The 72,089-nt window shown below is 34.4% G+C and overlaps 1 protein-coding gene and 3 long non-coding RNA genes across 4 annotated transcripts; 3 read left to right on the top strand and 1 right to left on the bottom strand.

The window, feature by feature from the left end:
* The first annotated feature begins 13,952 nt into the window (after window positions 1–13,952).
* Window positions 13,953–15,059, top strand: LOC127842206 (uncharacterized). The gene is made up of 2 exons (XM_052371559.1): window positions 13,953–14,102; window positions 14,806–15,059. The coding sequence occupies exons 1-2, from the start codon at window positions 14,048–14,050 to the stop codon at window positions 15,057–15,059; spliced, it is 309 nt and encodes a 102-aa protein (XP_052227519.1). The 5' UTR covers window positions 13,953–14,047.
* A 9,638-nt stretch (window positions 15,060–24,697) lies between these two features.
* On the bottom strand, window positions 24,698–30,921 carry LOC127842724 (uncharacterized). The gene is made up of 2 exons (XR_008031851.1): window positions 30,772–30,921; window positions 24,698–25,339 (listed from the first exon to the last, which is right to left on the bottom strand). It is a non-coding gene; the product is annotated as an uncharacterized LOC127842724 (long non-coding RNA).
* A 303-nt stretch (window positions 30,922–31,224) lies between these two features.
* Window positions 31,225–34,545, top strand: LOC127842509 (uncharacterized). The gene is made up of 4 exons (XR_008031674.1): window positions 31,225–31,371; window positions 33,362–33,610; window positions 33,734–33,955; window positions 34,293–34,545. It is a non-coding gene; the product is annotated as an uncharacterized LOC127842509 (long non-coding RNA).
* A 7,098-nt stretch (window positions 34,546–41,643) lies between these two features.
* On the top strand, window positions 41,644–52,653 carry LOC127842511 (uncharacterized). Its single transcript, XR_008031675.1, has 2 exons — window positions 41,644–42,631; window positions 52,373–52,653. It is a non-coding gene; the product is annotated as an uncharacterized LOC127842511 (long non-coding RNA).
* Window positions 52,654–72,089: the final 19,436 nt, after the last annotated feature.

Genomic DNA, 72,089 nt, shown 5'->3' with positions numbered 1-72,089 from the left:
AATTCTTAACTATATTTCACCGTTCGTGTGATCGTTATAAAGGTTAAAAAAATAATACAGAGCATGCTAACTAACATATATAAATATGTGTGTTTAATTTATATATTACATTTTTTTCACACAATATTATTGATTATCTATCTGAACGTACGGGTCCATAAGTACGATTAAAGGTATTGATTGAAATAAAAGATAGAATGTCCGTATTATTTTGGAGCAAAATATTAAATAAATCATCATTTCGGAACAAATGTAAGGCGAATTTATTTTAAGTAATATAAGTACTTATGACTATACGTATAAAACAATTCTACCATAGTCGCACACACATTCTCATTAGAATGAGAAGGGAGCTCACCGTGGGTTATTATCCCGATACACCAACGGTCATTTCCCTCGCACAGCGAGTGAATACATTCTTCCGAATAAACTTACAAAATCTTGTTTCTTTTTTTAAAGTACTTATAACCGAACTAACGCACTGGAAGCAAAGTTAATTCAATGTTTTCATTATATAAAATAAGTTTTAACAAGAAAAAAAGGCACATTTAAGCTGTGTTAAGTCGTGAGAAAAAATTGTCGATGGCTGTTACATTTTAACCCCGACCGAGTTTTATGAATGAGAATTGTATACAATCAATATCACGTGACATAAATATCGTAGTACACATGAATTGCAAATCGTCTGCTGCAGTACTATCCATCTTGAAAGTGGAAAATCCATTGTTAATTCAAATTGGTTCAATCTGTGAGTTTAGGGGCAGCAAGGAAAGTTGGAGAGTGGTGAAAAGTATGTACTAAGGTCCATGCACAAAAGTGCATTTGTACATGAAGTGTTTGAAAAAAGCACATCCACCTACAAAAAAGTGAATGATATTTTTTTATGAAGTTAGTGGTTTATCAGCTACAAATGACATAAGCTTTCTAGATGAATAATTTGACATTGAAGGCGAAACATTACCAGAACCAGCACCAGTAAACAGATTCAAAACTGCAAATTATGTCACCCTGTCTTTACTAAAGTAAGGTAATTTAAAATTGGTAATTTACACAAATACCGTGTTCCCATGCTCTGTTGTCCTGCTGTTGTTTTCATCCACAAAATAAGTCGACTGAAAACTGTTGGTTATTACTGCAATAACTAACACTTTTCTGTTAATTCTTTCGATTCAAACACAATTTTTCACTGTTGCTTAATTCGAATATAACCAACGGTTAAAATTTTCGATTTGCAAGAAAAAAATTATGATGTTGAATTCTTAAAATAAAATTTATTATAAAATTGCATTCTGTGGAAGAATACAAAGATATCTGTTAACAAATCCATATATATATATATATATATATATTTAACATTAAGCAATCATATTTGTTGTACATTGGATGCTTGAAGAAGGCTTTTCTAGTACAGATTTGGAAAAAAATGGAAGTGAAAGAACTTGATGAAACACTTTAGAAGTTTTATCCATCAGTTCAAGCCAAGGAGGGGCGTGATTATTCAAAGTCAGCCCTGATTTCAATTCGAGTTGGTATCAATCGCAATTTGATTTTACCACCTATGTCCAGGCAAATAAACCTAATGAAGGATAGGAATTAATTTTTTCGCAAATCAAGTTTTGACAGGGCTTATTAAAAGTTCGAAAAGAGAAGGCACAGATGAAAGCTTGCACAAGGAACCAATCAGTGAAGAAGACATTGGCAAATGTTATAGCAGTGGTGTGTTTTCAGATAGAACCCCAGAAACACTCCAGAACAAGGTTATCTTCGATATTATGACACAATTTGATAGAAGGGGACAGGAAGATCTTACGGATCGGAGAAAAGATTATTTCGGGGTAAAAAAGATGGAAAAGGTAGATGTTATCTGTGCATGGCATACACTGAGGCAGATAAGATACATCATGACCTTGGTGGGAAAGAAAAAGCAAAACATCCGCATCTTTATGAAAATCAGTGACTAAACTGCTATCTAAAATCCTTTGATAATTACATTTCAAAGTTAAATTCCAACTGCAATAAATTGTTCCAACGACCAAATCATAGGGCTACAGAGAACGATGCAACATGGTATTACGACATACCAGTTGGATTGAACACCTTGGGAACATTCATGTCAAAATTGTCTGAAAAGGCAAATCTCAGCAAAAGGTATACGAACCACTGCTTGCGGGCCTTTGTATCATCTCATCTGCACAAGATCTGGTACTCCGACCAAGCTATTATTGCCGATACGGAACATAAGGCCACACTTTTGGAAGGCAATGGTTCTCGGGCTGAAACACTTGGGGCTCACTACCGATGATGTGCCATATGGACTCATGTCACACCACAGTCGTGAAAGAAATTTTGAATTAATGCACATGTTGGTGTTAATAACATAATATTCAATTTATATAGTTTTGTATATATGGATAACTTTCGAACTGATTAAAACGTTAACGCTTTTTAAAACGTTTTTCATCGGTTATTATGTAAAATACTCGAATAAGATACACCTATAGCTTCCCAAAAGACGGTCAAAAAGTCATATGTTATAGCGTTAATACATGTTAAAACTATGATATGTCTTAACATATTTAATGTGTTTACATTTTTTATATTACAAGTGTGTTTGTTTTCCACACACACGAATCATGCGCTTAGTGCATAATTGCATGAGTCATGTTGATTGCTGTCATCGACATGATGTGGTTTGCATTGTTGTATTAAGTGTAACTCAAAAATTATTTAACCGAATATTTTTTCACTTATAAAAAGTATTATTTTCCCTATTTAACCGATACTTATTTTCGATGAAATCTATTTTGAGTGTGTTCCGTTTACTAGAGCTAAAAGAGTTATACGAAATAATCGTCATTGTTTTAAGTCGAAGTATTATGTTTTTAGTTTGCATGTGTTCAGTCTCCACGATCCCACTTGTTGTCTATCGATTATGTACATGTACGTACAAACTACTTAATAATATCCTCTAATAACTCAAAGCGAAGCTGCGAATATTTAAAAAAATATGATTCAGTTCTAAGATTGTTCACGAGGATTTTTCGAATCATTTCATAGGATTGTAATATACCGGGTTATTATATCTTACACCTAAAGAGGCGTTTAAGGGATTAACTATAATACAGAATAAATATATTCAATTATCGTTAATAATGTCTGGTTCTCGTTCCAAGCTTACAGTGATGGGTTCCACCCCAAAGATTGAAAAGGTTAGGTATCGACAGCGTTAATCTATGGTTCCTATCAGCGAAGATTTCACAATAGCGTCGGTAGGAAGCCTATACAGATTTCCTGCATCAGTTGTGTTCGAAAAATACGATTAAATTTCGGACCATAATAACTCACATATAATTATATCGCAAGTTTTCGCAAGCATTACATACAAATGCTCTAAAGCTACAATACTGTATATTGTTGGCTTTATTCTTCAATCGCATGGGCACATCCTCCGAACTTTAAAAAAAAATGTCACATGGTATAGCGTTAACACATGTTTAAAAGTGGATATCGCTTGGCATTTGTAATGTGTTTAATTTTTTTTTATTACATGGGTGTTGCTTGTTCAGGTGTTCTGTGAACCGCGGTAGATTTTACCGCACATCTGTACCTTTATCAGAGAGTGATACCATACCGCTTTGAGTCTTTTTTGGGGACATCTGAGGAAGCTTAATATATAAAAATTTAAGTGTTTAGGATCTGCGTATGCGCACGAACGAATTACGCGCTCAGTAAATAAGTACATGAGTAATGTCGATTAATAGCATCGACATGACGTGGTTTGCATTGTTGTTTTAAGTGGTCAACTTGTATTTGATTGAACCGAATATTGGTTCACTCATGACAACATAGTATTGTCCGTATTTAACCGAAACTCAAATCGATGAAATCTAGTCTGATGGTGTTTCGTTTACTAGAGTTATAAGAGTCTTACGAAATACTCGTCATTGTTTAAGTCGAAGTATTATGTTTCTAATTAGAATAAGCTCAGTCTCCACGATCCCACTTGTTGTCTATCAATTATTTACGTGCAAATCACTTAATAGTGGCCTCTTACAGCTCAAATACATGCTGATAATATTTCATGAACTATGATTTAGTAATAAGATTTCTTAAGTGGATTTGCCAAATCATTTCATAAAATAGTCAGGGATTTCAACTATCTGGTTCAACTGTGTCGCCAACAAGAAAACAATCATATTGATATAAAGTAGATACGCATAGACGGACCCGGGTTGCCACAAAAGCATTCTCGGAAAAACTGAATTACCTTTTTACAAACATCGCAAACATAAAATCTTACAAGTAAGCCAAGTGAGATATAAAAAAAATACTTGAATTGGAATATGAAACCGAATAATGAGGCTTCTTATATAAAGAAATAATGCCTTTATACAAAAAAGATTATCTGTGCATAGTACATTGATGCAATGTCTGGTCTGTCTCAGCATTTACCAGTCTAGTCACCGTTTTTATTACGTCAAATAATGTTGTGTTCAGTAATGTTTGTTTACGATTGTTATGTGTTTGGAGTTTTCAAGTTAATAGTTTTTAAATGTCTAAATAAATGTTAGTAAAAGATAATGTGTTTTCATCTATAGTATTTACTAGTTTTGTAATAAAGGTTTGCACTTTAATAAACTTATTAGCCAATAAGACCCTTATGTCTAAGTTTGTATAAGTGAACACAATGATTAAGACTTAATATAAAGGCATTTATTTAAACTAAATACACCAAATCATATAATTTTTAGTAAATGTTTAATTTTTATCATGCTCTATGTCCAGATCCGTAACCGTTAAAATGTCCCGATTGAGCAGTTCAGCATAAACGATTTTTGTATTTTGTGTTACCAGAATGCTTTATCTCCATACATAAAATTGCAAATAACATTTATATATAATTTACTTAAGTTACTATTTAATTATATTCATATTTTTAGTTTGCTGATAAACACTCCGGTATATTTTTTCCACATACGTTAATATATATAATTGAGAAAATAAAGGTTAAACCTTTACATGCGTTTTTCTCCAAAAAAAAATGAAAATGGTAGTTAGAGCACTATACAAATAAATCGACGATTTATTACAAATCCAGCTTTCCGTACTTTTATTTTCATTCAATTGATTACGCAACTTATGACGTATTTCTGTGACGTAATTTCTGTGACGAAAAACACCAGCTTAAGCAATTCGGACGTGAAAGGTTTATATTAAATATTTTTGAAACATCGAACGAAAACAAAAACGTATTTCGGATAGTGCATTTGTCTTGCATAATTGGAAGCTTTGATAAAAGCTCGTGAGCATATTATTGTCTATGATCACTCGTGACTTAAAATTGATATTCCACCAAATTCAACAAATATCCTCTATATCTAAACGTGATACATGGCCCGTAGATAAATATTTTCTGGAATAGATAAAGTAGCTCTATCGTATAACATAACTACAAAACTGCTGTTAGCAACCATTTCTTTAATAGACTTTTTCACGTGTTTGATTCTATTCAGCGTTATTACACTTATCTTGTATTCATATACATTTAAATTTGAACTTGCTTGTAAAGTTATATTGTACTCAAGCAACGTGAGCTGTTCAACCTCGTTCCTACTTGTATTACTACTTGGTGTAGACAGATTTATAACGGTATATTTGCCAGTAAAATGTTTGAAATGTTCACGACAGTCATTGTGTACGTTGTGTGAATAGTCGCATTCACGAGTGGAATTTGTGTTCCAGATTTCATGAGCGCTGGCATCACTGAGTTTGACGTCCGACTAAACAACAATACAACATTAACTGGAAGACATTGTATGAACTCAGATGTTGGGGAAAATAATTTGCTTCTAAAATATTTTAGTACGATAAAAGTAGCAATCGTTACGATCGCGTCTCTGTGTTTGATCGTTATGTACGTACTGATTGCTAGACAAGTAAAATCTTCAAAGCCAGATGACGAAACATATAATTCTCACCCATGAAGACACGATGCATTCGCACTATGCAAAAGACATTCATTCGGCGGATGGGAATACATTGACATTGAAACGTCTGTATCCCCGCAAACCCATCCTTCTTCCAATCATACTATCAGTAAGAAATGTCCGAGAAATCAATAGAACAGGCTTACGATTGAGAAACCATCGGCTCCGTAAACGGATTATACTGATGGTTTTTGTGATGGTGTTCGTGTCAATGTTGAGCCTGTGTCCAAACACAATTATAAAAATGGCATCTTCCTTACATAAATACGAGTATCCTGTGTGGTTCGCACTCCTCTACTACCCATATGTACTGAACAGCTGTATTAACCCATTAATAATTGGATGCTGTAATGCATCCCTCCGGAAATTTGTCAAATCAATATTGTGCATACCGTGTCGAAAATTTATTAAATAGTAGATAGCCAACATACACTTTTATTTCACATGGATAAACCCCACTTGACGTGTTAATTTATAGTTGCTGCTTGGAAGTAACTTGTTTACATATTTGTTTGCAGCTAACATTTTTTATTTAGTAGAGCATGGTATTTTAATTACATTACTCAAAATGTCATATTCGTGATATAATTGTGGAAAGTACTTTATGATCATATGTTATAAGATCTTTATCGCGCACTTGACATCGCTCATTGTTTTATTGCTATAAGTGCCTATGAAATAGAGGATATTTGTTCATGTCAGTGTAAGCTCGTTTGTTATTTCACGAGTGATCATAGATAATTCATGTTCACGAGTGGCGCAGGGCTTCGAGTTTATAAACTGTAGCATATGTTTCTGACCTCCTTTTTTATAGAATCAACTACGTATGAACAACGGCAGCAATCACTTTTTCAAATAATTAAATCCCCTTTCTATTTTGTATAATTATGAGCTTACTATCTATAGGGCAAGCATTTAGGAAGATAACACAATAACATAACTAGAGAAATGATGACGATGTGAACAATTCTAATTTTATGAAAGATTAGTAATGCTAATTTGATGAGGCAATTAATTATCTTTTTTTCATGATACATGTTTGTAGCACACTTGAAACTTAAAACAATACAGTTCTGTAAATACTTTTATGTCTCTCATACGTTTCATCAATTGGAGATAACGGATATTGCTAACTATTCACGTTGTAATAATTATTATGCTTCAATATAACCCCATAATTTGCCTTTAAGTTCCGTGTTTCAGTGTATGATTATTTAATTTGCTTTTCTGACGTAGTTAACTACATTAAATTAAAAATAAGGTTCAATGTACAAGAAAAACAAATTATATTGCCTGTGGGCTGTGATGAATTTAATTCACATAGACGATTTCCGATATACACCTCAAACTATGATATGAAAACCTATATCCCAGTCTTGATTGTATTTCTTCTTTTTCCTTAGTGTTTCATTTTGGCGATACTTCCTCTGCTCTTTGCAATAAGCATAGCCATGCGACCTCACTCATCTATGATTTCGAATAAATAATCAGTGGAAGAATATGCGGAAATAGCGGAAAGTCTAAATCCACTATTCGGAATAACATCATTCCTCTACGGTTCTGGTACACAACTTTCGCCTATTGATTTTCTCTTTATTGTTGATGCATTTTATAGTGTAAAGACATAACGTGCATAGTTAAATTGTACAATGTTAAGGGTAAATATTGGTAACGAAGCCAGCCGGCACGCCAGAAACATGTTACGCCTAAGATCTTTGAGATTTTTTTGTCAAATATGGTTTCGCCCTACTTAGCATGGGAACGCCCCACTTCTGACGGGTAGCAAAACTATTTACCTGTTCAAATTGTCAATTTATTATGCATGTAAAACATTTTAACCATGAATTTAATTGATTGATAAATTGATTTCTGCCGTATATCTTTCGACCAAGTATTTGACATACTAATTCATTTCTAACAAATGGTTCAAACAAGATATATTTAATAATGAAACTTTTGGTTTTTGTTGTTTTTGTTGTTGGTTTCGATTTTGGCGACAAAACTTAGGAACATTTAATCACCAGTGCCAGAACACAATATTAATTCCTGTCACAAATCAGCAGGTATTAAATTCTAATGTTTCGGCTGTCTGTTATCAATTAGTTTAACTTTTAAGAGCAATGATATGCCAAAATGTGTTAAAATATCAATTTTAATGTTTAACAAATGATTTCGATTCCGGTCGGGGACAAATATTTTCAATCTACAAATCTCTATAATTATTACATTCCACGTACAGTACGATCAAGGTTATCGCTTATTACTTGTGTGTAGTAACAGGCTGTAAAATTAAGGGTTTAAGAAACGTTCTGAACATATGATAACAATACCATAAAAGTGTATTATAATGACTATTTATTTAGTTTAAACTGTTTTTTAAATTATCTTTGTCAATTTGTCTGTTTACCTTACCTTTCTATATTCTTCTTATTGTCAATATTGCTATGTGTTTAGATTACGTTTTAGAATATTTAAATATTTTCGATGATGTGTTGAATCACCTGCGATATCTCACGTTACCGATTTAAATAACAATACTACACATGTATTGAGTGTTTGCCATGATATGTAATGTATATATATTGTATATTGAACGGCGAAAATGGACTCGTAAATTTCTCTGAGTTTATGACAAATAAACATGTATACAATATTCGGACGCAATATTTTAATTAATACTTATTCATTGTATAACCAACACAGATGTTTATGTGATTGATATGCCCCTTTAACAAACATGTTGCAAAAACAATCTTAAATAAAAACTAAATTTAACATGTTTTTATACTAAAAAAGTATAATACAAATATAACTATGCTTGTATATAGTTGTTAAGATCGTTGGTGAACATTTAGAATATATTTCCGCATTTGAGCTGCTTTTTGTCTTAAAAGCAGGATACATTATTATTATTATTTCATCCAGATCGCATGGTGACACTTGAACGTATGCACTTAAACGTTTGAATAATGAATGCGTGAAAACAATAGACAAGCGTTTTATTGAAAGCACCTTAAATAAAAGCAAGTGTTAAAAGAAGAGAAAAATAATGGCAACATACGATGCCCTAGTATCGTTAGTCGAGTCATTGTACGTATGTTTATGTCTTATTCATATTACAGCATGCAGAAAAATATATAATCACATTAACGCTTCTTTCAACGGCACTTTCGATAATTGGTGGAATAACGCACTTTATCACTCACATGCAATACGACAACATTCAAAAGCACGATATTTTATTTCCACTGTAATAGTTATATCGCTGGAAATTATTTTGTTTCTTTTTTTTTTACCGGAGTATGGTTAGGTAAGAAGTAAGGTTTCTTTACCGTCTGATGTTCTGTTATCGCCATGTTGTGCAAAATTATGCGTCATCGAAGTTTTAACGTTTACGATTTTGATCGGAGAACCAGATTGCATTGTAGCGAACATAATCTAATATGACCTGAAGTTATATGTAAATATTACACTCAAAGGACATTATTGTATTACTCAGACTCGGAGACACTGGAGTGTCGCGTCAAATTAAGTGACTTTGTAAAGGCTATAGTTTTAGGCTTTTGCCTTCTTGCGTTTATTTGTTTCAGAAAGAATAAAACAATTTTAATATAAAGAAACAAACCACAAAAGTAAAAAAAGACTCGTAAAATAATATTTAAATGGGTTTACGCAATTCTGTAGCAAGCAATTAACAAAATGATACAAAATACCCGATCAGAAGATGGCATAACGTGCGTTTTTCCTATTACAGTTTTTTATGCTAATTACCCCAATGTGCGTGGAACCAGTACTTTTCCCAAGTGAAAAAAAAACTATATCGCTGTAACAAATAATTGATTTGAGATATACATTTCACCTGTGCCACACTATATAAATAAATCGACCTTTATGTCGAGCTCGCTCTACTACCTCTTCGACTTTTAGTGCACATTTCACCAGGGGCATTTGATAACAAACCTCCGTTCTAGAGATTTGACTGGTTCCGAGCGACTACACAGCACGTGCTTATAAACGATTCAAATAGTAAATAGATTATAAATTATGTTAATATTATTGAGACTGTTATTGAAAACGTGTCGTTAAATTTGACAAAGAATCAATACCAGTATTGCTCACATACAGCACATATTATTAGAAAGCCTTATGGTATTTTAAACCATATATTTCAACGTCTTCCCGCAAGAAAATAAAAACACGTATAGTCCATACTAAGATTTCATAAATGATATATCCAAGGTACAAGAAGATAAAAACAGTAGACAAATATACAAAATTAAAGAAATATTTCAAAATCTTTCAACCAACGCGATTCCAAATAGATAGTTCTACTCAGAGAACGAGAGTGTCGCACTTCTACTCAGACAGCGTGATTTTCGCAGTTTTGCCTTTGCTGCAATCGAGCTGAAATGTATAGATTGTAACTGGAAATGGAGTCTTCGTGAAAGAGAGCTTTGCTCGGTTCGTAGGTATGGTGATCGTTTTTGAAAGACTGATGTACCATTTAAAAGACACACACGTATTTTTAAAGATCCGAGACAAGCGAAAATGAGTCTTATATGACATTTGCGGCCATTTTTACTATGGCCCAAGCTGTGCATCTCGCAGTCTGGCCAAATTATACCGTATGATACAACTAAACCTTGCGTGATTTATAGCAGACAGCTCGGCTCCTGATCACACTGCCAATTACGCAGATCATAGGCGCTCGATGTCAATGTTTATATTTATTTTATTTTTTTAGTATTATTATTTTGTTTTTAGTTACCCGTAGTTTATTATAATGCAAACACCTACTAACTCAATAAAAACCTTCCGACAAAACGTCTGCTTAAAAAAAGTTCGACTATGTGCATAGAAATTGACAAGGTAAATCACTCGCCATTTTCTGAAGCAACCGAAGTGCATCATTATGCATAATTAAATCGCTGTCAACCCGCTCGCTTATTGAAATCCGCGCGCAGGCCGGGAACCTCGATCTTTAAATATCAATTTAAAAATGGCGAGTGATTTACCTTGTCAATTTCTATGTACATAGTCGAACTTTTTTTTAAGCAGACGTTTTGTCGGCAGATTTTTATTGATTTAGTATGTGTTTGCATTATAATAAACTACGGGTAACTTAAAACAAAATAATAATATTAAAAAAAATGAAATAAATATAAACTTTGACATCGAGCGCCTATGACGCAGATTGGGCTTGAGCTACGCTAGCCGAAGCGCCATGAGACCAACTTTCGCATGACGCGGCTCTGAATCTATGATTTGAATGTGTCGAAAGATAACGTCGTGTTAAAGAGAATACTAGGATAGCGTTGAATACAGAGAAGTTTATGTTGCGAGGCTTAGAACGCCGGGAGCGCGAGCCTTGGCGAGCGCTTTCAGTGTTCGAGCCGAGCAACATACACTTCTCTGTAATCAACGCTAATATTAGTATTCTATTTATCCCATTTGATTTTTTTTAACGTGAAATTCAACATAAATAGTTCTAATAACCTTAACAATACTATTTATTCATCCTTTGAAGCGCTTAAAATCTAACGAATGTAAACATGCGTAGTGATATAAATGCATTTGTTCTGGTACGTAAAATAGTCTTTACAAATTTCACACAAAAACTGTAAAACGAGAAAAAATATCACCATATGCCTCGATTCAATTTTACGCAATGTTATGCGAATTGTAACACATGACGAACGCGAAAAGAAAATTTAACTTTAATTAATATAATTCATTTTATTTTCGAAAGAAATGATCAAAATCCAATATGGCGGCGATTGCTCCTGACAAAATGATGTTGATGTCAACATACATGTACCTGTAGATTTACACATAGAGTCGGTCTAAACATAAATTATCAAAAAAATATACTCGCCTTATTTTTTCATGGATATGCAGATTTTGATGTCGTCTAGATCTAGCCTTCACATCCTGTAGTTTGTTACCCAACACAAGATAATCGGTCATAATTATTTTTACTTTGAAACACTTGTCGCAAACGGGTTATTCTAACTGAAAAGATTTTGTTTGATAAAATAACAAAGACAAAGTTTATTCATCAAAAATACCCTTACGTTCACTTACATCCAAAAGCAAAACAATTTTATTAGACTACTGAACCAAAATACACACCCATTAATGTGTTCTACTCACACAATTTCACATCCAAAAAGGCACGCACATCCTGAACATCAATAACACGAATAAGCTAGATCCACATGTAGAATACTAGATCTAAATCCTTTGTCTCACCGGTTCCATCCGAGGTAAGTAGTCCATATAATATGCACTTAACAATTATAACCAGGATAAATTTACATGAACACAAATGCGCGTCTTAAATGTTTAATTCCCAGACATCGCATACTAGTTTCACCACTAGTACACCAAAAGATGACATCACATATTTATGGAAAATGACGCAATAAGTATGTCATTTTATGACGCCATCAATCAGCTAATTTATTGTACGAATTGCGAAACATAATGTCCCTCGAATAGATTGAAAGGTTGAAGGTCGTATCATTGTAAAGCTTAAGTTTTCTCGACTCTTCAGATTTCTTATGAATAACCATTCAGTGGTAAAGTAAAAAGAAGTCCGTGCACGCGAAAGGTATATTCAACAAGATGGAATACAGGCTAGTTTATTATTTTATGAGTTGTTATACCGTCAATGTCGGTATAAAAATCGGATAAAATCAAATATTAAAATAATATAAATTGCGATGGTGAAAAAAAAAAACTCATAATAAGCTATATGAGAGCAAATATGATGTGATCTCCATAAATATAATTTATATTTACAAGCATTTGCGTGCGGTTTGAAGAAACGTGCACTTAAAAACATACATTGTATGCGACTAACAAGTGCAAAAAAGCAGCAACAATTTTTACGTTTTGTAAAGGTAAGTATCTAAAAACATGGAGACCAGAACTTGGAAGGATCGCCATGCGGAATGGTCGTAGAGGACGGACCAGGAGAACCTTGGGCATAGATGCAGACCAATATTGCGAGGGGGTGGCCCTATAAAAATATTTGAAGTGTCTCAGGACGGCGGTACGCAGTTCTGACGTGCTCTGAAAACCGTTCTTGGGCTCCGATCGACGTCTGGTTCGACAGAGAACAAGTCATTGCTATAATCAATAGCAAAGCAAAATATTTGGCAGGGTCATGACCTGTCTATTCAATAACCTGTTAGCCTGCAGGGGAAGGCAATATAGAAGAACGCCCGTTTGCACATTGCTTCAACTTTTCAAGTGCAGCGGCGATCGAGAAGATGAATAACACAAGAAGAGCATTTCTGCATGATTAATCATGAATTTAAAAATAGTCAATAAAAGTAACAGGTTCTAATAACGATTGCTCTATTATACTTTGAATTGTGTAATATATGTATTTTAGTACCGTTTGTTTGTGGTTTGAGTTCCTATCGCCGTATCATCGACGATATGTCGATTCAGGCTATAAGTTTAAAATGTGGGTCTTATATATCACCGTGTCGTTGACACTATGTTTATTCAGGCAATTAGTTTAAAAAGTGGAGCTGATGTATGGCCGTTTTATCGTTTATATGTCGAATCGGGAAATAAGTTTAAAATCTGGGGCGAATGCATCATTGTGTCTTTGACGCTCTATCGATTCAGGCTAAACGTTTAAAATTTGGGGCTCATGTATCGTCGTGAAATTGACACTTTGTCATATCAGGCCATACGTTTAAAATTTGGGGTTTTACAGATTGTCACGCTGTTTTGAAGTCACGTTTTAGAATGCGAATGTTCAAAGAACACGTAATAACTAGTTTATAGATCACATCCACCGCACATGCAAATCTGGGACGACGCTTCACGCACACGCATTGATGTCGGTTTCTTACTAATTTGTGTAAACAAATATTATCAAACCTTGATTTATTCTTTTCATGAGCAACGATTCGGTCCAAAAGGCGATTCAGTGGATAAACATGATTAAGTTGCGACTGCTATAAAAGAGTGTTTTAGGTGGGTTTGTATTCGATTAAACGTGTTTTTCGATTCGTGATTGTAAAAGCGCATCAAAAAATATGGCTACAACATACATTTGGATTACCGGAATGGCTGCAGCCGTTCTCATACCTGGTACGTATGATGTGATGTTTATTATAGCTTTAAGATCACAATTCGGTGAATTGTTCGACATTTTTCTGTATTGTTAAATACTTCCTACAATAATGGCGATAAGCAATCGTCATCCTAAATGGAGATATAATTGTTATTGTATATCGCGTCATGTAAAATAAATACTCGAATCGACATATTACATGACACGGTTGGTTCTTAAACGTGTTTCAATCATAGTACCATAATAAAAAAATAACAGTTTTATAGTGTGTTGAATATCAAATGTTCATAAAGATTTATCTTTATTCGCTTAAACTAAATTGAGATAGATGACTGAAAAACATTTTATCATATGACTACAGAAAGCTAGATCGGATTGTGTAATTTTGTATCAGATCATGACATGTGCGGTAAAAAAAGTGCTTAACTCGTAATAAAAACGTGTGTGTTTTGACTTTGCGTATGTTTACGCTATTAACATCAACTGTAAGTCCAATAGATTTCTAGAAGAATTTGAGAATATGATGACGTTTATAAAGTTCTACAATTTATTATTTTATATGTTTCTATTCAGGGTATGAATGTTTATCAAAACTTAGGTAATTCATTTAATGAGGTAATATTTTCGTAATTAATGAGAAACGTATATCAATCTGATTAACAGATTCCTTTATAGTGTCGATATTATAATATATAACGTTTGTTTTCAACTTCTCTGCAGCCGTGTGCGTCCACACAGACGAAGAAGAAAACAGCGACCTCGACAACCTAATTGCACACCTAGAGAATGTCTTGCAAGAACGTACGTATGAAGCGGCGGAGACAATGAAGGATGAAGCAGGACCAGTGGAACTAAACGATCTTAAACCGGGCTCAAAACGAGGTCGTTCTTGGCGTCGACAAGTAGGGAGACGTACATGTGGGTGTGGGGGTAGTTGCGGCCCAAAAGTAAACTCGGAATTATCAACAAGCTAAGCAAACTTGTCATGAATTGAATACAGATTTGCGTTTATAGTGTTCATCATTTGACTCGATGGAACTGCATTAAAACGATAAAGAAAGAAACACCTATGTAATCATATTTATATTTGTTGTTTTTTCTGTTCGTGGCTCTAGTTTGGTATCAAGTTTTAATATATAGTATCACTTTAAATCGTCCTTTAGCAATGATGTTAAGTTCCAGCTCCTAAATTGATGCAAGAACCCGCAATTGTTTTTTCTGGTTGGAATGGACCGATGTACAACGGTATATCAACTCTTTCATAAATAAAAGCTAAAAATATTTCTTGTACGTTACTCACGGCTACATTTACTACATTTTCTTGTGCCGTGTCTATTCCTGATTACTAAATAGCTAAAAAGGGGCTATGCTGCGTATGTCAGTGAGGCAAATATATGCTGTGAATGTATGTATGAAATTATATTCAGAAGAATGTGCGGATTTTCAACAACATACTAGAAATGTTAGTAATGGCATTATGTTCAGTCACGTTAAGATTGATGTACTCGCTAATAACTAGAAATATATAAACCAACAATTGATATGTAGACACAATACGAAAAGGAAACACATTACATCCGCGGATTCAAATGAAACCTTTCATGAGTAACGGGGTGCTTTTCTTCTTTTGCTTTGTATTTGGATGACACACTGGAAAACCGCCGTTGTACATGGAGCTCCTGTATATTTTGTTCAGAGTATGTTTATATTCAAATCTAGTCATGTGTCCGTCAAACATGTGTATCACAATATTAAATTTTGTATCATAAAATACTCATGTTGATGGAAAAGAATGAGTAAGATAACATGCTTGTTGATTTCTTTAAGTTTCAGAAATCAAGCAGAAATACTTATGCCCTGAATGAAACTCCGACGGACGGACAAAATACAATCAATATTCTCTTCCCGCCTTGGATTATGGGCGTTAAACAAAATAACACGAACGTTATTTATATCGTATCTCAGCCACTTACAAAAACGACAGGTATGGTTAAATATTTTCAATTGAAGATAAGCGGCAGAAAACTTAATGTGTAATATTTTTTCCATATTTGTTTGTGTTGTGTATTTGTTTTTTTGTTTTATTTTATAGTGTTAAACTGAAATTTATCATTTAAAATCTCTTTTCATTATAATCATAACAAAATATAACTAGTTACTGACAACGATCCTTCTCGACTCAGTGTTAGGTTTGGGTGGCAAAATAAGTAATTTTAAAACGACCTAAAAAATGTACCACCGCCCACCTAAAATATCTCTTGCGAATCGAGCCTGCGATCCTCGGATTTGTGTACCGGCGCTTTACCAACTACGCTTGACGGTTTTTCAGTTAAATTTGACATAGTGCGGTATTTACATTGACACATATCTCGCACTATCACTAATGCATTTAGATCGACACTATCTAAATTTCAAAGACGGATCCAGTTGAAATTGAACGAACAGTTTTTTAACCAGCACAATCGTAATACCAAAACATGTTTGGAAAATGCACTTTAATTACATGAATACAACAAAATAAAATTATATAAACAAATATTACATTATTACTACAAAAGAGCGATAAGTACGAAATCAACACAAATATTTAACCACCAATCAAAACGTAGAAAAGTAATCTAAAATCATTAAAAATAGTACACAGAATCAATTCCACTCTTTTCTGATATATATTTATAGGCTTTTTCAAAGTTTGTTTTAACAAATTGACTATATTTTCTTTTTATTTCTTAACAAAAACAATTATAAAATGACGTCAAAAAACAAATAAACAGGAAATGACGTATTGATGTTAAAACGGTAGTGACGCTTATTAGCGCCAGAAACACATGCATGTAAAATTCACTGAAACAGTAATAATGATAATGAAAATAAAAATATTCCTATAATGAGATAATTAATCATAAACTAATTATGAAAAACTAGATAATAATAATAATAATAATAATAAAAATAATAATTATAATAATAATGACCAATAATAATAATAATACAAATGATAAATATAAAAAAAATAATGAGATCAATAACTGTATTAAAATGTCATTAATTTAGCATGATGACAAGTATCATTACTATAAAAATACATTAACTGCCTCAAATGTAAAAAGATTGTGTATGTGGGTGAACCCAAGAGGTCATTAAAACAAAGACTGAAAGAACACGAAGCGGATGTCAGACTCCAAAGAGAAAAACCAGTTGCCGAACATTTCAACTCCATCAAACATGGTATGAACGACATGGGTGCCAGCATACTCCAGTGTATTCGGGATGATTCGGGATCGTATCGAAAACTTAAAGAATTGTCATGGATCCAAAAACTAAAAACAGAGGTTCCCAATGGACTGAATACGAAATCAACCTCCGAAATATTATGGCAACACTATAGACAGTGAAATTAAACGTCAGATGCTGATGCATTAATTTTATCACAAAAACAATATTCAATTAATAAAAATAAATAAATTGTCAATAATATTATGATGATAACTATTGTAAAGGCTTTATTATAGTTAATATGATGATAAAGTTAGATTACGATGATGATGATGTTGATCATAGTCATGATGATGATGATGATGATGATTGTGTTGATGATGATGATGATGATGATGATGATGATGATGATGATGATGATGATGATGATGATGATGATGATGATGATGATGATGATGATGATGATGATGATGATGATGATGATGATGATGATGATGATGATGATAATGATGATGATGATGATGATGATGATGATGATGATGATGATGATGATGATGATGATGATTATGATGATGATGATGATGATGATGATGATGATGATGATGATGATGATGATGATGATGATGATGATGATGATAAGGAGGAGGAGGAGGAGGAGGGGGAGGATGAGGATGATGAGGATGATGATGATGAGGATGATGATGATGATGATGACGATGATGATGATGATGATAGTATATCATTATTTTTATTATAATTGTTATTAATAAAATAGTTAAGTAATATATATTATTACACAAACATGTATTATCATTTTAAGCAGTAGTATATTTATCACTTTGATAATTGATTTTTTGCAAGTAGTAAAATGCATGTGTTTTTATAATAATGATACTTGTCATTATGCTATATTCATGCCATTTTTAATACAATTATTGATCTCATTATTATTATTTATATTTATTATTTGTATTATTATTATTGTTGGTCATTATTATTATTATTATTTTTATTATTATTATTATTATTATTATTATTATTATTTTTATTATATTTATTATTATTATTATCTAGTTTTTCGTAATAAGTTTATGACTAATTATATTATTATAGAAATATTTATATTTTCATTATCATTATAACTGTTACAGTGAATTTTACATGCATGTGTTTCTGGCGCTAATAAGCGTCACTGCCGTTTTAACGTCATGACCTCATTTCCTGTTTATTTGTTTTTTGACGTCGTTTTATAATTGTTTTGTTGAGAAATAGAAAGAAAATGTAGTTAATTTGTTAAAACAAACTTTGAAAACGCCTATTTAGGCGAAATATATCAGAAAATAGTGGAATTTGTTCTGTGAAATTTATATTTATCCCTTCTGGATACAAAACTTATTAAAAAAGTAGACAACACATTAAATATGAGTCTATAAACAGTTAACAATGAGCAATATAAGAATATTATAACATTTTGCAAATAATAAAGAATGTACATATTAGACAAAAATATTAATATTAGTACTATGATCATTGATTTAGAAATAACAATAAATGTAAGCATTTACTATTAATAAAAATTATTTGCAAATACATTGCAATTATTAAAAATGTGAAACACTTCCTTCTCGAATATCGTTTTATCCTGAAATTGAATCCACATAAATTATATTCCGACACATGTTTATTATGACATAACTTTAATAATGCTAATATTCAAGCTAGAAAATCCCTTTTCAGTTTTTTAATACTATATGTTTAAAATGTTAATCAGTTTGTGATTGTGATAAACAAGTTTAGAAATACAATACGAAGATTTGGTTATTTTACTTAATGATGTTAGGCTCTTTATCGTCGTCAACAATAATGAATTTAGATATGTATTTAATAAACTGCACGTGCAAAATGTTTCAATAAAAAGCAGTCAATGTATAATTTTAAAAAGATACCATTGACATGACAATTAATACTGAACTGTTTGTTCTTCATATAGGCAATGCAAGGCTGAAAATCTTCACACAAATATGTACATGTATCTGAAAGCATTCCTTGCCTTTGGAAACCATTTGCGTAACTTTGCAATAGAGAGCGACAGGAAGGACTTTGTATAAATACGCTTTATTGTGTTAATTGTGAAGAACATATGCAATATTAGACAGTTTGTAGCATTTGTGTTCATGGCAACAATGGTGTTGCTTCCTTCATAATTCACTAAAGCAATCGCAAATGGATTCTTCAAGAAAATCGTATGGTGTTTTATTTTCAACAAATTACAACATGGCATACCGGTACTTGTGCATGTTTGTTGTGCACGAGTATGAGACATAACATCACTACAAAGTAATAAAGCATGTTTTATTCCTCCCGGTGGCATTTATTTATAATGTTTTTTTCTGCTCTCTGTGAACGATTTAAACTTATTATTAACGTTCGCCGTATACGTTTCGGTTCAGTGCTGGATTTCCTTCTCAAATAGTACTAGTTGTTGCCTAATCCAATGTCACTAAGTTATAAACCTCGCAGACTGACCTGGGGATATTTTGACATGTTCATTCAATCATCAATGGTCTTAACTGTTGTCGATGAGCAGTTTCAAATAAAAAATTACATGTGAAACAGTAGCTGCTAATAAAAGCCTTCTTTCTAAATAATGTGATTGTTTTTTTCCAAGTTAGGAAAAAAGAGTATTCATTAGAGAATAATTGTTTAACTCACGATGCAATCGTTAATAACAGTGGTCATTCCTAAGCCCGTAGAACGTTGTGAGCACGAAGCGTATGCTATGCTATTCTAGTCTTACACATAAGTGATTTCACATAGGCACGGAATGCTGAGTTGCAGTAACCAATTATGAACGCGTTCGCACAGTTGTTAAGCACGTATGTATGATAGAGAAGAGTCATCCACATAGGGTATTCATGCCTTTGCAATGACGACATTTTGATGATTGTATTGGGAAACAGGCTTATGATTGAAACCATCACCATAAGGAACACCATTAGTGTTATCCGCCTCTTAAGCATTCGATTACGCGATGTCAGATTTGTGATGGTCGATCGAACAGTCCGGGCAGACATTCTACTTTTGACGGAAGTCTGCGAAGAAAAACATGAGCATGCTGAAGACGCGTTGCTTTTAGTAGCTCGTACAATCCGGGCAGTTTGGATAGACGGACTACGTTGGCAGGAACCCACCGCAGTTGCACAAATATCAACAGATTTATCGATGAACCCACTTGATGTATACTCATCCGTAAATTGTAGGTCGTGTGCATGCTTCGCATTTTCTCCGTGGTTTAAACCAGTGTCTTGGTTAGGTTTTAAAGCTTTGACTTTCTTAGCAATCAGAATGTACATCACTATCAAACATAGGCACACAATCGAGACTATTGCTACTTTGATCATGCTGAAAAACTTCTTGAGATGTTTATTCTTCCCCGGATCTGCGTTTACACACTGCTCAGCAGCAAGTGTTACATTGTCGTTTACTCGAACGTCAAATCGGGTGATTTCTGCGGTCATGAAATCTGGAACACACATCCCGCTCGAAAACAATAGTATTCCAACAGCGGACAAAATTGCACTTTTTGACGTTAACTTCCAATTTGTTATTGGCATATACACTGTTAAAAATCTATCTACACCAAGTAGAAATATGACCAAAAAAGAAGTAGCCACCCATGCATTGCTCGCATACATAATAATCTTGCAAGCTAATGCGTTATTAAATGTGTATGAATAAAATATTGGCGCTGTAGTGCTAAACAGAATCATACATGTGAACAGGTCTGCAAACGAGAGTATTGCAAAAATCAGATTTGTTGTCGACTTGCTTTTTTTCGCTTGCCTTTTGTAGAATACAAATGCCATTCCGTTGCTTATTGTACCGACCAAACACGCGGTAACAACAAACACTAATACTGGTAAGTATGCCAAAACTCTTTCTCTATTTAACTGTTCAATCAATGACGAATTCATCTGCATTGTTTCGTAATCCATTTGATAAGCTGTCAATATCCATCAAAGTCGGATCACCTACTACAACACGCTCAGTTACTTGTATGATAAAATAAAAACGAAAGAGGTAAGACCTTGTATTGTTATACAAAACTTCCTTTACAAACACGATGTGCGACTGTTATATGAAACACAAAATCTTAATTATAAGGAAATGCTTGAAGAAAATATTTTCATGGATATCTTTATATTGTAAATAACAGCTTCTCGCTCTTAAACTGCCACTTACGAGTTGTTCTGTTCATTTTGCTGTTGACACATATTTTTGTACAATGGGCGTGCATATTTATATAAGTGCCATTTTACAGAAAAAGAGTGTCTGCAAATACAGAACATTTAACACGCTACCACATCGAATAAAAGTATGATGTGTTTTCTGTCAATCGATAAACACTCATCCGAAGTCTTATCAATCGAACCATTAGCATTTTGCGTCTGAAAACATCGCATTACAACTTCTCATCGTCAAACACTATAAATCTACTGTAATCATCAATTTGCTTTGTACAGCAATGTTTGCGACTGTATTTTAACGGTATGCTTCTTTTTTTTTAGTGGATCGTTCTGCATACATCTTGTCAACTTTATGAAAATCACTACTTACCCAGTGGTATTCCATTCAAGACTATTGTATGCTTTCCCGTTGCCCAAAGTGCGTTTGTAACATGTAAGTTAAAGTGCCGTCTTTAGAGTATATTGCACAGTGTTTTACGTCTGAAATATATACTGTGTTTACTAGCTGCACACATAACATTACATCGGAAGGTTCCCACTATGTATGAAAACATATATTACAATGAACACTAATCCGTGATAAATATATATATATATATATATATATATATGTATATATATATATATATATATATATATATATATATATATATATATATATATGAAAGCGAATGTTGGTATAGTTCAAAATAATAGAACACTATTCAGCTCGGATTTCTTTCCATATAAGTAAATGTTGTCTTACTCACACCTTCAGGGCTACGTTCCAGAACAAAAAACGTTATTTTTATGAAAGCGAATATAAATTAACCGCGATATCCCAGATCAGCATTCGGAACAGCCTCGTTGTTTACAGAGATATATGAGCTCTGAGTACTTCGCTTTCTTCCTTTCGTAAGCATCTTCACACCTTGTCTCCCATGGTACTGTCAGCTCGATAACGATGCGCTTCTTCCCTGTCTCGGACCACAGTACGACATCTGGTCGTATGGTAGTCTGGACCAGGTCCGGGAATGCAAGTCTCTCCCCCAAATCCACCTCCATGTTCCAGCCAGTTTTGCCATCTAAGATTGACGACCTGTGTGTTTTTTGCGTTTTAGTGGTCTCACCCGTCTTCACGAAGGATATGAGCTTATGAGAAGGATGGTTCCCTCGCTCCTTCTTGTGCTCTCTTGACAGGCAATCAACCAGGTCTCTGAGTACTGAGTCGTGCCTCCATCGGTACCTCTCATGTAGAGCAGGGTGACAGCACATGTTCAAGTGTGCCGATTCTGTCTCACATACTGCATTTGGGATCCGTTGTGAGTCCCCATCGGCATAGGTTGGCTGTAGATAGTAGAAGATAATAGACAGACCTGAGGAGGAACGAAAATCTCAGTGGCTCGTATTTCCAGATTTCTCCCCAGGTCAAATTCCTGTCTGTGATATTACACGTGGTCCATGTTGCCTGCGCTCCTATCCAAAACAAGATCAGCCTACAAACTGTATGAGTATACGTCGATGCTGATCTAGCTTTAAAAAAAAACAGTTCAATAATAGCTTTATGTTACTAATCAATAATGAATGCTGAACGAATTGTTCGCGTTAACTGAGATAATGATTTGTATTCAAAATCTCTAAGCCCTTCTCTTTTACGAAATTAAAAACATGTTTAAGATATTTTACCCATAACGTAATTTTTTAGTAAATTGCATACATTTTGATACTCTTGTAATAATGAAATACCAGTCAAAGTCTTAATTTTCAATTATGTTCAAATACACACACCATTTAAACTCAGAATGTATCTATGCGTTCTTATTCACTATTTTCAGTGCTAAAAGTTTAACAAATTTAATATAATTTACGTTATTTGAACAATTAAGTCATATTTAAAATAGTATAGAATCGTTATTCAGAAACTCAACAAAATAGTAGACACAACAATATGTTTTTATTGAAAAAAATATTTAAATACAGAAATTGTATGATATTAGCTTGTCTTGAGTAAATATAACAATTACAAAAAAAAATCATATGCAAGGGTTTATGATAATCTCAAAACATATCAACAACACACAGACTTCTTTAAAGTTCATAGCAAAATATGTATTTGCTATCAGAGTAATACCGTGAATTATTTTTCTGAGTAAAGTGAGACAATAAATATGTTCACGAGTAAAGAAACAAGCGCGCGAGTGGAAATAAGACCAATTGTTCATACAAAAAATTCAGTAAATATTTTACAGTGTAACCCCGAAAGCAAACGAAATTGTGTTGTCAGTTAATGCGTTTGATTATTCGTTTCATATTACTAGTAGTAACTTTCAAAAACATTTACTCACGTACTCTTTTAAGTTTGATGTGTATTTAAGTATTGAAGTGAAGAAATTCACGTACCGGCTCTAATTTGGATTTGATAAAATATTTTTTTTTCCATTAAAAATTCATTTGTTTGGGATGTAACCGACTCAACCATTATACATAACGACTTTGACCGTCTTGCATTGAGTCGTCTTGACCCAAGCAGCAACAAAGTGAACGTTAACCTATTAAAAAACGGCCACAGTCGAACAAGATGAATACCCAGAAGTAATTGCGTAATCGATAACATAAATGTATTACCTTAAAATGTTAAACTGTCGAAGATGTACAGTGGAATAGTATTATGAAAGGGGAAACTCATAGGTGTAACTTGTTGTCGTCTCTTTTTATTTCGAAATGTCGACGTAATTAGTATTTAATTTTAAAAGGTTACCTGGAAAACAACATGGTGGATAATTGGAGGCTGAGCAAAGATTGGATTACAAATACTATATTTTAAAATTGCGTTTGTGCCAGCTCGACTGTCTTGCGGATTTAAACTGTTTTTACCCTCCATACATTGTCTGTTTGTCACTTCGACCTAAGGCGGCTAAAAAAAAAGCAATAATAATGTGCATGCAAGGCATTGAATTATTTCAACAAACAATTGTTAACTAATATTAGGTGTTGCCAAATATGTGTGAAATTGTATTTTTAACATTGACTGCTATTGGTCTTACCTTTATTGTGAGGATTTATTATGAGACACAGTGACTTGGCATGCATTACAACTATATTTCAAATTAATTTGAACTTTTAAAAAGTAGAACCTTCCCAAGTAAGTTAGCAAGACACTTAACAGCGAATCACTTCTTAATACTTTTCAATAGTTCATCACTTAACATTAAAAACATATATCATTGTACATTGACACGTCAATCAACAAGTCAACGAACACATATCAAACAACAGATAAATGTTATATCATGTGTATGAAAAAAAAAACGTTCGTCAGAGATGTATGAACTTGAACCGTGTAGAGATGTCCTCGTTTGAGGTCGGGGTGACTACTATGGTAGGGGTGTTCGCAGCGTTCAGGCTTTTTGTCCGTTTCATCGTGCGGCGCCGCTTCTTTTGGGACCGAAATGAGCGGAGTGAGCGCCCGGGGACGCCACCGGAAATTATCCCCGGACCAGTGTCCTCATCCGAGTTGTATTCATGACTTTTCTCGAAAAACTCTTACAGTCTCAGATCGCCTAAATCCGTAGATTTCAGAACAGGGACGGGATATTGATGTATGTCCTCATTCACGAATATTGGATGGTCCGGCGGATCGGAAACCACGGACTCTACCGAGTAAAGGCTCTCGACTGATTTACCAATGTTGTTAAGATTAACGGCGGATATAGAAACTGGGAGGTTGTGTCCGTATTTCTTCGGCACTTGACCATTTATCATTGACGACGTCTGGGAACCAACCATAGGGTGTGAGGAGTGCCAGTTTGGAACTAAAATAACAGCAACATTAAATGTTGTCAGTGATAGCACATGTTAGATTAGTTGTGAAAAAACAATTGAACCGCGTTCTGAGAAAACTGTGCGTGATGCATGTGCGTAAAGTGTCGTCAGAGATTAGCCTTTGCAGTCCGTACAGCCTAATCAGGGACGACACTATCCGCTTTTATGGTATTTTTAGTTCCAATGAAGTCCCTCCTTACCGTAAATCAAGTTCAGGCGGAAAGTGTCGTCCCTGATTAGCCTGTGCGTACTGCGCAGGCTTATCTGGGATAACACTTTACGCACGTGCATTAAGCCCAGTTTTTTTCAGAACGCGGCTGAATTATGTTCCTAAACGAAGCTCCCACGATAACAAAGCGATTAGTTGCATCAAATCATAATCTTTTTCTAATGTATTTAAATACAATTGAAATGAGCGATGACACGATCGCAAACACAAAATTTCATTCTGAAAATAGGATTACGACGTGTTCGGTATAACTTACGTGAAAAACTTGAAAAGAAGATCGAATAATTAGTTTCCATGGACATTATTGAAAAGGTGGAAGGTACAAGTAAATGGGTGAGCCCTATTGTGGTTGTACCAAAATCAAACGGAGATGTTAGATTGTGTGTGGACATGAGACGAGCCAACGAAGCAGTGATAAGGGAAAGATACCCTATTCCTACAACAGAGGAAATTCATCAGGACTTAAATAAGTCAACAGTGTTTTCAAAGCTGGACATCTTCATGGCGTACCATCAAATGGAGTTAGATGATTCGTCCAGAGAGATAACTACATTCATGACACACAAAGGCATGTACAGATATAAGACACTTTTATTTGGCATAAGTTGTGCACCGGAAACGTACAATAAGGTGATGGCACAGGTTCTGAGTGGACTCGATGGTGTGAGCAACATCTTTGATGATATTGTAGTTCATGGACAAACGGAAGCAGAACATAATGTCTGTTTAGAAGCTTTGCTGAAGAGATTGCAAGATAAGGGTCTTACACTCAACTTTGATAAATTTCAGTTCAATCTACCAAACATTGACATCATGGGACTGAAATTATTTAAAACTGGAGTTGAAATAACTGGATCCAAGATAATAGCAGTACAGATTGCTCGTCAGCCGCAGAACAGTTCTGAAATTAAAGTTTTCTTGGACTTGTGAACTTCAGTGCTCGATTTATTCCGAGCATGGCTACTGTTGCGGAACCACTTAAGAAGTTAACAATAAAAAATGAACCATTTGTCTGGGGAACAGAACAGTCGGAAGCATTCAATAAACTTAAAGGTAGCTTGTCTAAAGCTAGTAGTTTGGGATATTTCGATAGCAACAGAAAAACAGAAGTGATTTGTGATGCTGGTTCAGTTGGATTGGGTTGTTTTCTAGTACAAGAAGATGAACATGGAGAATCACATGTCATTATGTATGCGAGCAGAGGACTGAACAGAATTGAACGCAAATACTCGCAAACAGAAACGGAGGCTCTTTCTATTGTATGGGCATGCGAACGACTACATATGTACTTAGTGGGAAGAGAATTCACACTAGTGACTGGTCACTAGCCTCTAGAACATATATTTTTACCTAGATCCAAGCCGTGTGCTCGAGTAGAAAGATGGGTGTTACGTTTACAACCGTATCGCTATACAGTGAAACATATCCCGGGAACCAGTAACATCGCGGATTCACTGTCGAGACTACTTCCGGAAAGTTATACTGTGGAGGGCCAGGATTCTCTTCAGACTGAGGTATATTTGAACAATATCGCAAGTGAAGCAAAATTCGGTGCTTTGTCTACAGGGGAAATTGAGAACGTTCTCAAAATGATCCAGAACTGAAACAAGTACGCGAAATTCTAGTGTCTGTTCGATGGCATGAACTCACTAATAAACAGTATCTGCCCATCCGCCATGAATTTTCTTCGCTAGGTTTTCTAGTGTTACGTGGAACGAGAATTGTGTTACCAACGGAGCTACGAAGTCGTATTCTCGAACTAGGTCATGAAGGACATCCGGGAATGGCTGTTATGAAACAAAGATTGAGACCCAAAGTATGGTGGCCTGAAATGGACAAAGACATAGAAAACTGTTGTAGAGTGTGCTATGGTTGTCAGCTTCTTTCTAAAGGTGATAAACCGCAGCCCATGATAAGAAGAGCAATGCCAACGAAGCCGTGGGAGCACCTATGTGCTGATTTTCTATGACCTCTTCCGTCAGGAGAAAACTTATTTGTAGTTGTTGACTACTATTCAAGGTGGAAGGAAATATGCATTATCAAAACAGTGACTTCGGAGAAAGTTATTAAGTGTCTGAAAAGGATATTTGCGGTACACGGACTACCGTTATCCATACAGACTGATAACGCCCAGTATTTCAATAGTGCCGAGTTCAATAACTTTTAAAACAATTTGGGTATTGAACATAGAAACAAAACACCGTTATGGCCGCAAGCCAATGGCGAAGTAGAAGCGCAGAACAAGGGTATTATGAAGCGCATTCGAATTTCTAATGCTGAGAACAGCAACTGGAAAAAGATCTTCAAACATATCTGATGATGTACAAATCAACACCACATTCTTCAACAGGGGTTTCTCCAGCTGAACTATTGTGTAAAAGGAAAATGCGAACCAAATTACCGGAGATCTACGATTATTCATCGAACGAGTATGAAGTAAGAGATCGCGACAGCGAGCGAAAGGGGAACGGAAAGCTGTATGGTGATCAACGACGACAGGCACGAGATTCAGAGATCAAGAACGGAGATGGTGTGTTAGTGAAAAAGAAACAGAAAAATAAATTATCTACAGTGTTTAATCCAAAACCAGTATCAAAAAAGGGGAAAGGGGAAAGAGTGGTATTCTTGAATCTAGTGAAGGGGCCAGATATTCAAGAAATGTGTCTCATGTTAAGAAATTTAATCAGTCTGAATCTTGTGTACCCAAGTTAAGTGAAAATTCCAAGTTTAGTGAAAATTCATGTTTAGTGAAAATTTCAAGTTTAGTGAAAATTCTCAGTTGTCTGAAAATTCTCAGTTCAGTGAAAATTCTCAGATAAGTGAAAATGATCAGCTTAGTGGTATTACAGAGTTGGATTATGCTGTTCCAGAAACTGCAGATGGTCCAGAGGAGAGAGGATATCCGGAGAGCTTACCATCTCCTAGGCAGGCGACAAAACCACCTGATCCTGTGGTCAGGCCGAGACGCGAGATGGAACTTCCATCAAGGTTCACAGACTTTGTTATGCATTTAATATGCAGTGTCATGAACGTTATATAGACTGTTATTTTGTATTAATGGTTTAATCTATCAGTATTATAGCTGTTTATTCTGTATTAAAACGTGATGTTGTATTAACTTGTGTACGGACAAACACACAGAATAGTATGTATTTTGTTTTTAAAGTAGATAAGTTGGCTTAACTTTGTGCTATATTCAAGTATTAATAATGTGTATTCAAATACGGCTAGTTAATAGTTGATATTGCATGGACCTGACTATTATGCATATTCCACTCATTCATGTGTAAATTTTAGTAAATTGTGAACAACAGTATTATTTAGACCTGTTTTTTTTTGGAACATGATTTAACAGTGCAGAGTTAAAAGCACAATATTGTCAGTATTCACTATGATTTAGTAGCAGAAAATGTTTTATAGCAAGTAAATGGTATTTCTTAAGATAGTTGATATAAGTTAAAGAATGACAGTATTGTTGCAATAAGAACAAAGGTTAATTGATTCATACTATGTTGATGTACATATGTTTTAAATGTTGCAATGTTTAATTGATAAAATTGAAGGATTTCCAAATCATATGTCGTGAAACATTAAGATTACCATTTGAAAAATACTATGTTTAAAATATTGTGTGTAAGTGTACAAACTAGTGAACTGTTCTTGGAAATTTATAATTCACTTGGGGAGGAAATGTAGTATCGTATCATGTAATGAGTATTCAATGGTCTAAGGGAAGTAATTCTGTTATTCTTATTACAAGGATTATTGTTTGAGTGGCATCCCCTGATATGCACATGTTTAGAGGGCGCTTATAAGATTGTGGAACCTTCAATGGTGTCTCGTCTTGTTTTGTTTATGGTTACTTTAATCCAAGTAATCGACCTCGAGCCGGGTTTGACACTACAGCCGTAACACGGCGGATTCACCTACATCTAATAAATGTGTGTGCAGTTTGAAGAAGATCTTCCTGCAAAGATTTGAATGTACAAAATGAAGTCATCATAGTTTTATAGCAAGGACTACATGTTCTTATTAGAGTATCACTTTGGTTATAGTTATCATTTAAATATATAAGAAAGCAGTGATTTGGCTAAAGAACTATTAGCTGCACGTTTGGCGCATTAAAAAGAATAATATAAATAACCATATGGTATTGTATTGTTCTTTCCTGTCAATGCAAGGCAATACAAGACAGCGTATGATATTGAAATATATCAACATATAATGAAAATAAAGTTAACATAAAATTCCAATCTAAACCATTTGTTAAGCTACACGATTCAATATTTCACAAAATGTGTTCTTAAAGTACTCGCGTGTTGTGCCATATAGATAAACCAAACTCAAAGACGTTAATTGGAACTTGAGCGTTGATAAAGCGATCACACGATTTCGCAATGTCTAAATACACGACACTTGTGTTCGTAATAGTATGTCGATACGTTCTTACTTGAATTGAATTGTGTCTAGTCGAATGAAATAACGTTTCACATAGAATAAAATGAGTGCCCTGCATATTCCCTTAACTATATTGCCCGAATGAAATAAGTATTCAGTAAAAATTATTCAAATACAAATTAACATATATGTACAATGTGCATTGTTGTTCACAAAACAGTAATTTTCATTGAAACATTTGAGCCTAAGAATTATATTCATTCATTTAAATGACTCTATTAAATATGAATACCGGTTTAAACACATCGCGCAGTAATAGTATATAATAATACAATAACTAGTGGGTTTTTTCGCGTTTATTAGCTAACTATATGTTCTCGGAAACACTTATATTTAAACGGGCTGTCCGGTGCATATAATGACTATATTTTAAAGTATGTAAAATTAAGATCATGTATTGTGGAAACACTAAATGATGCGGTTAAGAATTTCCCCCGACACTGTTAACGGATTTTGTTTTTGAATTAGTGTGATTGTGAAAAAAAAGGAATCCCAATCTTTTAACTAAATCACGTCTTGCCAAGTATAAAATACAAAAAGTCGATTTCTGCTTCCCAGAAACTGGTGGACGTGAGTTAACTATAAATTCAATCGTGGATAAACTTGGTTAAAATCAAATTTGAAATTTGCAAACACAAGCGCAACTTTTATCTATTATAATATCAAATGTAAAGGCATTTTTTTGAAAAATGCTTATATATTTAAAATATGAATATTCCATAAATGTTTACTTACTTTAGAACTTACAGTCGACATTGAGGTAACCGTATACAATAAGAATAACACTGATATTTTCAAGATAACTGTAGGTGGTTTCATATTGAATAATTGAATTACCGATGTCTTATATGTTCCATGCTTACCCTATACTGAAGCAATCCTACTTGCATAGTGCAAAATTGGCAATCTATAACTCAAACGAATCCCTATGCATATAATCAGCAGGCGTGGTAATTGTTTAATCATGAATAATTGCTTTTACAATATAGAAGCGTAATGTAACCAATAGACTTTCAGCATAAACAATGACTGCAATTGGGTCTTCAGTTTTAACCGGTGAAATCAAATCATCGGGTTTTTAATCCGATTGGGAGGCTTTCTAAACCTCTCATTTTATTTTTATTCCATTTTAATTGAAACTTAGTTTTTTATTCTAGATTCGGACGTTAAAAGAGCGCTGGCATTCTCAGCTACATCAAGTAGCAACCAGTTTATAGCTGGGGATGACATTGTCCTATACGACAACAAGCTTGTCGATGATGGTGGTGCTTTGGACCTTTCTACGGGTATATTCACTGCAAAATCTAGTGGCTACTACGTGTTCCATTTCCACAGGTTATTACTTTTACATTATTAATTCATACATCAAGCCGGGCGTGTTATAGGGTTACCCGTAGCGGACTGGCGATTGGGCGGCGTCCAAGAGAATTAAACATGTTGAAACTTGGTAATAATGTAAATGGCGATACTATATCGGTCAAGTTGGATAACCATCAGCTCGAAATAAACACTTTTGAATAATAGTACTATACATATTCCGTAAATTATATTTCAAAACATAGTTAGCATGTCTGCTCTTGACATTCGAGTATCCACATCGAATGATTGTGTAACGTGATGGGATTGTTTGTTGGATTATAACCTCCAACGAATTCGATAACAAACCAAATCGCACGAAGCGCTTGTCAATTATAGTAATAAGACTTTAAAGTAAAGCAGGCTTAACTGGAAATATGGCTTGGGATTCTATGTGGGCTGGTTTATAAAGGTCGATGCCAATGTTACTCAAAGAGAAAACACAAACAATCTTAATAGCTTTATTTTGGATGGGCTTATTGTATTCTAATTGTGTGTGCGTATAGCTTCAAATTAAGACTTGGAATTATATTTGGGGCTAAGTAAAGACACATGTTCTTCAAATAGAAACAGAAGGTTTCCGCTCAATAAAGCTGATTTATAAGGAGGTATTACATGAGAATTGTTTGCGTAGGTAACCTAGTTGAAGACATTGCTTGGAACTGACATTCAGGAACATTTCAAGCTAGATGTTACTAAATATAAAAAAACAATCTGAATTATATGATTTGAATAATTATTTATATTTGGATGGAAGAATAGCATTGAAAATTTGTTTTTAGATTGTGTCATGCAGACTTAGCCTGGTATAGCATTTAATTCCTGATGAATAAAGGTGTAGGTCACTGTTGCGTTAAACAAAACATATCTGATCAATTATGTCCGTTTGGATTGATGTATTATGCTGAAAGATTGAGTGTAGTTACCTTTACTGCAGACCTGGCTCGAGCTTGCAAAGTCAGTCAGTTGATGGTTGAAGACTTAGTTTTATCGTATTGTTATATTTTTTGAATCCATGTAATATACTATTTGTGTGTCCCCATTTGTAAATCAAAATACACGTCAAAGATAACAAATAGCCCAGACATTCAGATGGTCGAATTGTGTGAAATAATGGAGCTGTTTTGTACTAAATCGTTTCCTCGCTATGTCACCGTTATTTCAATTGTATACACTAGAACTGACTCCCCATTCACTTACTCAATTTTAAAGTAGATTTTTTGTATAATGCGAACCTTGAAAAAGAATAAATCATACGACATACCATGTAGCAAACAAACTTAACAAAAAAAAATTTTAAAGTACTTGCTGTATTTTATTTTAATAACATTCTCCCCAGCGATTGTTTTAAGTTAACGATATATAACGATTAGTTCTTCCTACATACAAAACATTTAAACTCGTTCAAACATTTACGTTAATTCTTAGCTCGGATCGATGAACACAATATAATATTACAAACAAGCTCTAGTCTAAAGTGTAAAAGCAAAACAAAACAAAACTTGAACAAAAAAGTTAACTTTCAAAGGGATTCGAACCCGGGAGCTAATTCTAAGACGCTCATAGCATTTAGCGCAGTAAGTTAAACCCTATTTTTGCATTTCCGGTATTTTCAAAATAATGAAAAGCTCCACAAACGGTTAAATATGTTATCAATTGGTTTAGTTTTCACATACGTCGATATTGCTATATGTTTATTAGCCATAAGAGCTACTTCACCTATTTTAAGATAAGACAAACAAATATATTTCAATATATAATATTTTATTGCTTGAACTTATTTTGTCCATCGTTCAATTGATAAGAATTTATATCATAATTTATCAAATTATACTGTTTGAATGAAACACATATGCAAATAGCTCGAATACTCCTTGCTAACTTTCTATCAAAATTTCGAATGAATTATGATTATATAAACAAAAACAACTTCGTTCGGTGCAGTAAATAATGATTTATCTATTTCCAGCACGACCATGCAACATGAAGATCTTTGGCTGGAACTCTGGGTGAACAATATCTACGTTTGCTCTATTCATGCCCTCACTGATTTTGACTGGGCAAGCGCGGGCAACGCGGCTGTCTTGCACTTGCTCGCTGGGGACCAGGCTGCGATTTTATCAAAGTATGGACATGAAAACCGTATAATGGGTTCAACTGATTATATGTTCGTTTTCTGGGGCGCAGATAGTTTCAGACGAAGACTTAAAGAACCCAGGTATTCAGTTATTGGTTTATATTTGTATCCGTATATTGATACTTTTGCAATCGCATGTTTTATTAAGTTAATTTTTAAGCAAGTACTGAGATTCATAACATTTCTTGTATTTTCAATTCTTAGATACGGAGCCTGTTTTGATTTTCTCAGTAGGACTCACTAAAAACATTTCCTTGAATAATGGAAGGTTGTCATATTCGACCGAGTGTTTGCTGATTTGAAGCGATCCTACAACATAAACACGGGCATGTTTGTGGTTCCCGCGACAGGATTGTATGAATTTCACTACCACTGCATATCGAGCAAAAATAACTACATGTCTCTTGCACTGGTCAAAGGAAATAGGTAACTAGAATAGTGTTTATAAAACATAACATCGCATGTGTTTTTTGAGCCCATATGCAACGTTTGTATTTCTTAAAACAGGCGGTGAACCCAGTTGTAATTATATTTATTAACAGCCACTTGGATACTTGCCTTCAAAAAAGAACGTTCACATCTTACTAATATCGATTTATTTAAGGTTTTCTTATTCATATTTTGAACAATACTTTATTAAAGTATTCTTGCATTCAATAATTTATATGAATGCGATAATTGTTTTGTGTATTGATGCAAAATATACGTAAACCAATCCACCAAAGTTTTAACATTAAGTTAACGTGAAACTACTGTACTTAAGCGTCGTCAATGGCTTCAACAAAATTCGCAACCGAGTCCACACCGCCTATGCCAGCAACGCGGCTGTCTTGCAACTGACGGCTGGAGAAACAGTTTCGGTACAGTCCAAGTACAGCTACGTCTACCTCGTTGGTTCTGTAAACGGTGTATTCTGCACGTTTTCGGGTTATATGCTGCGTTCAACGGGCCCTAGCATCGGCTAGATGTTTTTTCCTTGACCTTTATTATACTATTCAATAAATAGTTGAGAGCATCGACTTTGTTCATCTGTACGTGACTTTTTACTGTGGTTAGAATGCTTAATAATCTAAAATGGAGATTCTTAAGTGATGAAAACTCTCCATTAGTAAAGCAAACTTAAGCATTACTGAATTACGAAGTTTTTTATCCATAAATATAGCTAAATTACTTGTCGTAGCTACGGTTAAGCTAAACGCAGACATAAAATGTCCATTTAAATATGTATGTTAGTTTTTTTTATAAATTCAAGCACACATGGAATTTAACCCGTTTAATGTGTAATTATATAGTATAAAAGTGTACGATATACATAACTTTGCATTTGCATCATCGTATCTTTTAACCATGTGGAAATATTCCGAGTAGTCGTCATCACAATTGTAACATTTTAACACTTCACCATCAATATGTTTGTCATATTCGTTAGTTCCCGCAGCACTGTTGGCAACAATGCTCAATAAACACGCAACTATTATGTGTTTTCTTCGCCTGCATACTTGTTTAATAATTATTTGAAATCGCCAACACAACCTTAACAAAACGGTCGAAACCGATATCACATGATAATAAGAATGAAACAGGTTATTACAACGTTGCCACAGATGTAATTTTTTTGCGCGCTGCATAGCTTGTGAACGTCATCGGTGTGAACAAAATGGCGGAATATCTTGACACAACTAAACATGCTAGCAAATCAATAACTAAATGCGAAGCCAAAATATTTTTTCAGGTTGATAAAAAGTTAAATGACGTGTATTCTATTGCATTTATTGCATTATAATTATCTAGCCATTTGACATTTTTTATAGAAAAAAAGACAACAATAGCAACAAATGTATCGTTCTGCTATATTCATTATCAACAGTACCGGGTAACTAAATATAATAAATGTACTAGTTTTCCGATTTTTAAAACCAGCTTTCACGCCTTTTTTCTCGATTATGCCATGAACTTTTAAACAATAAAAAAATAACATCTGGCACTTTTGACATGTTGCCGTCTGCATAGACTGTTGTAATACCTTTCGGTCGGCCATTGCAATGTGAGCACAAGCACGGCCATTTGTATTTGTGTACACATGCATCAATACACTTGCACCAGCCTGATATTGATAGTAAATATCGTTTATGCTGCATTTCATCAGGTATCGGCACAGTAGCTATATATTGAGCTTTGTGTTCATATGGACAGTTATATAAGCAATCCAGCATTCGATGGAATAACAGACACACTCTTTCCGAAAAACCAAACTCCTCCTTCTCAGTCGTGCATTACCGGATATAATAACTCGGACAGTCCCCTTAAAACGTACGTTTCTTACACAAATTTATGCGTATTATTTAATCCATGGATGGGAATTATTGCCCAAATATTACCATTATCGCTGCATACATATTAATGTTTACTTATATTTGTTTGCGTAACTGACCAATATCACTTTTTACTACAATTAATTGAGATATTTATGCAGCGGCAACATTCAATGGCAAATGACTTATTTTAGGAAAAACAAACTTACAATAATGGTTTGATGTCCATCGATAAATGTTCATGCTATTGAAGATTAAATTTACATATCTATTTTTAAAACGTTGTTTAAACAAAGAAACATGACATTACATTTGCAGACGTACCTGATGCTACATTTGACATAACGGCACACAACTTATTTGGCTTAGTAAATTTAAGTATAAATAAGAAACATATTTTATCCTTGCCAATTAGAATATATATGGTGGTTACAAGGTAGAAATCCGTCTTGTTTGCCTTTTAAAACTTAAAAATAATCGCGTTTGTCTTAATAGACTTATACGCGTTACAGTTTGAAAAATTATAAATTACTTGCTAACTTTGCTATAGATTTGATTGTATCTACGCCAATAAGAATATATCTGGTGGTTACAAGGTAGAAATCCGTCTTTTTTGCGCTTTCAAACTTAAACATAATCGCGTTTGTCGAAATTGACGTATATGTATAGAAATCTTTCTTTCGGTTTATAAAGCGATACCGTATGAAAAATAAGAAATAACTAGCTAACTAGGCTATAAATTTGATTTTATCAATGCCAATTAAAATATATCTGGTGGTTACAAGGAAGAAATCCGTCTTTTTGCGCTTTAAAACTTAACTATAATTGCGTTTGTCGTAACGGACGTATACGTATATAAATCCTACATTCGGTTTTAAAAGCGGTACCGTTTGACAGGTTTATTAGGATTGCAAACACGTTCAGAAAATGTAAATGTAGTTGGACAAACGATTTCGAAAATACGATGTTAATTAATATTTGCATTAGACGTTGACCTTAATTAGTAAATAACAAGTTTTTAGTACACGAATACACACATTTATTAAACACATGTTTGAAAAATCCGATGCAAACCAATATGTCATTGGTGAAGTGTTATTAATTTAAATGTACATTAATACATGAATACATTTTAGACATAGGCTTGAAATTTAGCAAGGGTGATATACTGTTATTTTGTTGCATACGGACGGCTTTCAATAGCATTTTTATAAATTTGCAGTATAAACACAGCGATACATTGGACCGTTTCGAACATTACATAAAAGTACTTATTCGTGAATAAACACGCCTCGGTCAAAGTAATACAGAGTAACTTCTATTCGTTGAATTGGTCAGTGATGTTCACTTGATCGGGATAAACGCATACGGCAAACCAATTTTTGAAGCACCATCGTATTAGAATAGACCCTTTGCTAATTTTATAGCAGACGCTGACGGGTAATCCCTTACCGTAAATTTCGCATTCCTTAACCGGAGGACTGAATACTGCAGCGACCTTAACAATTACCCGCTTAAACAAGATAATAGTCTCCTTCAGAATGACCCCAGACCATACGCGAACGACAAAAGTTTTTCCACACTTAAGGCAGAGGTGGAGGATGCAGTTAAGTCTTAAGGCAGGAAAATCTCCGAGATTGGACAACGTACCTTTCGAACTGATAGAGCTCAAAGGAGAGGGAACGACTTCATCAATGACGACACTATGTTAAATGATCAGGTAGCAGTAAAAGTGGCCTAAGAAGTGAACCCGGTATCTGGTTATCTCTGTACCGAACATCGGCAACCTCAAGTTGTGCATAAATTACCTAAACATCAGCCTCATCTGTCATCCCAGCAAAGTCACGCTACGCATTATCATCAATCGACTGAAAAGTTGGCAGAAGAACTGCTGGCAGAAGAGAATGCTGCATTCAGAGCTGGGCGGCGCAGAGTGGAACATATCGGCAACTGCAGAGACATCATTGAGAAACATCTGCAACACCAACGTGAGCCTTTCCGCATCTTAATCAACTTAACGCAAGATTTCGACCGCGTGTGGCAGGATTGCCGATGTTTTGTTATGAGAGGCTTAAATATTGACAAAGGGCTGGTGCAAGTCATATATTAACTCTACGGAAACGCCAGCAGCGCAGTACTTCTCAATAGACAGAGGAGTTCTTCAGGACATCAGTGGGCGTCCGTCAGTGATGTATGCTCTCTCCCGTTCAAGTTAACATGTTACCTGAAAAGATGATGCAGGATAATCTTTATGACCACCACCTCCATTGGTGGAAGTTCCATTTTTTATTTTAGATTCGTTGATTACATTGTCCTCATTAATGGCACCAGCAGATAACTTTAAGACCTCACCTATTGGCTCTATGAAAGGCGGGAAAAAGTGATGAGCTTCAAGTACATGGGAGAAGCCTTGTCCAAGAACTGCATCATTACCGCTTATCTGCGAATAAGAATTACCGTGGATCGCAGCGATGGCCACACTAAGCAGGTTGTAAACAAGCACTTTCATCTGCTTTCCCACCAAGAACAGGCTCTACAAGTCGTGGTAACCATCTTTCTATACGGGTGGGTGCAAGACCTGAATGCAACGCTGGTTGGCCCACATGAGCTCCTACTGGCGACCGTCAAAGGAACACAGGCTTGTTTTTGACACGTCACCGGCACGTCTCTCTGTGCAGACTGTTCTCCAGGGCACGCTAGAGGGAAGTCGCCGTCGAGGCCGTCAGACGAAAAGCCGGATGGATAACTGGAACGAGTGGAATTCCCTCCTTATTGATTAATTACTCTCAGAAGCCACAGCGTACCTGACTGGCGGAAAATCTCTGTGTTGTCGTCCCTCATTTCCCAAAAAAGTATGTCGGGTCACGGGAATGATAATGATGATGATCATAATTTTTACAAATTCCAGTATATTAACCCTTTATGTTAAATGTCTGTAAGATTATCTATGAAAATGAATGTATATTTTCTATCAAGATGTTGCAAGAGGACTCTAATCATCTGCAAAGTTTGCGGAGCATCAAAATATTCTTAGGATAAACATCCGCATAAATCCGAATGAAATAATGGTAAGCGCGTCTTACGTTGTATGCACAATGCAGGGGTTCGATCCAAGGTGTACTCACCCTGGTATTCTTTGTATGTGTCTTCTAAATTTATTTGTTTTATCTTGACAATTCAATTAATTTTTAAAGAAGTCCCTTCAAAGCAACTTCACGTTTAACCGGAATATAAATATTTTATTTTAAAAACACGCAATCTTAACTGTACGTTTATATTCAACGAATCAACATCTTAAAAACGGAAATTATGTTCAGCTAAACAGAAACAAATTGCGTGATTTATGTTCAATTAAACTTCAGCAGGAACATATCACGGTTATAATTGACAAATATTGACAAACCATAGATAACGCAATCACGCAAATGAATGCGTCATTGCTTTGATATAGGGATAGAAATGGAAAAAGGAAATTCCTAGTCGTTTACCGCTTGTTCAGTAAGCACCGTAAGCATCAAACTGGCTTTATGTGCTACAAAAGGAAATAACAAGGACAACGATGTATCAACTCCGATGAGGGGGATAGAGTAAATTGTTTAGAATGTTTTAGCATCATAAATGTAGCAATCGTTAAGATAATTAAGATCGTGTCACTTTGTTTGATTGTAATAAACCTTCTTATTCTTGTAAACTAAAACTGTGTCACTTACATGAGGCGACATGTCCATTCGGCGTCAGAAAGAAATTGTAGGTCTTTCGGCTTCTATTAACATTTTAAGTATTTTTACAGGTTTATACTATTATGTTTAATAATTATTCTTCCATAAATTACACTTGTCATAGCCTGTGTAGTATCACTCGCTTTTAATAAGAGACTAACGGATTGTAATAAGAATGTTCGCCTGCTAATGTTCCTGGAGTTTCATTATTAATATTGCCATTTAGTAATGCATGTTCGCATGTGATTTATCGTGGCAAGTAGATGAATCTTCTCAATACGCTCAGTGTGTCAGCGATAACACACAGCTGGTGTTAAGTGTTAGTGCTTTTTATGCAATAAGTGCGAAATCCCGAAATAAAGGTAGCTTCGGAAACAAAGACTTTAAAGTGAGGTTGTACAATTGTATAAATTTGCAAACGTTTCTATAACATTTCATATTTGATGTTAGATCAAACACGTAATTAAATCAATAATGTTTAACTGCAACACGGACCAAATAACGGGTTGACCTGATTAGTACTTCACTTAACAAGATGTGTACATATTTATCCGGCTAGTAATTTATCACTGCGCACCTTTTAGCAACTGAATGACCTAGCATACAACGCTGGTTTTCAATATACATTGATATCGCTAATATCATTAATCAATATTATATTAAGATAATAGAAGGTTTGATTCATTTGCCCGGCAATGTTAACCACCTTAAGCGCAGCATTTATGTACTAAAGTGTACGTACACTATTTTAATTTTGTAATACCTTATGTTTAAGCATGCGTCATCGGAAATTAACACTAAGGGATTGAAAATAATATCAGACGCTTACGCTCACGAACTCTTAGAATGTTACCAAGATCTAAACATCTTATAAGGCCCCAATCAAGCTTAAACCCCACCACTCTTTCATGCGGTCTGTTGGTGTTAAGTGATGTTGTTATTTGCGATTGATCAGAAGTTTCACTAATGCTAAGTTTGTAATTACATTGTTGTATAAAACTCTAAGCGCCACATCCCGTATGCTTCATGTTACACCTAGGCAATTTTAATAAAATATAAAATCTGGAACAAGTGTGAGGTATTGGCATCCTGAAATTTACTTCGACTCCAATGTTATGAACTGCATTGGTCGCCCAGACACGGTAACCAGAGTTGTGTGTTTTTAGTTTCGTGTACTTTTCGCAAGCATCTGTTTTGATGGCGATGGGTAAGGTGTAGTCATTGATACCTCATAATGATGAGAAGGATGTTATTGTATTTATAGTAACCAAAGCTGCAATTTTAATAATTCATTTGCCTTCTATGCAAACCTCAAACTAAAAAAGGATAATTCTGAATGATTTCATTGTATATTAATATCTTAAATTACCATATCAATTTCGATTGTGTTTAGATGAAAAAATAATTTCAATCCAATAGTGCAATATCCATATTCAGTGTAATATATCCTCATCAAATACAAACGCAAAAATAAATTATCGTTATACATTCGACACATTTCTCCTGTATTGCTATAAAATACAACAACAAAATGTAACACCATAACAAAGCACTTGTATTGCTTTGCAAACTGTCAACATGTACATCTAAAGTGTGTGATTGGTTCAACAGATTAACTTAGTATTATAAATTTTTATATATATATATATATATATATATATATATATATATATATGGGGTGTGTTTTTTTATTTAACTACGATGAATAACAAAAAGAATACAAACTTGAGAAAATGAACATAAACTGAGCAAACTTTGATGTGGTAATGTTTTAATGAAATACCCTTTTCAAATAAAAACATCACGACTTTCAAAACGTTCCTCTAAAATCACGAAGAGGAAATAAAAGTTGTATCGGAATATAAATGCGTTTTGCAAACATGCCTGCTTCACTTTGACTTTGATTAGCAATAAAACAAAATTAAAGACGGAAATTATTTTTACCATAAAGATAAAAGATTGGACTATACATTTTAAATTATATTGTAACGTAATGTACATATACTATATATAATATTAAGAATTTATCTCATTGTACATTATGGTATTGTTATTGTCGTGTGATTGTTGTATAAACTAATTTAGGAAATAGAACTTTGAAATTTAGAAATTGATTATGTAGATGTGTAATGTAATGGGTTATAATGAATATATCATTATTATTAACAAACTAATTTAGGAAATAGAACCTAGAAATTTAGAAATTGATTATGTAGATGTATAATATAATTAATATATTATTCTTATGAGTTTATATTTCAGTAATATGTATATGAAAAGTTAAGATGAATGTATACATGCAATGTTAAGATAAAGTCTGAACAATTAATAATACAACTTGGGAGATATTTACAAAACTGACCTGGTTAAGATTTATTTAAAGTAAGAAAGCAAACACACTCAGGGTGGGGTATAATTGGAATCAATAACATAGAAAGTCAGACCTGATTAAATCCAAACAAGAATACATTGAGTCCAGAGTCAGCATATAGATACGAGATTATAAGTAACAATCATGGTCAATAAACAGCACAGATGAAAAGGTCTGCTATTGTCTGGAGTACAAAAGTCATAGTACTGACGAAAGTAACAGAATTACTCTATACCAATAAAAATTGATTAGTACCAATATACATTGATTAAATTTTAGTATATCCGCCAAGCAAGTGAATACATGAAAAAAGTGTTCCTTCTAGAATATTCTGACGAATCAACCAATGAATAATAACCATACTAGCTGAGGACCAATCAAAAGTTTAAAAGAAAAATATGCAAATTAAATTGGGGACAAAATGGGGATGTTTGGAAGGAGAGCGGCACTCTGCGCTTGGGTTAGGAAAATACAACAGATAGACTTAGAAAATAATGTTTAAACTATAAATACAATTTTGATGTTAGAGAATAGAGTAAAATAAAGAAATATTTTAGACATCAGAGACTTGTTTTATCTTCATTACGTGACACGTGTTTAACTGGTGCGCGGTGACAGGATCAACCAGAAGTACCACTTCTTTCACGGGCCAGAGGGAAGAAAACGTGCCGGACCTCCACAACGAACGGGCAAATATTCGGTGAGTGACTGACTTATTTTCCTATGGTTAATTATCTAAGATGGCAGATCAAGCGATTCCACAATTCTTTCAAAATTTAAGCGAACAAATTAGAGGAGTAACAAATGCTATCGGAACTCAAAGCGTCTCACAAGTAATTCAAACTTATGACGGAAATCCTAAAGAATACAAAAATTGGATCAAAAACATAGAGAAATATGGGGTACTTTCACGTTTGGCGGGGGATCAATTGAAGTTAGTAGCTTACCAATCCAGTAGGGGACTTGTTAGCGATTACATTCAGAGGTATTTGACTGATTTTCCTGATGAGTCATGGGCAACCTTAAAAAATGAACTTAAGATAAGATTCGCAGAAATCCAGGACCCTCATTATGCTCTTGCTCTCTTAAAAACACTCAAACAAAAACCCGACGAAAATGTCCAATTATTCGCGGAACGACTTCTGTCTTTATCTAGTGAAGCGTATGAAAATGTTGAGGATAACCTCGAGATGATCGAAAGTCAGTTAATTGGAACTTTCATTGACGGCCTGAGACATGATTATTTACGCCTTAAATTAATGCGAGAAAATCCGACTACTTTAGCGTCAGCAGTCAATTCCGCATTAGCCGAACAAAATGTAAGAGCAAGATTCGAATTAAGGTCACATTTGAGTCATAATCAAGTTCAAACACCACTTAATAGACCTGTTCCCATGGAAATCGATCATTTGAGACCATCAAACACTTGCAGGTATTGCAAGAGACAGGGTCATGTTATACAAGACTGTAGACGTAGGAAAAACGAAATAAATGCATACGCCGTAGGTCAAAACAATTACGCACGTAAGAACGAATATGACAAAAATTGGAAAGACAAAATAGACTGTTGGAATTGTGGAAAATTGGGACACTTCAGTAGAGAATGTACTCAAAGAAAACCATACCTTAATCAAAAAAACTAGGAACGTCGTACCAAAAAGGGGTCTATGGTAACGACGGAAACGTAAAGACGTATAATATTGCTTTGTGTGGAAACCCAAATTCTTGCCTCATTTCAATAGGAAATTGTAAATTTAGGAGCTTGATAGATTCTGGTGCAGAACTTTCTGTAATTAGTAAAAGAGCTTATGATCTATTAAAACACAAACCACCACTTAAAATGACAAAAATTAATCTAAAAGCGGTCGATGGTAACTCGCTATACATTCGCGGGAATGTAAAATTAAAATTTAAAATAGGGAGTATATATATTGAACATACATTTTTTGTCGTTGAAAACATTAATAGGAACGTAATACTAGGGAGAGATTTCTTACAAGACAACGGTGTCCGTGTATACTTTGATCTAGGATGTTTAAGAATAAAAGATTGTTATGTACCTCTGGAAGAAGATGTACACCTTTCGGTAATAGCGAGGCTAACTAGGCATACCGTTCTTAAACCACAAACTGCATATAGACTCCTTGCCAGGACGAAGAGAAACAGCTTACGCTCAAACCAAAACTATGACTTTACTGGAATAAGTAATTCTTTCTTTGATAATGAACCCGGTTTAACAATCGTTAACTCAGTAGTCAAGACAACGCGTGATCGTAAATTCCCTATTCTAATTATAAACAATACCCATAAAACGATTAGACTAAGACGTAATTGTCCCATAGGCCAACTTCAAGCTATCCAAGATAATGAAATATGTTCTATCGAAAGCGTTATCAAAAACAATACACCCAAATCAGGCTTATCTAAAGATGAGATTCTATCAGATTTACATGTCGCTGGGGATCAAAAAGAAAATATTCTTCCAATACTCTTAAAACACAGAACTCTCTTCGCAAGAAATAATTTAGAACTAACACAAACTACAGCAATGGAATTTAACATCGATACAGGGGACCATCCTCCCATTAAATTAAGGCCGTATCGAACACCATTAAACAATAAGGTATTCATAGATAAAGCTATTGACGAAATGTTAGCGGCAAACATAATAAGCCCATCGCGAAGTCCGTGGAGTTTCCCTATTGTTTTAGTAGACAAAAAGAAAAATAACCTTGATTCAAATAAAGATCAAAAAGAAGAGAAAAGATTTTGCGTCGATTTCAGACAGCTTAACAAAATTACAAAACCAATTGCATATCCATTACCATTAATCGATGATATATTGGCGTTATTAGGGAAAAGTAAATATTTCACCAGTTTAGATCTAATATCGGGTTATTGGCAAATACCTATAAAAGAAGAAGACAGAGAAAAAACGGTTTTTGCTTCAGGGTTTAGGGGTCTATTTCATTTTAACGTTATGCCATTCGGTGCGTCTGGGGCGGGATCGATATTTCAAGAATTAGCTAATAAAGTACTTAAGGGTTGTGAAGGATTCGCCGTAGCGTATTTGGATGATATTTTAATATTTTCACCTGACTTACAATCCCATTTATCACACGTAGATACAGTACTGCAAAGTCTCAATAAGCATAACCTAAAACTTAAACTATCGAAATGTCAATTCTTGCAAAGAGAGACTAGATACCTAGGCTTCATTATAGATGAAAACGGTATAAGGCCAGATCCGTTAAAAGTAGAAGCGATCCGACAATTCCCTAGGCCGAAGTGCGTACGCGACGTACGATCTATCTTAGGTGCTGCAGGATTTTATAGGAGATTCTGTCCGTCGTATTCAGAAGTAGTAGAGCCTCTCATTAATCTCACGAGAAAGAATGTCCCATTTAAATGGTCAAAACAATGCGAAGATAGTTTCTTACAATTAAAAGACTCGTTCACACAAATTCCTTACCTTTCCTATCCAGACCCGAATAAAGGTTATATTCTGTATACAGATGCTTCGGATAAATGCATCGGATCTTGTTTAACTCAAAAATGCGGGGATAATGAAACCGGAGATTATGTAGGGGAAAAACCGATATTCTTTCTATCGCACCGATTAAACCCGACGCAATGTAAATATAGTACTATTGAGAAAGAATGTTACAGCATATTTTACAGTCTAAATAAATTACACCATTATTTACACAACGCCGAATTTGTTATCAAAACGGATCATCGCCCGTTAAAATTCCTTCTTGAATCTCCGATGCAAAACAAGAAAGTACAATTATGGGCCTTAAGTATAGCAGGTTACAATTGCAAAATTGAGTATATATCGGGAAAAAAGAACATAATTGCCGACTTTCTAAGCCGACCACCAAACACCAAAATAACGAATGACCGAGACGAACAAACAGAAATAGAATTAGATATTAACGATAAACATTATACAATTAGTTCGGAAATAAATGGAAAAAACCAGACGCGCGAAATTAATGTAATTGACTCTACGCATATCGATCACAGACAAGTAATTGATAATAGCACGATCCCACAAACGGTTATAAATAACGAGACAATCGAACCCGATAAAATAAATGATTGTAACATGGAAATTGAACAAGGAAAAGACCCACACATATCTGAGATTAGAACGAGATTAAAATTAGGGAAACTAAACAAACACGAAGATGGAAAATTCATTATGGTTGATGAGATATTATACTATATATCGAGCGTCGATGAAGAACCTACCTTTAGGCTTTTTGTACCTAAACACCTGACAGGTTTAATTATTAATCAATATCATGACGAAAATGGACACGGTGGTTCTCAAAGACTTTTTCATACCATAAAAGAGAAATATTATTGGCCTAAAATGTTCAAAGAATTGCATGATTACGTGTCGAAATGTATTGTCTGTCAAACTAGAAACTTGAAAGCAATTAAAGCTCCCGTATCATCAGAAACCGCAATACCACCATTCCCTTTCTCGGTCGTTTCCATAGATATATGCGGACCATACCCAACAACGCTTTCCGGAAATAGATATATAATATGTTTCGTGGATCAATTTTCCGGATATATAGAGGCTTTTCCGTCGCCGGATAAGTCATCTGATAGCGTAATACACCTGTTAGTAAACGAGATTTATTGTCGTCATTCATGTCCCATAAGGATAATTACCGATAATGGTAAAGAGTTTACTAGTACGGCGTTTACAGAAACATTAAAATCCATGAATATCCAACACGTCAAAACGTCCACATATCACCCAGAAGCTAACGGTAAAAATGAGCGCTCTCACTCGACTATGAACAATATACTATCAAAACGCGTTCAAGAAAACGTACAACAATGGGATTTACATTTAAACATGTCTTTGGCAGCTATGCGATTTTCCCATTCAGAGACATCAAAACATTCGCCTTTCTTTTTAGTATTTAACAGAGACCCCATTCTACCAATAGACAATTTGTTAAAACCTAGGCGTAAATATCACGGTGAGGATTATCATAAAATAATATTAGAAGAACAACACAAATCATTTAAAAAGGTGTGTGCACAAATTCAAAAATCTAAAAATAAACAAGCCGAATATGCGAATAAAAATACACAAGATATCAAATTTGAGATTAACGACCCCGTTTACTATAAGAACTTACATCGTACAAATAAATTAGACAGTAAATGGAGACCATATTATCGTATTATCGAACAAAAATCACCGTTAACATACATAATAAAGAATCAATTAGACAACTCAACTATTAAAGTTCATGCTGACCAAATAAGACATGCTAACATAAATGAGTGGCCTATATCAAATACTAATATGGGACGCCCCATAAGGAAAGCAAATTTAGCTTTTGCCGAAAATAGTGAGTCTGATAGCGATTTAAATAAGTCAATACACGGATTACCTATCATAACTAGGCAAACCCGCCAAATTCGGGACAATTCTGATGAGGAGGAAGACATCCCCTTAGCAGAATTACAAAAACATTTACGGAAAAAACAATTCAAATACAATGCGTCAAACTCTAGCGAATCCGACACACATCAATACGATAGGGCTGAACAACAATATCCACCCCCGCGTCAATCGGACACCGATTCGACCGATCATCACATGCAAATTGATGAAATAGCTATTAAGCACAAAAAAAGAAAATCAATACGACAACGTCAAAGGTCTAATAAATCTATTAAGAAAGTGATTTTCACGTGCCTAGAGGCAATAGCTGATCATATGTAATATTTACCATAACGACCACACGAGCAACGTTGACGTCTATACGCTTAAATGACCCCAAGTTATGTAAATAGCATTTAGTTAGTAACCAAATCGGATAATATACTTCTTCTTTGTAATATTTCAGATGATGTTGCCATCATTTGTTTTGATATTATCGTTGCGCATGATCGGAGGACTTGAGATTAACGAAAATGTTATATTTCAAAAAGTTAACGAAGTGTCTGTGACCAGAGCTCATTGGCAAATAGCCCTACTTCTCGATACCAACGTCTTCTCTACATTTCTTACCCAACTTGAAGCCCGACTAAACGATATCACGAATACCACGAAAGACATGATGTTCCAATTCAAACGTAATGATCTACTTTTACAAACAGACGCATTTGAACAATCATTAGCACAACTCCATACGGAAATCGAATACATCCGTTCTGACCATGACAACGTACTTGACAGCTATCTAGATTATAAAACGCTCAGTCATACCCAGAAACGCTCATTGTTACCCCTAGGCGGATTCTTTAAATTTCTTTTCGGCACAGCTGACGATTCTGACATCCGTAATATTCAAACGCACGTTAATCAACTTCAAGAAAGCCAGAAAACTATTATCCATGTGTTACAAAATAGTTTATCCATTCTCAATGTTACCCAACAACACATAACTGAGAATCGCCACTCCATTAACACTCTGATATCTACCCTCAGACAACTTGACGAAAAAATCATGCACACACATGAACGTTTACAGGCAATGACCCATGCTATTCAAGATTATACGGTTAATTACAACTCCCTGAAGGTCATGGTTGATGAATTACGTCAGGCTGTTTTCCACGCATCACTATATCTAGAAACTTTTAAAGGACAACTTAATATGCTCAGCACTGGCAAACTTTTTCCATCTCTTATTTCACCTATTCACCTGAAAGACGTACTATTAGACATTGCGACAAAATTGCCTAATAATTTACAACTACCAACTAATCCCAAGACCGACCTATGGCATTATTACCAATCTACCTCAACGACCGTCATAATGTCACCTACTACTATTATCATTACAATGGACATCCCTCTCCTCGAGATAGGAGCTTCCTTCGAGGTATACGAAGTATTCAATTTCGATATGCCCTACTCACCCGCTAACGAAACTATCAATAACAATAAGATCCACTATAACATGTCCGCTAGATACGAACTTGAAACTAAGGGCTTCTTGATTGATCAAGCGCGAAATCACTACTGCCTATTGACAAATAACGAACTGAAAACTTGTCAAGCGCGACGTACATGTGACGTACAATCCCCATTCTACCAAGTAGACATGTCTAAATTATGCGTCATAGCCATTATGATTAACAACACTCAGCACATAAAGGATTATTGCAAGGTGATCATACACCCTAACACCGTCTTACCTGCTGCCAAATATTTAGGATCTGGTAACTGGGCGATAGTCTCTAGACAAGACCTACGCCTCGTGACGATATGTCAAGATCATTCCCAAAATAAAATATCCGCTCGCGCTATCGCTCCCATAGACATTGTTAATGTACCCATGAACTGTCGCGCATACAATGAATACTTTACATTAAATGCCTGGTACGTTAACTCCAGTCAAACCCGGCTTCCGACCGACAAACTCGACATACCTACCTTTAAAGGTTCTTCCATTTGGAAACCATTCCATACCTCTCTCGTTAATTTCACTAAAACCGAAATGCCTCATGACCTATCAAACATCAAAGAAATACCTATGGAAGCTTTAATAACAAAACTGCAGAGTATCAGACAATTAAATGACATTGACACGACATCAGGTGACTTCCCATTATGGGGTTACATTATCATTGGTGTAGCGACCGCTCTGAGTTCTGGTGCAGCACTCCTTATTTACTGTAAATGTAAACATATGACCCGATCTAATCGTCCCATAATTGCCCAATTCCGATCTGCCAACGATGATATGCACCTGGGAGAAATCAGTCCCCCGGGTTATGTGGGCGTGGCTTCCTGTGATGTGGCGCACGAACCTCTCGTGTCTGAGGTCAACAAGCCCTCAGCACCCCCGCAACGACCGAGAACACTGTCATCCCTATACCCGTCTCTACGAGGGTAACAAACCCTTCCAGACGACAACATCAGGATGATCCTTGACGATAACAACTTGTCAACAACCAAGTTGTGAACCATAAACAGCACCATGGGCTGTTTACTGGATATTACCTACTATCGTCAATAATGAACAGAACGATATACTTGCAAACTAAAATCTACGAACAATTGTTTAGTGCACTACCACATCGATCGATATATCACCCGTATTCGTCTATTGTGACTGTATATATGTGTTGAACACTCGTATAATCTTCAAAGAATGTTTGGAATATGTATTATTAGGATGTTGTCTATAGTTAACCAAGATGCGTTGAACACTCGTATAATCTTCAAAGAACGTTTGGAATATGTATTATTAGGATGTTGTCTATAGTTACCCAAGATGCGTTGAACACTCGTATAATCTACAACGAACGTTTGAAATATGTGTTATCGCCACATTGTATATAATTTACCAAGACTAATGTCAACACCATGAACTGTATCTAACGATGATTTTGATTCCACGAGTTATTCTACCGCAGAGTGACTCTACCGGAAGCGGCCGCCCAATCTACCGGAAACCCATCATCCGCGGGAACCAACTCTACAAGACCAACATCGCGCCCGATCTACCGGAAACCCATCATCCGCGGACAACAACTCTACAAGACCAACATCGTTCACGGACACCAAACTATACAAACTTTATCGTCTGCCGACACCCAGTCTGCAGGAGCTCCAATATCAACCAGTCTACAAGACCTACATCAACCGCTGACGCCAACTCTACAAGAACAACATTTTTCGCTGACGCCCAACTACACTAACTTTATTGTCCACTAAAATAACATACAAGAACTGTGCTGCCCACTGACGGAACGGATATAAACATTTCATTATTTTTATAACTATCTATTTCATTTATTAACCATGTACCTCGTTGACCTCTTTGTACACATTGCCTTTTGGATTACTAATTCGATTTTCTTTCAATCATTTTTTAGATTCTACAAAGAATTTAATTTTCAATTGCCAGTTTCCATTACTTTACCCATTGAAGAAACTCAATTAGAAGAAATACATTATTTTATAACTACGTTTGAAAAAATGTCCACCCTTGAACAAGAACATAATGTTTCAATTTTTACTTATATGATGAGATCTGGCGAAATTCAAGTGGATACATTAATTTTCGTGATTACGTATTTCAACATACCTCTTCTTCATCAACAGATGCTCAATCATTTAACAAACGAACAACACATTCTCAATTATCAAATTTGCAAAGCAATATTCACGTACTACGGCATTGACTCTTTAGAATCACTACAAACATTCCGTCGATTAAAATATTCAACATCCATCCCAAACAAAATACGCAACATGTCAATCACCACATTCGCTCAAACAGATAACACTCAATTGCATAACCGCATCCAACAATATTTCACTCAAGGCCACCAACGCCAAAGACGTTATCAATTTTTATCAAAACTTTTATGTAAGTTCTGTTCAAAACATAGTATAGCAGCAGTACAAACACCTTGCTGTAAACTTACATATCATCCAACATGCGGCACACCATACAGAACTTTGAACAACGCACATGTATGTACTTTTTGTTTTACACAGTTGACATTACCAGATATAGCCCTCATTCATGAATCACATCGGTTACCACACATACAGAGATACAGACAAATACTACTAGAACACAAACAACGCAAACTTGGTAATAGACAATAAAAAAAAAAAAAAAAAAAAAAAAAAAAAAAAAAAAAAAAAAAAAAAAAAAAAATTTATATTTTTAGAATCTTATCTTCGTCCAGATCTCAGGATTAGATTTTTGACATCATCATAATTTTTTTCATATCGTGAAATAAGAAAAAATTCAATTGAAAGGGTGAGTTGTGTAACGTAATGTACATATACTATATATAATATTAAGAATTTATCTCATTGTACATTATGGTATTGTTATTGTCGTGTGATTGTTGTATAAACTAATTTAGGAAATAGAACTTTGAAATTTAGAAATTGATTATGTAGATGTGTAATGTAATGGGTTATAATGAATATATCATTATTATTAACAAACTAATTTAGGAAATAGAACCTAGAAATTTAGAAATTGATTATGTAGATGTATAATATAATTAATATATTATTCTTATGAGTTTATATTTCAGTAATATGTATATGAAAAGTTAAGATGAATGTATACATGCAATGTTAAGATAAAGTCTGAACAATTAATAATACAACTTGGGAGATATTTACAAAACTGACCTGGTTAAGATTTATTTAAAGTAAGAAAGCAAACACACTCAGGGTGGGGTATAATTGGAATCAATAACATAGAAAGTCAGACCTGATTAAATCCAAACAAGAATACATTGAGTCCAGAGTCAGCATATAGATACGAGATTATAAGTAACAATCATGGTCAATAAACAGCACAGATGAAAAGGTCTGCTATTGTCTGGAGTACAAAAGTCATAGTACTGACGAAAGTAACAGAATTACTCTATACCAATAAAAATTGATTAGTACCAATATACATTGATTAAATTTTAGTATATCCGCCAAGCAAGTGAATACATGAAAAAAGTGTTCCTTCTAGAATATTCTGACGAATCAACCAATGAATAATAACCATACTAGCTGAGGACCAATCAAAAGTTTAAAAGAAAAATATGCAAATTAAATTGGGGACAAAATGGGGATGTTTGGAAGGAGAGCGGCACTCTGCGCTTGGGTTAGGAAAATACAACAGATAGACTTAGAAAATAATGTTTAAACTATAAATACAATTTTGATGTTAGAGAATAGAGTAAAATAAAGAAATATTTTAGACATCAGAGACTTGTTTTATCTTCATTACGTGACAATATTAATGTAACATAGAACGTCTAATTTAATTGGCATACCATGGATAACGCAACAGTGCATGTGAACGCGACATTGATTGAAAATTTGAACAAGAAAAGAGTTTTGGAATTCATGCCCGTTTTGTTATTAATTGTTACCGCTTGTTCAATAGGTATTTTAAGTAACGGAATGGCATTTGTGTTCTACAAAAGGAAATCGCAAACAAGTACATCAACTACAAAACTGCTGTTAACAACAATTTCTTTAATAGACTTTTTCACGTGTTTGATTCTGTTCAGCGTTACAACACTTATTTTGTATCCGTATACATTTACATATGAACTTGCTTGTAAAGTTATATTGTACTCAAGCAACGTTTGCTGTTCAACCTCGTTCTTACTTGTATTACTACTTGGTGTAGACAGATTTATAACGGTATATTTGCCGGTGACAAGTTGGAAATGTTCACCAAAGACAGTGATTGTGTCCGTTGCGGGAATAGTTGTATTCGCGAGTGGAATTTGTGTTCCAGATTTCGTGAGCGCTGGCATCACTGAATTTGAAGTCCGACTAAACATCAATACAACATTAACTGGAAGACATTGTATGAACTCAGATGTTGGGAAAAATAAACTGCTTCTGACATCTTTTAGTATGATTAAAGTAGCAATCGTAACGATCGCATCTCTGTGTTTGATCGTGATGTACATACTGATTGCTAGAAAAGTAAAATCTTGCAAGCCAGATGAAGAAACAGATGATTCTCACATAGAAGACGCGATGCATTGGCAATATGCAAAAGACACACAATCGGCGGATGGGAATACATCGATTGATGAAATTGAAACGTCTATATCAATGCACTCCCCGCAAACCAACACTTCTTGCAATCAAAGTATGTCAGTAAGAAATGTCCGAAAAACCAATAGAAGAGACTTACGATTGAGAAACCAGCGACTCCGTAGACGGATTACACTGATGGTTTTTGTGATGGTGTTCGTGTCAATGTTGAGCCTGTGTCCAAACACAATTATAAAAATATCCTCTTCCTTACATAGATACGAGTATCCTATGTGGTTGGCACTCCTCTATTACACATATGTACTGAACAGCTGTGTTAACCCATTCATTATTGGGTACTGTAATGCATCCTTCCGAAAATTTGTCAAATCAATATTGTGCATACTGTGTCGAAAATAATGCTAAAACTTTCCGAACTTATTAAATAGTAGATACCAAAAATGTACTTTTATTTTACATAGATGTACCCGATTGGGCGTGTTTATTTATAGTTGTTGCTGGGGCGTAACGTGTTTAAATATTTGTTTGCAGCTAACCTGTGTTCAAGTAGATTACGGTATTTGAACTACATTGCCCGGTATGTCTTTTGTGAGATATAACTGTGGAAAATACTCTTGATTATTGCATGTTAAGAGCTCTGTATCGCGCATTGGACACCACTTACTGTGTTGTTTCTTTTAGTGCCTAGGAAAGGGATAAACAATAAGACACGTGAAACACAGGGCTACATGTTTATAAACTGTATTGCCATATGTTGTTTGCCTTCTTTTTCAAAGAATCAACTAAGTACGGCGGCAGTTCTGTAATAACTTATTTAAATAATCAAATCACCTTTATATTTTGTAGAACTATGAGCTTACTGTCTATAAAGGGCATCGTTCAGAAAGATAATACAATAACCTTTCTTAAGAAAGGTTGACTATGTGCATGATTCTAATTGTATTGGTGTTGAGTAATGGTTATTTAATGAGGCAATTAATTAGCTTTTTCCCCAGGCCATGTAGCACACTTGAAACTAAAACCAATACACACTGTAAAACACTTAAATAAATTATGTTACTCATACTTTTCATTTATTGGAATGAAAGGCTGTTGATAACTATTCAAGTTGTAATAGTATACTTCAATATAACCACATAATTTGTCTTTAAGTTCCGTGTTGCAGTTTATGGTCTTTTGAGTTGCTTTGTTGGCTTAATAAACTACCTTACATTAAAACAAATCTTCAATGTACTCGAAAAACAAATATAATATATTCCCCGTGGGATGTAATGAATTAAATGTACATAGACGATTTCCGATTTAAACCTCACAATTTGATGTAAATAACTCAATCCCCAGATTTAGATTTCATTTCTTCTTTATACTTCGTGTTTAAGTTTGATAATAATTCCTCTGCTCTTTGCCATAAGCATAACCGTGCGGCTTCACTCAGCCATGATGTCAAATAAATTAACAGTGGAAGAATAGCGGAAATAGCGGAAAATCTAAATCCAATATTCGGAATAATAAATTCCTTTACTGTTCTTGTACACAAATTTCGCCAAGGGATTTTATACTTTTTATTGATGCATGTTAATGTTTTCAGACATAAGGTGCATAGTTTAAGTGTACCATGAATTTTAAGGTTAAACATTGGTGACGAAGCGAGCCGGCACACCAGAAATATTTTGTTTGCCTAAGATCTTTGAGGTTTGTTTGTCAAATATCGCTTCGCCTTACTTATCGGGGAACGCCTCACTTCTGCCTGGTAGCAAATTATTTTCCTGTTCCAATTGTCAATTTATGACGCATGTAAAACATTTAAACCATGAATTTAAATGATTGATAAAGAGACTTATGCCGTATATCTTTCTCCCCAGTAATTGAGTGATCTATTTAATCATACAACGTTTATGTTTTTTGTTATTGTTGTTTTTGTGTTTGCTTTTGGCGACAAAACTTAGGAACATTGAATCTCCAGTGTCAGAACACAATAACAATTCCTGTCACAAATCAGCAAGTAGTTAATTTCTAATGTTTCGGAAGTAAACTTCCGCATCGGCTGTCTGTTACCCATTACTTTAACAATTAAAAGCATTGATATGACAAAATGTCTTGTAATCAATTTTTTAATGTTAAAACATTGAGGTTCGAACCCGGTCGGGGACATATATTTTCAATCTACAATCCTTAATTATAATTTAATTTCACTTACAATACGATCATCAAGGTAATCGCTTATTACTTGTGTGTAGTAACTAGTAACAGGTTCTAATATTAAGTGTTTAACATACGTGATAACTGTGCACAGATGATAATAATACCGTATTTTGTTTAATACTGACATATTATTTATTTAGTTTAAACAATTTGTTTTATTATCTAAGTCAATTTCTCTGTGCGCCTTATCTTCCTTTATTCTTCTTATTGTCAATATTGCTATGAGTTAAAATTACGTTTTTGAATATTTAAATATTTGCAATGATGTGTTGAATTACCTGCGATATGTCACGTTACCGATTTAATGAACAATATTACACATGTATTGAATGCTTGCCATGCTATGTTATATACGTATGTATTGTATATTGTATTGTCCACACAAACACACTTATTATATTATCAACACAGATGTATATGTACTTGATATGAACCTTTAAAGAACATGTTGCAAAATAAACTTTCAACTACATTAAACATGTGTTCATACTAGGAAGTGTTATACAAATATAATTATAGTTGTATATTGTTTTAAAGATAGCTCGTAAACATTGAAAATTAATTTCCGCATTTAAGCTGCTTTTGGTCTGAAAAGCAGGATAAATTATTATTATTATTTCATCCTGATCACATGATATTACTTGAACGTATGCACTTAAACGTTTTACTAATGAAGGCGTGAATACAATAGACAGGCGTTTCATTGAAAGCACCTTAAATAAAAGCAAGTGTTTAATGTAGAGAACAATTATGGCAACATGCAGTGTCCAAGTATCGTTAGGGAAGTCGTACAATCATGGAATATATACCAATTATTTTATGTGTGTTTGTGTCTTTTTCATATTACAACAGGCAGAGAAAAATATAATCGTATCTACGTTTCTTTCAACGGCACTTTTGATAATTGGTAGAATAACGCACTTGATCAAGCAAAGAAGCTTGAACGTTACTTAATTTCTTCTAAAACATCTGTATCGCTTGCAATTATTATTTTTTTAATTTTCCTTACCGGAGTAAGGTAAGGTAAGAAGTAATGTTTCTTTACCGTCTAATTTCCAGTAAACACAATGAAGTAACAAAATATGCGTTATCGGAAATGTACAGTTTACATTTTTGATTGAAGTACCCGATTGCATTGTAGCAAACATAATCTTATACGACCTGAATATATATGTAAATATTACACGCAAAGGACATTATTGTATGAATTCAGAATCGGAGGCACTGACGTCTCTCATCGAATTGAGTTTTTTTTTGTAAAGGCTATTGTTGTAGGTTGTTGCCTTTTTGCGTTAATTTGTATTAGGCTATTGAAAGAAGCAAACCATTTGCCAATATAACGAAACAAACCACAAAAGTATGGCACAAACACGTAAAATAATATTAAAATGGGTTTACGCAATTCGGTACCAAGTAATTGAAAAGACGCGATATACCCTATCTGAAGATGACACGACGTGCGTTTGTCCTATTAAGGTTTTTGTCATGCTTATTACCCCAATGTGCGTGGAACCGGTACTTTTCCCAAGTTGGCAAAAAACAAAAACGCTGTAACAGATAATTGATATGAGCTAAACATTTAACATGTGCCACACTATATAAATAAATCGACCTATATGTTTATGTAGCTCGTTCTACTACCTCTTCGACTTTAAGCGCACATTTTACCAGGGGCATTGGATAACAAACCTCCGCTCTAGAATTGTGTCTGGTTCCGAACGATTACCTGCAGCCATTACGCAGCACGTGATGATAAACGATTCAAATAATATTGCGATTATATACGATGTTACTATTTTGTGTCTTGGAAATAAGAAATGGTTTCGACTAAGATATAAGAAAACGTATAGATTATTTGCACATTTGCCAAATACTTATATCCATTACAACATTAAAGTTGCTTTCTAAACAAATCGACTGATAACTGTAGGTTATAACTGCAATAATTAACACTTTTTTGTTAATCCTTTCGATTCAAACATAATTTTGAGTGTTGCTTAATTGGAATATAACCAACGGTTTTAATTTTCGAATTACTAGAATAAAAGTATGATTTTAAAATCTTAAAAAACATGTATTATTCAATTCCATTATGTGGTAGAACACACACATATCTGTTTACAAATCCCTATATATATTTAACGTACTAGTATCATATTTGTCGTAGATTGGATGCTTAAAGCATGCTATCCTAGTACAGATTTTGAAATGGAAGTGAAAGAACTTGATGAAACACTTCAGAAGTTTTATGCATCAGTTTAAGCCAATGAGGGACGTGGTTATTCAAAGTCAGCCCTGATTTCAATTCGAATTGATAGCAATCACCATTTGATTTTACCACCTATGGCCAGACAAATTAACCTAATGAAGGATAGGGATGTTATTTTCTCAAATCAAGTTTTGACAGGGCTAATTAAAAGTTTGAACAGAGAAGGCAAAGATAAAAGCTCGCACAAGGAACCAACCAGTGAAGAAGACATTGCCAAACTATATAGCAGTGGTGTGTTTTCAGATAAAAACCCCAGAGACACACCAGAACAAGGTTATATTTGACATTATGTCACCATTTGGTAGAAATGGACAAGAAGGTCTTACGGATCTGAGAAAAGATTCTTTCGTGGTAAAAAAAGATGGGAAAGGTAGATGATATCTGTGCAGGACATACAATGAGGCAGATAAGACACATCATGGTGAAAATTGGAAAGAAAAAGAAAAACACCCGCGTCTGTATAAAAATCAGGGCCAAAACTGCCCTCTCAAATCCTATTAAAAGTTCATTTCAAAGTTAAATTCCAACTGCAATAGAATGTTCCAACGACCGAATCATAGGGCTTCAGAGAACGATGCGACACGGTATTACGACAGACCAGTTTGAGTGAGTACCTTTGGAAAATTTATGTCAAAATTGTCTGAAAAGAATCTTAGCAAAAGGTATACGAACCACTGCTTGCGGGCCTTTGTATCATCTCATCTGCACTAGATGAGGTACTACGACCAAGCAATTATGGCCGTTACGGGACATCGCAACTCGGCGAGCCTTGCATCATATATCAATATAAAGCCGGATGACGATGAACGCCACAATTGACAGGCCCTGCTAACAGTAACATATGCCATAGTCAAAAGGAACTTACCAAAGTTGCTAGTCATGTTAATCCATCCAACCATCCCTTCGCGATCACACAAAGCGAGGCACAAGTTCAACAACCAATAGACATTACTTTGTAATCTTATTCTCTTTCACAGAGTCGTACACTGCAGATGTTCACTGGAAACATTTCATCTAGCACTATCAACCTGAACATTAACAACTATGGCAAGTAAACTTGACAGACTCAGTCAATTATACTGCATATAACATTCGTTAGTTCATTAGTTGTTTGAATTTGTAACAGGTACATGCATCATTACTCAGTTGTATACGCACATTGATAGATCCTCAAGGTTAATTATTTCCTGCTGTTTCCAAAAATGGTTCCTTGTTTATTATGGCATTTTCCGTTTTCCACAATTGCATCATGGTCGGTCTATTTTAGACTGGCATTCTGTTTTTTCGCTAAAAGTATTGTTTTCAATTCTAAAACTGAATTGAATAAAATGAAATTAATTTGCAATGGAGTTTAATTTGACTGCATGCTATTAAAACTGTTTATTAAAATTAAAAAATAAATATATTGTTTTCAGTTTAACTGGAAGTAAAATGCAACAGCCGATCGGTCACGTAGAGTAAAACATTTTTTTCGTGGTGGAATTGTCGTAGAATCGAAATAATCGCCGGGTAACCGTTGTTTATTGCGGTAATAACCAACGGTATGTCGTTCATATTCTTGTTCTCAAACCACTCGCGCTATGCCCTCGTGGTTAAATTCCTACACATCGGAACTCCATACCGCTGGTTATTACCGCAATAACCAACGATAAGTCGTCGATTATTTCTTTAATAATAAATTTTGGATTTCACTTTAAGAAGTAAAGATACTGTCAGTAAAGTATAACTTCAGTTTTATTTTTGGACAACTTTTAAATATTTGACTTAACATTTGCTTATGAGACATTTAAACATTATTTATCCCATAAAAGTGAAAGTATGCGCATCTAACAGTATATGCTATGTTTATAGGTGTATATCGCAACCGTTGTTTATTTTTGGTATTTTAACTTCATACACACCTATATGTGTTAATTCAGCATCAACATGTTAAAACAATATCCCGGAAAGAGAAATATAATGCATTAAACTATCAACCGTACTTTCGGTTTGACAACTGACGACAGAAATGATTCGATGTACGATGCGAATCTAAATTAAGTTTTAGTTCATATTCGTTCATACGACACAAAGAAACAATTTTGTTTAACGGATCATTTAGGCTTAGAGGACTTGGACTGTAATATAAAATATCGAATATAATATATATTTTTTCATAACAACTGGTAGCAAGATGAGTTGTAGATATTGGTCAGTTAACAAATTTTAACTAACTATTTTGACCTGTTAATTCTTTTCAGCTCAATTCAATAGTGAAAAATGCGAATAATATCACTTCTAGTATATTTTCATTATATATATATATATATATATATATATATATATATATTATTTATTTATATTTTCTTAGTATTTATAATCACGAAATTGCGTCACCCTGTTCTTGCACGATATACTAATGCAGTTACAACGAAATATACCGTGGGTTATAACAATTGGAGAATTGGCGTTACCATACCATTAAGATAATACTTGTATAAAAAAAAGTGCAAGCTTAAAGCGATTGCAAAATGTTTTTATGCGTTCGTGCGTGCGGTGATTATTCTTTGCTAGTGACAATGTATCTATGGTTTGTATTTACTGTTCCTAGGAGGACAAGCAAGCATATTTTGTACACGTATCGACATTTTCCTCAGCATACTGCTTGGAGGTTGGAGGCATACATTATTTATTTGTAGATAGATTGGTCGTATAAACAATAGCAAAGCCAATCACACCACATCGGGTTGGGATTCGAGAATGCAGTCCCCGAATATGTGGTCCAGCGTGAAAACGAAAAGGCTAGCCGGCCCGGTTGAAAAACACTTTATTTACTAGTATATGTACTAGTATCTCAGGATATGTTTAAATAATTAGCAAACGATGTTCACAGGTATTACAGATTGTATAAAAAGAAAAACTAACTGTAAATTTAAAGTGTCTGTGTAAATATAAATATTGTTTCAATAGTTAAGAAGAGCAAGGCCTTGCATACCTGTAAGATTTGATATAGTTCGGAAAAGTAACATGTCTGCATAAGGTAACAATTATTGATTATTTGCCAAAGTTAAATTTAAAAAAGTCCACACCATAATAATATATCGGTGCCATAAATTGACTTGTATCTGTGAGGTGTTTGTGTGTTGTCCAACTGGTTTAAAGTTACCATAGTTAGGTTCCTCAGCGATATGAACTCAGCAAACAATGTAACTATGTTTCCATGACAACCGTTCTCAGCCTACCAGATGTGCATGTCGAGATAGACCAGGGACTCTAGAACAGGCTGTAGAAGGAACTGTAGCGCCTGTAAAGAGTAACACGACTAAAATATATTATAGGGATATTTAACAATTGTTAGTTAGATAACGTTTGCTGACAACTTTAAAGTTGGACATTAATGTCCGTAAAAAACTCGCTAGAATATCTTTTCAGGGCGGCCACTGGGAAAGTGTATTATAATCATTTTAGCAGACAAACATGTATTAACATCGATAAAAATGAAGATAATGATAGTTTACAATAAATACAAAAATGTAATCTTATTGAATATTTTGAATCACAGTCTACAATTGCTTTTTCAATTACAACGACTAGTAGCATGTTTAACCAAGCGAGAATTGCATAAGCAGGGTCGTTTTAGGAATAAGTAAAATCCGGCATTGTTTTTTTTTACTCTTGAGAAAAAAACAATATTTTAAAAAGTGTTCCTGTTTTTTTTCTCAGAGTGTTTATATTTAAATTTGACTTTATAATAACTTTTTAACAAAGTTAAGCATCATTTACTATGAATTGTTCACTAATGCAATTACGTGATACTAGTAGCTGGCATATTTACACATTAGTATCCGGCATATTAACGTATACGTAGACTCAGGCATATTTGCACTATGCATTTTATACCGAGGCTTCTCGTGATAGGTTCAATCAAACAGAAGTATTGCTTATGGTTGGCATGGAGTTTAACGATGGCTTCCTCGAACTTTTGTGCAGCATCCTCAAGGGAAACTGTAAACATGCAGACAACAAAATAACATTTATGGGAACATATTAACTGCCCAGAGCAACGTATTCCGTCCGTTAATAAAGTCGACAAAGTTATAAGTTAGAAGCGAAGGACGATTTGCATCTAAGGAGAATTGTATTGGATTGTGGGAAGAAATATTAGCTAATCTAGAGGTAGAATGACATGTAAGGTAATAGGTAGATATATACATTACTTCATTTGTATTTGATACACATCATATAAACCACGAGAAATATTCATAACAGTGTGTAGCTGATAACATTATTCTGCTTAGTAGCCATAAACTTTTATTAATACAAAGCCTAAACATATAAAAACTAACTACATTGCCACGACACAACACAATTCTTTACGAAGAATACAATTTCAATATCTGATCATTTATTTAAAGATTAACTTCACTCTAAAGTCTGAACAATGAGAGATTAATGTCAAGAACTGAACTTCTAGTGGCAAAGCTTTCTATGTTAAATTAAAAACAGGTTTTATTTAAGTGAATATTTCAGACGAAAGTTTAATACTTCATTTTTGTATCCAACGATTTAACTACTTGGTACTATTTACTAATTTAAGCCAACACTGTAATAAATTGTATTTGTAGAGCTTCATATAAATATATGAAATTTGATAGATATTAAAGGACCTCGGAAATAGAACTAGGGACCTCTTGACGCAAAATCTAATGCGCTACAACTGCACAACATAGATATAAGTATTGTGCGCGTATGTGCGACCTGTCAATCTTGTCCGGCCTATGACTAAATAAAGGCTTTTGATCCGTGTCCATGTCACACTCTGGTGTGACACTGATACGTTCCTAGAGAAAACTGAGGTGCCTCAAAAGTGTGGTAAGGCCACTTAACCATTAGTCAATAAAGAGATTTAAATAATTATTAAAAAAAACTCACACTCTAATAACAGATTGATGGTTGGCATGCAAAACCTTGATGTTTTGGAATTTGACCCTGTTCATAAATAAGCATGCCTTTCGGCAGCTTCAATTTCCTAGTATACAGTCCAATACCCCATCTATGTACCGATACATTTATATACATTTCATTTTAAAATTATTTTTATAATCAATGAAATAAACTTACTGTGGAAGTTTAATCAAATTATTGAAAATTCAAAGTCGATGTTCTGTGTAATAATGTGATCAGATAAAAAGGGCATGGTGGGGTTCAAGGGGACAGGCAGGCACCTGGGGCGGCAGGGATATGTTACCCTCTGTTTAGGCTTAGCTGAAGCACAGGTGAATGAACAAATGTTAGTTACTTTAAAAAGTGATGATACATATTGATATTTAGCTCCGAAAATTAAACTCTCGTATAAATGTAAAAGCAAAGCAATTGGCATCTCAACAACGTATTTGGCAAAGTATGTATGCACCTGCTATCATTCCTCTTGAAGTGTTTTAATTAAGGGTGTCACGTTTAAACGTTTAAACGGTCGCGTTTCGTGTTTTGCTGAAAAACGTTTACCAAACCAGTACACGTTTAAACGACAGTCAATATCAATATAATAATATTGAGCTGCAAAAATCGTAGCCGACCAGCCGTACGAAGTATATCGATGACAAACTGCGAAACCGGGTACTTGCGGTAAATACGGGCTACCGAATTCGGCAATAATTTATTTCTGATTGGTTAGCGGATGGCACAAACATGAACGGAAACTAACGGAAAATCTTTGCTACTTTCCGAAAATCGTACAACTTGGCAAGGAAGCAGTGCATATGCCGCCATCTTGAAATATTTTAAGAGATTGATTAGCCAAGTCAAACACTGCGGTAGCATGTTGAAAAGCAATATTCTAACCAACTTATATATGGATTACGTTTTTGCTAGTTAACTGGTTTTTCATTTTCTGCGGTCAAACGATATACGCATTGTATTTCATATGCAAAATACGTGCATTTGTTTCGGAGTGTCGTTTTCAAAAAAACAGTATTTTTCATTGATTTTTTCGACGTTCTTTAAATTGTTTTTATAGAATGACGAATACACATGTGATGATTCGGATGCTCTGTTATATAATATTTTATGGTTTTAATATGACGCCATTGCGCGAATGGGATATGCACTGAATATTACTTCCGGAAATAAAATACTATTTTCGATTTGGAAATGCGATGGTACTGATGCTTTTTAAACGGGCATAGGGATACCGTTAAAACGGTAACGTGTCGTTTATTTCAATTCGTTTAAACGTTTAGAAAAATCTGTAAACGTGACACCCTTAGTTTCAATGCAAATAAATTCCTATATGATTAACTCAAATATTTCTGTTTTCATGTTTTTCTTCGCATTATGACAGATTATCGTGAACACAGACTGTAATTTCCTTGTTTCAAGACAAAAAGACAATTCATTTAACCCTGTTTTATTATTTGTGTTATGTGATGGTAAAGAGCTGAAACTAAAGAGAAAAAAAAATCAGGAAACTCTTAAACTTATAGATCAAATGCAAATAGTTAATACATGCGTACATTATGCATGGTACAGTGATGAAAAAGGTACATAGCACTTATTTAATATATGGATTAAACGTAATGAGTACGAATCCTTGAAGACAAAAATATTTGTAAAGGACATTGGTATTTGGCAAATGTGCAAATAATCTGTCCGTTTACTTATATCTTAGTCGAAACCATTTCTTATTTCCAAAACAAGTACAATACTGAACTACGTAAATTTCAAAGATCGCCTTAAGAGCACTCTGGACAGTTTCCGATAAAGTACATACATACAATAAGACGATGTATACGTTGGTTCCGTGATTTGCATTGTTATCGCATTGTTAATAATGAACGAAAACAATACGCACTTAAATCTTTAACTGATAGACCGGATGTCGTCGAATACTTTCTTCTAAAGAAGTCTGCATTATGTGACAAACTCCGCGAACTTGGTAACAAGTGTTCTTAATATAGCTACTAAAGAATTGCGCTCCAACGATTTCATAAATCAAATCGAATCATCAAGGTATACACGAAATGGAAATGCACGACATTTGTTTTAAGTCCATATCTGTATGATACCATGTTTTGACTCAATTCACTATGCCCTGCTATCAGTACTTTCAGATGTCTTGTCGAATTATCGTTAATAATGTCTGATTCTCGTCCCAAGCTTACAGTGATGGGTTCGAGATCAATGATTAAAATGGTGGGGTATAGACAGCGTTAATATATGGTTCCCACCAGCGAATATTTCAAAATAGCGTCGTTAATTAGCCGATACAGATTTCCTGCAGAAGTTTTTTTTTCAAAGTAAATTTCGGAGCATAATGACTTACGTATAATTATATCGCAAGGTTTCGCAAGCAGTACATACACATGCTTTTAATCCATAACTAAACGGTCGATCATTGATCCTTATAACTTTTTTTAAAATATGACAATAGCTTTCAAAAAGACGGCCAAAAAGTCATATGTTATAGCGTTAATACGTGTTCAAACTTTGATATGTCTTAACATTGTTAATGAGTTTACATTTTTTATATTACATATGTGTTTGTTTTCCAGGTATTCTGTGAACTGCTGTCGATTATACCGCACCTCTGTACCTTTATCAGAGAGCGATACAATACCGCGTTTAGTTTTTTAAGAAAGTGCATTTGAGACATCTGAGTAAGTTTTATGAATAAAAATTCAAGTTTTGACGATCTGTGCATGCGAACACACGAATCACGCGCTTAGTGAATAATTGCATGATTCATGTTGATTACTGTCATCGATATGACGTGGTTTGCAATGTTGTATTAAGTGATTAACTCCTTAATTATTGAACCGAATATTTTTTCACTTAAAAAAAGTATTATTATCCCTATTTAACCGATACTTATTTTCGTTGAAATCTATTTTGATTGAGTTCCGTTTAAAAGAGTTATATGAACCAATCGTCATTGTTTTAAGTCGAATTATTATGTTTTAAGTGTGCATGTGTTCAGTCTCCAAGATCCTACTTGTTGTCTATCAATTATATACGTGCACACTACTTAATTATGTCCTCTAATAACTCAAAGCGATGCTGCGAATATTTTAATAAAATATGATTCAGTTCTAAGATTGTTGACGTGGAATTGTCAAATCATTTCATAGGATTGTAATATACCGGGTTCTTATATCTTACACCTAAAGAGGCTGTTGGGATTTCGTGACGTTGATGCATATAACGCGGCATTTGTTACGTTACGTTCATGCACGCTTTGTCGTCATGACGTCACACCCGTTATATTTTGTTGTTGATATTATGAGATGCAATTTAAAGGCTGAACCTGGATTTCGCTCCATATATTTCTTAACACAACGCGTATTCCACCAACATAGAGGCGCTTAAGGGATTTACTATAATAAATAATTAAGTTATAAAATTATCGTAAATAATGTCTGGTTGTCGACCCAATCTTACAGTGATGGCTTCCACACCAAAGATTAAAATGGTGGGGCCTCGACAGCGTTAATCTATGGTTCCTATCAGCGAAGATTTCACAATAGCGTCTGTAGGAAGCCTATATAAATTTCATGCATCAGTTTATTCTAAAAATACGATGAAAATTTCGGACCATAATAACTCACATATAATTATATCGCAAGTTTTCGCAAGCAGTACATACATTGCTCTAAAGCTACAATACTGTGTATTGTGGGCTATATTCTTCAATCGCATGAGCACATCCTCCTAACTTTAAAAAAAATAGGACAAAAGCTTTCTTAAAGACTGCAAAAAGGCTAACATGGTATAACATTAACACATCTTTAAAAGTTGATATCGCTTGGCATTTGTAATGTGTTTATTTTTTTTATATTACATGGGTATTGCTTTTGTCAGGTTTTCTGCGTACCGCAGTAGATTTTACCGCACCTCTGTACCTTTATAAGGGAGTTATACAATACAGCGTTTAGTCTTTTAAAGACCGTGCACTTTAGATATCCGAGGAAGCTTAATAAATAAAAATTCAAGTGTTTACGATCTGCGCATGCGCACATACGACTAACGCGCTCAGTAAAGAGGTACATGCGTAATGTCGATTAATATCATCGATATGATGTAATTTGCATTGTTGTTTTAAGTGATCAACTTCTATTTGATTGAACCAAATGTTGGTTCACTCATGAAAACATAGTATTTTCCGTATTTAACCGAAACTCAATTCGATGAAATCTAGTTTGAAGTTGTTTCGCTTACTAGAGCAATAAGAGTTTTACGAAATAATCGTCAGTGTTGTAAGTCGAAATACTATGTTTCTAATGTGCATGTGCTCATTCTCCACGATCTCACTTGTTGTCTATCAATTATTCAAGTGCAAATCACTTAAAAGTGTCCTCTTAAAGCTAAAATACATGCTGATAATATTTGCATGAAATATGATTCAGTACTTATGTTTATTTAGTGGATTTGTCAAATCGTTTCATAGCGTAGTCCGGGAATTCAACTTCTCGTTCAACTTTGCCACCAGAAAGAAAAAATCATATTCATATACATGTAGATAACGCGTAGACGGACCCGGGGGTTGCCGCAAAAGCTTACAAGCATTCTCGGAAAGACAAAATTACCGTTTTACATACATCGCAAACATAAAAACTTACAAGGAAATTAAGTAATTACTTTTGCAGATTTACGTGAATATGATTTGAATATGAAATCGTAGAATGAGGTTGTTCACATGGTCGCTTTGTTTATAGAAACAGACGGGGCTACTTATCAATTACTGAACTCTAATTCTTCTTACAGTCTTTTGTTGCTCAATAAATAACATAAGAACATAATTTTTACTGTTCGGAGAACTTTTAAGTAGGTAACACACATGACGTCTAGAGTGTTAACATGGTTTCACTTTAGTCAGTTAAAAAAACTGTACCCCTATTGGCCACCATGTTTTGACAGGCTCCATATGCCACTTGTCGAAAACATAATTATAACAAATATAAAAATAAAGGTTGATGTAGATCGTGCTATAAATGTGGACTCTATAGTGTTCAAAAGCGGTATTAAATTCGACTAAGTGACCTAGTTTGTACCAGAGTTACGCTTCTTCGTTTTCAACTCATCCGAGATACAAATTACACAAATATAATATTTTCACAAAGTTTCATGTAGATTATGTGATGGGTGTGGTCTCTTCTGTGTTTATACGTTTTCTCCTCTATTTGACGTTTTGGCCTAGTTTTTATCACAGGTGACCTAGTTTCCAACTCGGTCGGTATACCATTCGGACAATTGTTCTAACACAGTTTTCAAAAGAGTGGACTATAAATGTTGCATGTGTTCATAAGCTTTATTTAACCCAGTAAAATTGTTTTAAATACACCGTGAAACTGTTTCGAACTCATTTGATCTATCCGGGAGAAAAACATTCTTTCCAATTTTCATGAAGATTGTTACGGCAGCATTATTTGGTGCTCATATTACACATGCAATTAAGACACTGCTCCCTTTAATCACCATTTAATGAGGCTTATTAGTTTTGGCTTATTCAATTTACTTATTTCAAAATTCAATAGCGATATTCTTGGCGTTTTAAACTTGGGGCAATTACCTCGCTTTAATAGGTTACATGTTTCTTTGTGTTATAATATCACATCCAGACAGCATCATTGAAAAACTAAAATTATAATTGATTACAACAAATAATATTTTATCATATTACAAATATTTTCTTTTGTTCAAATTTTATTTTCTAAATCGACTATTGTGTGATTTATATATCTTATTTTTAATATGCATTTACTTATATTCGATCTGATAAAACCATTTTGAACACTTGTTATCTTAAAAATGTATATACTCACTTTTAAAGCGTTTTCATGGGATACTTTTTTGTGTGAATGAACATTCGCGTAGCGTTATTTTCTGACATGTTTTGAAAATATATATGTAAAAATGTAAAGTGAATCCAGACTAAGATATCAATATATTGAAAAAGTAAACAAATGTCGCATGGGTATAAGAAAAACTGTATTAAATATGCAATGACGAAACTATGTTGATCTGGGAACAGTAAATGTGGCCTAAGACGTTGACCCAGTATCTTGTCAACCCTCTACCGAACAACGGCAACCTCAAGTTGCGCGAGAATTACCAAAACATCAGCCTCGACTGTCATCCCAGCAAAGTCATGGTACGCATCATCATCATCAATCGACTGAAAAGTAATGTCGAGGAAATGCTGAAGAGCATGCTGGATTCAGAGCTAGGCGGAGCAGAGTGAAACAGATCTCCAACTGCAGAGCCATCATCGAGAAACACCTTCAACATCAACGTGAGCTCTTCCACATCTTCATCGACTTTACGCAAGATTTTGACCGCGCGTTGCATGATGGTTAAAAATACTTGTTAAGAGAGGATTAAAACATTGACAAAGGGCTGGTGCAAGTCATCTAATAACTCTACGGAAACGCCAGCAGCGAAGTACTTCTCAATGGACAGCATACTTCTTCAGGACATCAGTTGCCGTCTGTCAGGGAAGTCTAATCTCCCCCTTTATATTTAACCTTTACCATGAGAAGATCATCAAACCTGTATGTCTATTGGTGGAAGACCCATCTCTAATTTAGATTCGCTGATTTCCATGTCCTCATAAGTGACAACAGCAGTGGACTATAATATCATCAATAACTTCTATGAAAGGCAAGGAGCTGGAAGAAGTGACGAGCTTCAAGTACTTGTAGGAAGCCTTGTCCAAGGTTTGAACCTGTACTGCTGAGCCCCGAATAAAAATGCCGTAGCGACCGCAGCGACTGCCAGACTACGCAGGTTGTGGATAAGCAGTCTCACTGCTTTCCTACCAAGTAACGGTTCTACAAATCGTGAAATTAATCCAACTGTACGGGTGAGCGCGAGACCTGGATTCAACACTTGTTGACCCACACGAGCCCCTTCTGGCGACCGTATCGAGAAGCCGGGTGGATAACTTGAAAGACTTCCTTCCTTATCGATTAATTACTCTGAGCAGCCCAGAACTGGAGGAGGACCTCTGTGTTGTCGTCCCTCATTTACCCCAAAACGTATGACGGGTCAAGGGAATGATACTGTGGATTGTTACAAATTCCAGTATTTTAACTTAATATGTTTAATGGCTGTAAGATTATCTATGTAAATTACTGTATATATTATATCAAGATACTGCAAGATTACTCCTATTCCTATGCCAAGATTGCGGAGCGTCTGAGTAACCGTCCATCAGCAGTGTGTGAAATGTTTACATGCATGCGCGTACATCTCGCTTGTTCAATTTTATATCTAATTGTGATATGTTGAATTTGCTTTATTCAAAGTACAAGTTAGATGCAGATTGTATAAAAGGAAAAGGACAAAACAATATGTTACACGAAAGTTAAGTCGTGATTTCAAGTTTACATATTTATATTAAATTAAAAAAACAAACCTTTTTTATCAGAAAGTTTTATTATACGGAATACCTCCGTTGTTTTTGTTGTTACTGTGCACATTACACAAATACATTTACCTCACTTTTAAGTAAATGCACACATTAACATCCGCATTAAACCTTAATGACATAATGGTAAGCGCGTCTTACGTTTGATACACAATGCAGAGGTTCGATCCAAGGTTGACACTGGTAGTCTGTGTTCGTGTCTTCTAAATGTAGCTTTTTCTCTTGACAATTTAATTCATTTTTAAAGAAGTCCATCAACGCAACTTGACGTTCAACCGGAAAAGAATTTGTTTTGTCAAGCACGGAATCTTTACTCTAACTTTAAACAACAATGATTCAACATCTTAAAACGCAAATTATGTTCAGCTAAACAGAAACAGATTGTGTGATGCATGTTCAATTAAAATTTTCAACACGAACTTCTCACAGTGTTAATTGACAAACATTTGTAACATACATGTTGATTGTTGGCAGATTAAAAACCTCAAAGCCAGAAAATATCATATTCTATAAATGTACATTTTGATTATTTGTACAGGTACAATATTATAATTGAAAGTGCCCTTTTCAGTGGATTTTATTTAATCCATCAATTTTACAAGCCATAGCCTGACCAGGTAGCATTACGTAGCACCTGCATTAAGTAAGAGACCAACGGATTGTAACAACAATGTTGAGGAGTTTATGTTACTGGAGTTACGTATAAATAAATAAATATAGTAATTTATGTTCGCAGGTGATAAATCGTTACAAATCCTTGTAGATGATTCTGCTCAATACGCGCAGTGGGTCAGCAATAACACACAGCTTATATTAAGTGTAACTGATTTTTATGCAATAATGGCGAAAATTCAAACAAACGGTAGCTTCGAAAACAAGGGCTTTAAAATAAGGTTGTAAAATTTTATAAATTTTTAAACTTTATGAAACTATAACATTACAATTTTGATAAATCATTTGCATATTATACCAACCTTGAACTAAAAAAATTCTAGTGAAAATATATTAATATAAATATATAAAAGTAACCATAACACTTTCGATTGTGGTAAGGTTAAAAAAAAATTCAATTCAATAGTGTAATATATTTTGTAATTGGTATGTATCCGCAATCAAATAGAAACATAAAATAATTATTTTAAATTCGACAAATTTACTTCTTTGTTATAAAATGCAAGTAATAAAATGTAACGCTATAACGAAGCACTTTTTGTTTTGAAAACTGTTAACGTGTATATCTTAAGTGTTTGATAAGTATGGTTAGTTCAACAGCTTAGGTTACAATGTACTATAATACATAGTTATATATAGAGAGGATATTTGTTGGATACGGTGGATTATCGATGTTAATTCACGAGTGATCATAGAAAAGTATATTTTCACGAGTGGCGCACCCACGAGTGAAAATATATATTTTCTATGATCACGAGTGATTTAAAATCGATATTCCACCGAAACCAACAAATTTTCTTTTTATTTTATGCTTTTTGTCACCGTTTATATACATTCTTAAAGAGTTTAACTTAAGAATTTTGCTGGGGAAAATGACGTCATTTCGTCAAAAAAATGACGTCATTTCACAGTAAACAGTGAAAATTATCGATAATTTTCACTGATAATTTTCACTGTTGGATTTTAATTCACTGATATTTCTCAATAAACCACCGGAAAGCATAAAATAGAGGGGTTTTTGTTGTTTAACTACGAAGAATACATACTTGAGATAATGAACATTAATTGAGCAGACT

This window comes from Dreissena polymorpha, chromosome 8, assembly GCF_020536995.1.
Source record: "Dreissena polymorpha isolate Duluth1 chromosome 8, UMN_Dpol_1.0, whole genome shotgun sequence".
NCBI lineage: Eukaryota > Metazoa > Mollusca > Bivalvia > Myida > Dreissenidae > Dreissena > Dreissena polymorpha.
Note: the sequence above shows the minus strand (reverse complement) of the source record. Positions and strands in the feature narration are given on the sequence as shown.

What these genes read in the sequence shown, in the direction of transcription:
- LOC127842206 (XM_052371559.1), top strand. Translation starts at nt 14,048, where the DNA reads ATGGCTACAACATACATTTGGATTACCGGAATGGCTGCAGCCGTTCTC. An exon ending in TGCAGCCGTTCTCATACCTG is followed by an intron (nt 14,103 to 14,805) that starts GTACGTATGATG and finishes ACTTCTCTGCAG; the next exon opens with CCGTGTGCGTCCACACAGAC.